Raw genomic sequence first — 68,548 nt, forward strand, 5'->3', positions numbered from 1 at the left:
ACAAGGAAGCCCAGCTGGCAAGCACAGGCAACGGTATGGACAGAATCAAGAGGCATATGGGTCTCAGCTTCGGTCCTATGGGCTTAGTCCTGGGCCTGAACCAGGCTTCTCCCTGGGTGAATGACCTGGTTTACTTCTTTACAAATGGAGTGAGCAACAATTTGACTCAATCTGTATGAAAAGCACAGTATAGGCACTAATTGATGCAAGGGGATCAATGCTTGTTTAATAAGATGCTGCAATCTAATTGCAGATTAAGATTTGTGGTTAAACTAGACAATGATCAGTGAAAGCTATTGTATGCCGTAGAAAGTTGTGTCCAAGGGGCAAGACTTCTCAGGTCAGAAAGACACTCTAGGAATGAGGTTTTGATACTCTGACTGTTAGAAGTCAACTCCCTCATAAACCCAAGTCACCAGACAGTGGAGCAACTGGAATACAAGATTCAGTGTTCCAGTGTCACCATATGTGTGTAGACAGATGGTTCACATTCTGGCACTTCAATTGCATGAGTTAGACTAACTCCCCCATTACCAGTCAGTGGTATACGGAGCATCTAATCCATGCTTTGCATACAAATAGGAGTCAAATTGCTGCTTCTAGGGCCCCAAATCATCTAGCTGCCCAGAGTGTGATGCCTTTAGCCTCTTCCTCTAATGGCAGAATCAGTTTAGGATGCTGTTAGGCAGAGAATAGCTACCCTACACCATTTTTTCCCTAAGGCTCAGAGAAAGCATGCAACCCGCCCTTAGTCATACAGCAAAGACAGTTGTTGACTGCTAGGCTTGCATGTGGTGTGCACCATTTTAAAGTCAAAGTGTAAAGAGCTCAGTTGGCTGTGTGCTTACTTTGATGCATGCATGAAGCCCTGGACTCCGTCTCTAGTACTACATAAACTGGACATGGTGGCACACACTTGAGAGGAAGAAGGAGGAGCGTCAGAAGTTCATTGATCTGGGCTATTCAAAACAAAACAAAACACCATCAGGAAGAGTTGAATTGAAACTGTATTTTAAATGTAAGAGCTGAAAAGTAGAGAGAAGGGCAGAAAATGCTATGGCACCATGGAGCCCTTAACCAAGACTGTACTCCGATCCAGTGGCATTCAGAGTGCTTATGGTGGAGGTTGCACACATTCAAAGTGGCATGTCACAACCCCATAGCATTGCTGAGTGTGCTGGACAAGGCTGGGAAGGAGGCTCAGTAGGTAAACTGCTTGCCCTGAAAACATGAGAACCCGAGTTCAGATCCCCAACACCTACAAAAACCCAGGCCCAGTGGTGTATGCCTGGAATCCCAATGCCAGTGAGGTGAACCTGAAAGGAACCTTAGAGTCCTGAGACTCACTGGTCTTCCTGCCTTGCCCAATTCACACACTCCAGGCCACTGAGAGAGCCTGTCTCAAAACAAACAAACAAACAAACAAAATACCTTCAGGGTAGGGGCTAGAGACAAGGTTCAATGGGTAAGCACTCTTAATGGGCAAGCAGCCCCCAAAGACAGATATATAGACAGATAGACAGACAGACAGATAGATTAGATGATAGATAGATAGATAGATAGATAGATAGATAGATAGATAGATAGATAAATGATAGATTATTAGATGATAGATAGATCCATCAATAGATGATAGATAGAGCAATAGATAGATAGATAGATAGATAGATAGATAGATAGATAGATAGATAGATAGGTAGATAGATAGATAGATAGATAGACAGGGTAGATATATGATAGATAGAGATAGATAGATAGATAGATAGATAGATAGATAGATAGATAGATAGTAATGAAAGCAAGTCAGGCATTAAAGCAAGCGAGGCATGATCATACGCAAGCATGAAAGCAAGCCTGTAATCCCAGTGCTGGGCCAAGAAGAGGAGACAGGATTGCTCGTCTTGCTGGCTGCTAACCTGGGTCCAGGCTCAGTGATAGGCTTGCCTCAGGAAATAAAGTAGAAAGTGATAGAGACAGACCATGATGTCCTCTTCTGGCCTCTGCACACATGTGCACAGGTATGTACAATCATACACAGGCACGAGTTACAGCAGACATGCATACATACGTGCACACATGCATGTACCTGAATGAACACATGCATCCACACTGATGCTGAACATTCCCCTTTTACATTTAAGAAAGACATTTCTAGCTTAAATCAGCAGCTGATATTGGAAATGGATGAGCAATTGCTTTGTGCCTCCTGTGTGGTATGTTCTGGGTACTCAACTTGTGGTCTCAGGCTTCCAGATCACATTCATCTCCCAAGATCACCATATTTCATTTTAACTTGCGGACCAAACAAAATCAGCCAAGGCTTCCAGAACCTTCAAGTCCCAGATGCTGTCCTACACCCATAATGAGAGTTTGACACCTTGTCCTAATGTCCATTGAAACCAGATCACTTCCAGAGCTGTGAGTGACTAGTGCCTTGGCAGGTAGTGCATGCCTCATCACTGAAAGGATCCAAACAAGACTGCCATGGAAGAAAATGAATACTCAGGTAGGAAGATTCCCAGGTGCCAATGCTGGCACTCATTTTGCTCAGGAGAGGGGGTGGCTCTTCAGTCCCTCTTTACCCAAGAGGGTGAATTCCCAAGAAGGGGCAGGAGGTAGAGTAGAGTGGGGGTTGAGCACTGACTGGTAACCGTGGCACACAGCCAGGTGGAACAGGGAAATTCAAGGCCCCTCCTTTCTGTGACTCAACACCTTCCCAACAAAACTCAGCTCCAGCTGGACAGCTGGGGGTCAGAGAGAGTTGAAAGCCAATTTGAACGGGAACTTGGAATTCAGAATGAATTCTCAAAACCAGGGTAAGGAAGAACTGGGAACCTGCATGGGAAAACATCCAGACAGAGCTTGGGAGCAGCTCGGGTGTTAGGGTGAAGTCTGAAGAGTGTGTGTGGTATCTAGGGGTTGGATTTTGATATGGGGCAAGAATTGGGATGTGGTGTCTTATAACTAGGGAAGGGGCTCGGGGTTGGGGACAGATAGGAGAGTTGTTAGGGCTTGATAATCAAGGGAGTTGGGAATCAGAACCAACTAGAAAAAAGAGCATCCCTCTAGAGTTGAGACTTGGGGACCCATCGGTGCAAGAGAAAAGGGTGGGTCTCAGCTTCTGGCTCTAAGTCTGTCTCTCTGGAAATGACCTGGACTGAAGTCAGACCCATTGTTTTCTGGAGTGTGGACAGACTCTAGCTGGATAGGCAAAAGTCCAGAGAGGCAGACTCAGAGACACACAGATGAGACATACATAGACCAGCTAAGGAGAATTGATGGGCATGCACCATACGGGTAGACACAGTGATGGACAGTTTGCACATACAGAAAAAGAAGGAAGCTGGGTCCATTGAGACCCTCTGCTTCTGGCAGGGCTCTAAACATTTTCCTTGGGTGTTGAGACTGAGTGATGGGGAAACAGTTAGGGGTGGAGCCCATACCCACATGTGCCCATCAATATTCTCCATGCTACCAACAGGATACTGGGAACCTCCTAGAAAGCGTTGCTGCTGTGCAAGACGTGGGACACAGCTCATGTTGGTGGGGATGCTGAGCACAGCAATGTGGGCTGGCCTGCTGGCCCTGCTTCTTCTGTGGCGTAAGGACATCTGCAGCCCCGTAGCTCCTCAACCTGCTGAGACATTCTGCTCCCATCCCCATGCTACCTGCTCTCCCCATCTTCTATTTCACACCTTAATGTCTCCTGTCATCCAGCATCCCTGATCCACCTTCTACCCCTCAACACCAGCTGATAAATAACTGTCCTCCTTGTCTAATCCTCTTCCCCCTAGACTGGGAAACGGAGAAGAATCTAAAACAGCTGGGAGACACTGCAATTCAGAATGGTATGGAAGGGTCAAGATGGGTTAACAGAAGTGCGGGTTGGGATAGTCAGCTACTGTCATTTTCCTGCCGCTGACCACTGTGGGGGTTGCCTCAATGGTACCCTCTCCATAGGGAACCAATGGATAACCTCTATCTCGGTAGAAAACTTCTTCAAAATCTAGAGAAGCAAGGTTGTCTCTCATATGATATCTGCTCAGATGGCAGGGTTCACAAAACCACTTGAGCCTCCCTTTACCCTTCTGTACCATGGGTGTGAGCTACTAAGTGAAGAAAGAAAGAGAGAGAACACCTTGAAAGCTGGGGGTGCAGTTCAGTCGGCAAAGCACATGCCCTGGGTCCCATCCCCAGTGCTGAGTAACTGGGCACTGCAGTGCATACTTGTGACCCCAGCAATTGAAAAGTGGAGGCAGGAGGATAGAAAGCTGGAGTTCCAGACCAGCCTGAGTTACATGAGACCTGTCTTCAAAAATGAAAGAAAGAGAAAGGAAGGTGGGGAGGAAAGCCCTCAGAAAACATGGCTACTGCTCTCACATTTAATCCCAAAGGAAAAGGAGGACATACCTGATTGTTCAGTTCTAGCCTGTACCTCATGTGCTCCACCTCTCCCTTGCTTCAGGCAAAATGTATATATTCTAAAGTAAAGGCTGCAGTTATTGTGGTGATGTGAAAGAGGTCCCTGAACTGAGGGTTGGGGTGAAGTACAGCCCCAACCTTAACTGGATGCCTTAACTGGGTATGGGGGTGCAAGTGTGGCTGTTGTGTCAGGAGGTTGAGGCAGGAGGACTGCAAGTGTGAAAGCAGTATGAACTGCAAAGTGGGAAAGGAGAAAGAGGGAGGAAAGGGGGGAGGGATGTATGGAAAGTGGGTCTTTGTGATTCTTAAAAATACCTTTCTTCTTCCTCCCTCTGTCCCAGTCTCTCATGTTACCAAGGACTTACAAAAATTCCAGAGTAATCAGTTGGCCCAGAAGTCCCAGGGTGAGCCAGCCACCTCCTGTCAGTTTGGGTTGGGGAAGGAGAAAAAGGCTGAAATGGCCTTGGATAGTCAGTGGTGGTTATCCATGCATGCCCTGCTGCAAACCACACAGCAAAGAGACAGCCTTAGGGGCCATGGGGGAAGAGGTGGAGGCAGGGGACACTCTCCAGGAACCTTGTCATCACTGAGTTCTGCTCTATGGGCAGCTGTTCAGATGTCACAAAACTTGCAAGAACTTCAAGCTGAACAGAAGCAAATGAAAGCTCAAGGTAAGTCAGGATGGGAGGAAGCAGGAAGCCTCTCATCCCATCCCAAGAACCACATGGACATAGGGGGCTGGAGGACAGGGTCAGGATTGGGGGTGGGGGTGAAAGGAAGGAGAAGAGAGGGAGAGGAGGACCCATAAGCAGCATCTCAGGGTGACCACTCTGAGACCAGACATGAACCTTTCAGACTCTCAGCTCTCCCAGAACCTGAACAAACTCCAGGAGGATCTAATCAACGTCAGATCCCAGAGTGAGACATGGAAAGATCAGGGGAAATGGGGCAAACTGAGTGGGAAGGCGTGATGCTGGGAGATGCCAGTCAGTGTCTGAATCTGCACCAATATCCACACCTTTCAGACTCGGAACTCTCCCAGAACCTGAACAGACTCAAAGACGATCTAGTCAACATCAAATCCCTGGGTGAGACTTTATTGGCCAGGGGAAAAGGGCAAACCGAGGGGGAAGGAAGCAGTCCTTAGAGATGCCAGTCAGTCCCTGAATGCTGTACCCATCCCTGGTCTCTCTAGGCTTGAATGAGAAGCGCACAGCCTCAGATTCTCTAGAGAAACTCCAGGAAGAGGTGGCAAAGCTGTGGATAGAGATACTGATTTCAAAGGGTGAGCCCGACCTACCGTCAATGGTGTCCTGTAACCAAATACTATGACATTCTGTGTGTGCCAAGTGAGGTGTCTGTGCTGACACAATTGTGTGGCACGGTGTGACTGACTGAGGTTTTGTGTGATGTTCGTGGATCTGAGTTGATGTGGGGACCAAGACAGATAGGAACATAGAAGAACACCCTCTGCTGGTGGGGGTGAGGTCCACACTGCCTTCCTCCTCCAGGATAAAGCTAACCACCACTAGCTTTCCTCCATTCCAGTTGTCTGCCCAGCCAGGCAGGAAGACGTGGTCCTCAGGACAGAGGGACAGCTCCGTGTTGTGACCCCTGGAAGCAGCCTGAGGAGTTTCCTCAACTCTCTAGGGATCTCAACTCAAGTAAAACAGGATCTTTATCATTGATTCAGAAAAGAATTTCAGGACAATCCAATGTGATGAAGAATTGGAGTGAATTGAAGAATTCACAACTCCAATGTGAAGAATTGGAGTTTATCCAGAGAGATTTTAACAGGAATTTTTTTAATTATTTTTACATTTTATTTACTTTATGCGCATATATGCGTGGAGGAAATGCATGCCATGGCACGTGTGTGGAGGTCAGAGGACAACTTTCAGGAGTTGGCTCTCTCCTTCTACCACTTAGGTTCTGGCAAATGAACTCAGCTCTTCATACTTAGCAGCAAGCTTCTTTAGCCACTGAGACATCTACTAGCCCTCATGGAGAGGTAAGCGCAAGAGTTAAGAGAAAGAATGGGTCCTTAAGAAGGAAAGACAGAGCCAAGTGGGGGCTTCTCAGGCAGCAGCATCTTGCTCTCTCTAGTAATCATAGGTGGGATTTGGTGGGGTTTGAGGTTATCTTCAAAGGCCTGTTAAAGGGGTGTGTGTGTGTGTGTGTGTGTGTGTGTGTGTGTATGTGTGTGTGTGTGTGTTGGTGGCAATAGGGTGGGGATATGGGTGTGTATTGATATGTGTGTTTATGTGGGGGGGTGTATGTGGTGTAGGGGGGATGGGGAGATGTGTACATGCGGCATGGTACATGTATAGAAGTCAGAGGACAGTCTCAGGTGTCAGTCCTTGCCTTCCATCTTGTTTGAGATAGGATCTGTTGCTGTTATCCATTGCACATGCCAGGCTAGCTGGCTCACGAGTACCCAGAGGTTCTCCTGCCTCTGCCTCACACCTTGCCATGGGGTGCTAGGATTTCAGATTCACGCTGCCATGTCTGGTTTTAACCAGATCTGGGGATCCAAACTGAGGTCCTCATGCTTGCTCAGCCCAGTGAATTTAAATAAAGCCAGGGCAGTTCCCAAGAGGGTGACAATTGGCGAGGTGAGAGATCCACAGAGGTGCAAGAAGACAGGATGTTTTTTTACTGCAGACAGAACCAACAGTCTTGTTTGGTAGTCCTAGGACATAGTTGGCAGAGGAATGAAGTCCAACCTGAGATCATTGTTCACTGTTGTCTTAATATAAAATATCCATATGTGGAAAGAGTATAGAGATATCTGTGCATTGTCTCTATGCGGGCAGCCTTCAAAGCAAATGCTAAGTGTGCTGAAAGTCCTGCCTCTCTGCTGTGGAGAGGCTCCTGCCAGACTCCAGCATGAGGGGCTCCTTTCCTTTTCCATGTTCCCCTAATCCTGTAACATCTCCTCTCCTTCTGTGCCACCTCACCCTCTCCACAGCAGCCTCCCTAGGCTGACCCCCTCAGTGCTAAGGGACATCCCTAGACTGGCCCACTCAGTGCTAAGGGACATCCCTAGACTGGCCCACTCAGTGCTAAGGGACATGACTGAAACCTCCAGGGATAGCACAGATGGTAGAAATGTCAACCTCAGCAGGCCAACTAGCTTGCAGCAAAAGCCACTGCAGCACCTGTAACATGGGATAAAAATGAGGTTGCTGTGCCACCCTCCCTGAACCGGTGCCTCTTTGCCCTTGACTTTTCTCCTTTCCACTTCTGGAGAGTCCCAACGGCCCCACAGGGATAAGAGAAGGGGAAGGAAGTTTGCTTGGTCAGAAGGAGTTCCCATCCCCTGGGACATGTGGCTCTGGGGATCCCAGCAGAAAACCCCTGTGGTTTCTTGAGGTAGAGGATGAGGGGACTCTAGGTCATGGTCATTGCTCACAGACTTCCCACCACTTGCCCTTTCTCTTAGTACACTCCTGGGTATACACCACATACACAAATACAACACACCTCACATATACATACATATACACCACATGCACACCACACATATACATAACACACGTCACATATATACACACACACAACATACATCACACTACATACACACCTCATACATACATGCATCACACATACAGACCACAAACACACACATCACATACACACACACCACATCTACAGACCACATAAGCACACACCAAATATACACATACACAGACCACATCACACACAACATTCACATACCACACACAGAGCACACACGTACTACATACACATATACTCTCTCTGCTTCCTACCTCACCACAGGAGAACTAGAATTACTGATGCAGTCATCTACAAGATCCAAACTCGGCCCCGGTGCTCACTCGGTGCTTTACCCACTGAGGCATCTCCCACATACAAATCTGAGCTCAGCTCTGGGTCTCTGTCTCTCTCTGTCTTTCTCTGTCTCTCTCTCTCTCTCTCTCTCCCTGTCTCTCTGTCTCTTTCTCTCTGTCTCTCTCTGTCTCTCTCTTTCTCTCTCTGTCTCTCTGTGTCTGTGTGTGTGTCTGTGTGTATGGGTGTGTATGGGTGTGTGTGTGGGTGTTGTGTATGTGTGTGTGTGTATTGTGATGTGTGTGGAGGGTGTGGGTGTGTATATGTGGTGTGTGATGTGGGGGTGTGGGGGTGTATGTGTGGTGTGGTGTGTGTGTGTATGTGGATATATATGTGGTGTGTGATGTGTTGGGGGGTAAGGGTGTATTGTGGTTTGTGTGATGTGAGGGGAGGTGGGTGTGTATTGTGGTGTGTGTGTGTGTGTGGTATGGGTGTGTATGTGGGTACATATGTGTGGTGTGGTGTGTGTCTGTGTGTGTGAGGTATGTGTTTCTATCCCTCCCTGCCTCCCTCCTTTACTTACTCTTTTCATTCCTTTCCTTTTGATTTTTTTCAAATATCCTTTGAATAGCTTTAATATCTATTTTATTTTTAATTATGAGGCAGGGGTGTGGGTACTGTGTAAGTGAGTTCTGAGTTTCACATCTGCCGAGACCAGATGCAAAGAGCTGGAGTTACAGGCAGGTGTGAGCGGTCTGATGTGGGTACTAGGAACAGAACCTGAGTCCTCTAAAAGAGCAATACATGCTCTTAATTTCTGCTTTGACTGACTGGGGTCTGTAGGGGTGGTGCTGAGGCTAAAGTGTCTGTGGGGGTGAGGTAGGTGAGGTCTCTGTGGAGCTGGAAGGTAGCTGAGGTATCTGGGGGGTGAGGTAGGTGAGGTGTCTGTGGAGCTGGAAGGTAGGTGAGGTATCTGGGGGGTGAGGTAGGTGAGGTATCTGGGGGGTGAGGTAGGTGAGGTATCTGGGGGGTGAGGTAGGTGAGGTATCTGGGGGGTGAGGTAGGTGAGGTGTCTGTGGGGGTGAGGTAGGTGAGGCATCTGGGGGGTGAGGTAGGTGAGGTGTCTGTGGGGGTGAGGTAGGTGAGGTATCTGGGGGGTGAGGTAGGTGAGGTGTCTGTGGGGGTGAGGTAGGTGAGGTATCTGGGGGGTGAGGTAGGTGAGGTGTCTGTGGGGGTGAGGTAGGTGAGGTCTCTGGGGGGTGAGGTAGGTGAGGTGTCTGTGGGGGTGAGGTAGGTGAGGTCTCTGGGGGGTGAGGTAGGTGAGGTATCTGGGGGGTGAGGTAGGTGAGGTATCTGGGGGGTGAGGTAGCTGAGGTATCTGGGGGGTGAGGTAGCTGAGGTATCTGGGGGGTGAGGTAGCTGAGGTATCTGGGGGGTGAGGTAGCTGAGGTATCTGGGGGGTGAGGTAGCTGAGGTATCTGGGGGGTGAGGTAGGTGAGGTATCTGGGGGGTGAGGTAGGTGAGGTGTCTGTGGGGGTGGGGATGGCTGAGATCTCTTTGGGAGTAGAGGAAAACTGAGGTGTCTGTGAGGTAGGGAGTATCTGAGTAACTGGGTATGGGGGTAGTAGAGTATCTGTGGAGGCAGGGGAAGCTGAGGTATCTATGGGGGTGAGGGGTAGTTGAGGTATCTTTGGGGATGAAATGTGGCTGATGTGTCTATGGAGATGGCTCTGGTAGTTAGGGTATTGCTAACCATGGAAGTGTTTGTTAGATGCTAGTAACTTTGGAAGTGGAAGTGTTTCATAATGCTGGTGGCTGAGTTGTGGTTGGCCTTGGCTGTTGGTTTCTGGCCCCAGTATGTGAGGTATTTATGTTGAGGTTAGTGACAAGTGCCATTCTGCTAACCACTGAGGTATCTGTGGTGATAGTTCTAGTGACTGAGAAGGTCTCACACCAAAGAACTGGCCACTTTTGGAGATTCCACGCAGGAAGCAATCTGCAGACTGGCATGGTTGGGCTTTAAGCTTGGAGGGACAGGACAGTTCCTCCAGCCCAGATCCCTGGGTGACTGCAGGAGAGACATTACCCACCACAGTGTTCCTGAGCCTCTCTTCAATGTGTGACCCCCCAGGAACTGCATGCAACATATGTCCCAAGAACTGGCTCCATTTCCAACAGAAGTGCTACTATTTTGGCAAGGGCTCCAAGCAGTGGATCCAGGCCAGGTTCACCTGCAGTGACCTGCAAGGGCGACTAGTCAGCATCCACAGCCAAAAGGAACAGGTGCTTGGGCTCTGGAGACCTGGGTGGCAGCAGGGTGGCAGTGGGTGGCGGGGAGTGGCACATAGGATCCCACCCTGGCCTTCTGGAATGGATGGCAGGGACCATATCCATCTCCACTTAGGACTTCCTGATGCAACACATCAACAAGAAGGATTCCTGGATTGGCCTCCAGGATCTCAATATGGAGGGAGAGTTTGTATGGTCGGACGGGAGCCCTGTGGGTTATAGGTAAGGGGAACTCTGGGAAACAAGTGAGGTAAGAGAAACACAGTCTGGGGCTCAGGGAGAGGGCGCTATGGGCTACAGAAGAAGGAAATTCCTAGACCTCCTCAGCTATAAGGATAAGGATGAAGGACCCGAGGAAGCAAGCAGCAACCACAGACTGGAAAGGTGGTTCTCCGGCTGCATAGGTGGAGGGGGTACAGAAATGGAGGTGGCCAGGGTACAGATCCCCAAAGGTGGAATCGGTGCTATGGAAGGAGGCTAGTGGGGGAGGGTCTGCAGAGAAGGGACACCTCCCTAATCACATCCTATGACTGGCGGTGTTTCTTGTTCCAGCAACTGGAATCCAGGGGAGCCCAATAACGGGGGCCAGGGTGAGGACTGTGTGATGATGCGGGGATCCGGCCATTGGAACGACGCCTTCTGCCGCAGCTACTTGGATGCATGGGTGTGTGAGCAGCTGGCAACATGTGAGCTATCTGCCCCCTTAGCCTCTGTGACTCCAACAAGACCCACCCCAAAAAGTGAACCCTGACAAACTTCTGCTCGCCCTCTTCTGGATTTCTCCTCTACCTTTATCGTGGAAGCAGCTGGGCCCTGAGGATACCCTATCAGGGCCCAGGGTCCTCTCTGTGACCGAGGGCTTTGACTATGTTCCCACCCATACTGAAGCAGCTGGTGGATGCCAGCTCCTGCCAGCTACCCAGAAAGCCTCTCTAGCTCTCCAGCTAAGCTGGCCATCCCATTCCATCTGCCCTCCTCAAACCTGGGCCCCAGCCTTGCTAGCTCCCCGACTACGGGCATGCATGTGGACAGCTGAGCCAACCAGGGAGCTGCTGAGAACAGAGATTTCGAAGGCTTCTTTTACAGCCCCCACCTCCTATCAAGTTCCCCACTTCCTCCCCCTCGGCATCAGAGAATAGGGGTTCCCTTTCGCTGGGATCTGGAATGAGTCCTCCCATCAAGTTTGCATCAGTGGTCCCCAGTAATCCGACCCTCCTTGGAGGCTGCACCAGGTGTGCTCCTGGTGCGGGAGGTATTGAAGGAACTCTAAGCAGCTCCAGCATGATGAGCTTGGCTCGATCTGGTAGGCCTGGCCCTTCTCTCCCATTCCCTCTACCTTACTAAAGGCTCTTAGATAACATTCCCAAAGCTAGCCCACAAGGTCTATTCCCTTATTTGGCCACTTCCTCCTCCTGAGGCTGACTACAAGGTCCAGCTATCCAAGTATTGAAGTCTAACAATCAAAAGCCCCCTTTGTCTCAACTAAGTAGCATGCCCAATCAAAATACAGCATCGCATCATAGCCCAGTCTAACAGACCACCCTTTTTCTCTTCATAAAATTACACCTGCAACTGGGCGTGGTGGCACACGCCTTTAATCCCAGCACTTGGGAGGCAGAGGCAGGCAAATTTCTGAGTTCAAGGCCAGTCTGGTCTACAGAGTGAGTTCCAGGACAGCCAGGGCTACAGAGAGAAACCCTGTCTTGGGGCGGGGGTGGGGGGTGGTGGAGGGTGGGGGGAATGACACCTGCAAGGTCACTGGCTGCTGATTTTCTGCCTGAGTCAGAGGGCAGCCACTTAACTTTTCTTCCCTGCTTAATAAAGGATCTCTGTGAAAATAGGTGTTTGGGTGAGGTTTGTGGCTAATCCAGGGTCCAGGAGGGAACAGTCGCTGTGCGGAGGAGGGACGATTCTCCTTCGGGTGTAGCTGACAGTTTCAGAGACTTGCTGCCCAAGGCTCTCTTTGCAAATGATGCACAGCTGATATGGGACTTACACTTTCCGTATCTTGGTTATTTCTTTTCCTATATCCTTATAATAACCTGCTAGGCAGGGGTGGGAGTGAGGCACAGAAGCATGGGATTCCCAGCTAGGTATGTGGGTGCTTGCTCATAAGCCAAGTGCGCTTGGATGCTGTGGCTTAGGCCAGCCTGGACAATTCAGGGAGACCCGAATAAAGGTGAGAGGGCCAGCGATGACCTGAGTCGAATCCCCAAGTCTCCCGAGTCTGCATGGTGGAAGGAAAGTCCTAAACGTTGTCCTCTTTAGGTGTCTGCAACCCCACACACTGACACACATAAACCCCACACACTGACATACATACATACACACATTCTTTAAAGATGTTTAAGGTGGGGTGCAACTGAGGAAGACATCTCACATCAATCTCTGGCTCTACATGCACACACAAAATAAACATTTTTAGAAATAAGGTGGAGGGCTAGAGGGCCATGGCTCAGCAGTTAACAGCACACTGCTCTTTCTTAGGATGAGGGGGGTGGGGGGTGTCAGATGGCAACCCTCATACCAGATGGCTCACCGCTACTACAACAGCTCTACATCTGATGCCCCCTTCTGACCTCCAGTCACCTGCGTTTAAGTTCACAAACATACACACAGACACACACATAAACAAAGTCTTTAACAATAATAATAGCCAAGGGTGGTGGTGCTCAACTTTAATCTCAGCACTAGGGAGGTAGACCTCTTGAGTATAGGGCCAGCCTGGTCTACATAGTGCACTCCAGGTCAGCCAGGAAAACATAATTCAGACTCTGCGTAAAATAGTAAATGTGATAAGCCACTAAGTTAAACACTCAACCTCACGTAGAGTCAGAAGGGTTGGGAATTCATAGTCATCCTTAAATATACAGCAAGGTTGAAGCCAGCCTGGGCGGACAGAACCCTGTCTCAGAACAAACTTTTTAAATATTAACCTTAAAACCCAGATGGTTCTGGGCTCTTCCCCCTTTGAGAGGCTGGTGTGCCACTGGTCTTGGTGTGATCCCTGGGGCACCCAGCAGCTCTCCAGAATGTACCAGAAACAAATTCTTATGCATACCCCAAAACTGCAGAATCTGACTGTAGGGGTGAAACTTACAGTTCTGTTCTGAAACCAGCTGAGTTTTTTGGTCCCTTGGGTGACTCTGATGCCCAGGGAGACCTCTGAGAAAGGGGCTGGAATACACACTTCTGGTCCGGGAAGGATAGGGTGGACCAGTGATCCTGCATGTGGGACGAGGATGGTGACGTTGGTGTTGATGCTGATACTGATGCCGACAGTCCACAAGCCACTTTGAGTAGCCGACGTCTAAAGGGCGAATAACCACTCTCCATTTATTTTAGGCACATAGCCATACCCTCTCCTTTACTACCTGACTTTTGGGGTTTTTGGGGGGTTTTTTTTAGAACAAATGGAGACTTGAGGAAAACAGTTTCAAAGGAAGAGTACACCTGCCTGACACTTAAAAGAGTGCTGTGCTGCCAGAGCTGGTCGCAAACTTGCTAAGTAGCAGAGGATGGCCTTGAACTTACCATCTTTCTCTCTCTACCTTCCTAGTGCTGGGATAATACAATCTGTACCCATTTTATGTGGCATAAGGAATCAAACCCAGGGCACTCTACAAACTGGGCTATAGCACTGGCAGTCTGCCAGGTCCCAGTCCCTCTTAACCTCATATCCCTGCCCTCACCTCTCCAGACTGCAGGTTCCAACAATATTTCTGTAAGTGCCCTATCTCCCCGGTACATCCAAGCCTCCAACTTTAACTGAAAGCCAGAAGCCAAGTCAGCCATTGCCCACTTCCTTACTCTCCATCTATGCCTGACAAGCTTGCCTTCGGACTCCCTTAGTCTGGGACTCAGGACCGGGATCAGGATATGGGCAGATCTGACGCCCCTACACAAGACACAACACAAGCTTGGGAACAGGATCTGCTCGTCCTTTATCTCCTGTGGAGTCAGCGTCCCTCCAGGGCCCGATCTCGGGCAATCACAGCCTCTTCAAATTTGATCATGAGTGTGGTCCCCTTGTGCCAGTGCGCCGTAACCTTGGCAGGGAAGCCGCTGTGCGTGAGCACAGCCTCCACGATGCCCGCTGTGAAGCTGGCACAGTTCAGTGTGCTGTTCTCCTTGGGCACGGAGATGTAGGTGTTAATGAGAGGCTCCCTCTCGATGATGTAGAAAGTGCGGGCGTCATCATTGGCCTGCTCCAGCTTGTCCGCCTCCTTGCCGAACAGTGCCTTCCACACCGCACCCTTGACGAAGAGCAATGCGCCCAGCACCTTAGTCTCACGCCGGGCACCCTTCTCACGGGCCACCAGGGCATCTAGGACTCGGGCGCCCACCTGTCGGCCCAGGGCAGCCAAGCGTGCCTGAAGCTCAGCCACAGAGAAAACACGGCTCTGACAGTGCTGCACCAGCTCGGAGAAGAGAAGGGCAAAGGCGCTCAGGCTCACCTCGGTGCGGGGCCGCACCAGTGCACGCTCTAGCAGCGCCGACTTCCCGCGTGTGAAACGCGCCTCCATGATGCAGTCCTGCAGGGAGACCAGAAGTCAGGGCGATGGGTGGATGAGGCCTGGCACCAAGGAGAACCAGGATACCTATACAACCCATCTGTACTAGCGCTGAGCACTTTAGTGCCAAACAGACCAGAAGGGAAGCGGACACTAAACTGCTGGTAAAACACATCCCATAACATTTAGCAAGCAAAGCACAAATACTAGAGTGAGAGCTTTATAATCTTGCCTGCCAAAGGGGAAACGAAGAGGACTAGAGAAGAGGGCTCGGCACGTCAAAGCACGTACTGTTCTTGCAAAGCACGTTAAGTCAGTTCCCAGCACCCACTCCACATGGCTCACAACCACTTGTAACTCCAGCTCCAGGAAGAATCAATGCCTCTGGTCCCTGCCCTGCACCACACGTACAAATCCATACTCAGACACACATGCATAAAAATAAAAACAATTAAAATTAAAAAGAAATCTTTCATCGCTTCTCGGCCTTTTGGCTAAGATCAAGTGAAGAAATCTTTCAAGGGAAATAAAAGGGAGTGATAGAAACTACCCCAAAGTTGGAGACTCAAGAGATTTCTTATTCATGAAAAGCACTTGCAGATAAGGCTTGGTCGGTACAGTGCATCCCTAGCATACATCAGTAATCCCCGAACTCAGGTGGTGAAGGCAGAGACAGGAGGATCAGGAGTCTGAGGTCATCCTCTGCTACATAGGGAATTTGAGACCAACCTAGGCTACATGAGACCCTTTCTTTCTAAAAAAAAAAAAGCTGGAGCAAAAGATTATTTGTTGCTCTTATAGAGAAACCGAGTTTGAATTCCAGCACCCACATGGTGATTCACAACAACCTATAACTAGAGCTAGTAGATCCTCTGACCACTTAGGGCACCAGGCACACACACATTACACATACATATATGCAGGCAGAACACCTATACACATAAAATAAAACTCAAACAAATAAGAAGTCTTCCCAAAGAACTATCAGTGGAGCTGGCAAGATGGCTCAGAAGGTAAAGACACTACTTGCCTGATAAGCCCCATTTGATCCCAGAACCCACAGAGTACAAGGAGAGAACTCACTCTCAAAAGTTGCCCTTTACCCCATGCACACTCACAAATAGACACATGTGCACACAAACATGCAATGAATAAATTTTTTAAAATGTAATTTTTAAGGAGCTGGCACGTGGCAGGGGAATGGTTAAAACTTAAGGTGCCACACATGGTGTGTGCACACCTTTAATCCCAGCACTCAGGAAGCTGAGGCATCTCTGTGAGACTGAGGACAGCCAGAGCTGTTACACAGAGAAACTGTCTCAAAAAAATTTAATTAATCAATCAATCAAAAAGGTGGAGAGAATACTGAGAGGCCACAAAACTGGAGGAGCACACCTGCAGCCCCAGCACTCCACAGGCTGAGGCAGTAAGATGGCAGAAAGTGGCCAGCCCGGGTGAGTTCCAGGACTGCCTAGACCAGTGAGTGAGACCCTGTGCGATGGTTCGTCTTCACGACCTGGATTTAGAACCACCATGAAAACAGGTCTCTGGATTTCCAGAGGGAAGACCCAGTATGAATACAGGCATCACCACCCTAAGGTAAAAAGAACGAAGTGATCTGGGCGCCGGCATGCGACTGTGGATGCAATGCCAGCGGCCTCATGCTCCTGAAACCATGTGTCAATAGCCGAATAAAGAGACCTTTCCTTCTTCTGGTTGCTTTTGTCGGGTAGATATGACCACAACAACAAGGAGAAAAGCACTAACACTCCCTGTCTTTAAAGTGGGGGCGGGACATTGGAGAATGGAGAGGGGACAGAGGACAGTCAATTATGTTTTCCCTAGCCGGCATGTGCTCCAGCTCTGACTACCCTAGAGACCTTCCTGCCTAACCCCTCCAGGAAAGCCAGAAAAGTATGTGACAGTAAGGGACACCGGTGAGCCAAGGCCAAGCCAGGAGGGGGTGCAGAAAATCCCTAACCCTGTAACATGAGGTTGGGGAGCGGCGGAAGTGTCTATTTGTCCATGAAGGAAGCCGTTTCCATGGTGACCCTTAACTCTAAAAGAGATCCCGTCGGAACTCATACTCCACAAAGTCTCTAGAAAACTGCACGGATGATGGGGGCAATAGTGGAGAAGGCAGGAGGAAGCGCTGAGAGCCTCTGGGCCTCCCGTGCCGGCAGCAAGAAGTCACAACAGTGAATGGAGACCACCAGGTGAAGCCTTCATGGCTTCTGGAGAATGGATTGGAGCCGACAGCCCTCCCCTACAAAGCATGTCCCACGGGCTAGGTCCTGGGGGATTAGGATGGAACCGTCCCGCTCCCCAGCTGGGAAAAGGAACCGTGCAGAATGCTCGATTCGGCTGCTCTAGGACGCCCGGCCGGGACCGCGGAACCCGCATCACCCCCAGGGGAAACCCAAAGCAGACTGACCCGGGAACGCTGCTCCGGACGCACCGAAAAAAGACGAGGCCCGAGCGCGCCGGAGAAAGTTCTCGGGCGGGGAAAGGTCTCAACCGGAACTGTGCTGCGGGAGGGTCAGCGGAACTTCTTGATGGCGTCGTAAAAGGCCTGTGAGTGCGCAGGCGTGCGTGGGCTAGCTCGTTTGTGCACGGAGGGCGGGGCGGGGCGGTGACCGAGAGGGGCCGCAAGGGGGCGCCCGTGTCCAAGCCCCGCGGCGCAGAACGGTAGTAGGCACTGGGTTATGAGATCTTGCTGTAAAAGCTGGCTTTTGAGCAAGAGTGTAGTATGCAAAGTATTCTATCCCAGGAGCACGCGTATGCCCTCGGGCATGTATTTTCTTAAGTATGTAAGTACGTGAACTGTAGACGTGATGTATTTACATGCAATTTACCCTGACACGTGATTGGTTTGTTTTGTTTTGTTTTGTTTTGTTTTTTGTTTTTCGAGACAGGGTTTCTCTGTGTAGCCTTGGCTACCCTGGAACTCACTCTGTAGACCAGGCTGGCCTCGAACTCAGAAATCCGCCTGCCTCTGCCTCCCGAGTGCTGGGATTAAAGGCGTGCGCCACCGACACGTGATTTTTTTACCAGTGGATGAAGGAGAACACTTGATCTGGGGGTCTTTTTCCATCTTTCACAGATGGTGTAGCTGCAATGCTTTAGTAGAAGTAGTAGTTTTACCTGCGGAGGCGTCTGACCATCCTTATACTTCCTTTGTGTGTCAGTGTGTCCCATGTGCCCAACACTCCTGTGTGCAGAGGCCAGAGGTTGACACTGAGTCTATCTCTATTGCTCAGGAACTTAAGACAGGGTCTAACTATTGAACCTGGGGTAACCATTTCTGCTAGCTGTCAAGCATCTCAGATAATCCTTCTCTCTGCCCCACAAACACCTCACTGGCAGTTCTGGGGTTACAGGTGTGACCAACACACCCAGCAATGTTTTTTTTTTTTTTAATGTAGGTACTCAGGTTCAAATCTTTACAATTGTACTTTATCTATTAAGACACCTCCTCCCCAGCCCCTTAATTTTTTGTGCTGTATATTGGTTGGTTGGTGGTTGTTTGAAACAGTCTTGCTATGTAGACCAAGATGACCACAAAATTAAGGTGAGATATGTGCCCAGAGCTTCCTGTGTTTAGGTGATCTTTATAAGAGGAAACACACGCGGCAGAAAGAATGTAGGTCATTTTCTCCTGGAGTCTATTCATATCTCCAACCTGCATAAGTCAGGTGCAGGTTTAATTATGTCTTTTACAATGCTGCAGATGAGACCCAGGGCCTCACAGTGGCTAGGCAAGGGCTTTGCAGATGAACCATGCCACTGCCCCATATGCTTAATTTAAAAATTCATAGCATTGACTGAGACAGACGCAGATACTTACACCCAACCATTGGACTGAAGTCGGGGACCCCTATGTTTGAATTAGGGGAAGGATTGAAGAAGCTGAAGGGGAGAGCATGACCCCACAGGAAGACATTCTTACTCTCCCTGACCCCTTTCTCCCTCTCTCCTCACCCCCCTCCCCCCTCTCTCCACAGGTTCCTGGCTGGCCTCTCTCTTCTCTCCGCCTCTCTCTCTCTCTCTCTCTCTCTCTCTCTCTCTCCCTCTCCCTCTCCCTCTCCCTCTCCCTCTCCCTCTCCCTCTCCCTCTCCCTCTCCCTCTCCCTCTCCCTCTCCCCTCTCCCCTCTCCCCTCTCTCCCCTCCCCCCTTCCCCTCCCCCTCCCCCTCCTCCCTCTCCCTCTCTCTCTCTCTCTCTCTCTCTCTCTCTCTCTCTCTCTCTCTCCTCCCTTCCCAATCAGTCAGGGAGCCTGCATGGGTCAGACATAGGTCCTCTGACTATATATTATGTTTTGTAGCTTGATCTTCATGTAGGATTCCTAACAGTGGGAGCAGGAGCTATCTCTGACTCTTTTGCAAGCTTTTGGGACTCTTTTTCTCCTATTGAGTTGCCTTGTCCAGGCTAAATATAAGAGGATGTACCTAGTCTCATTGCAACTTGATTGGCTGAGATCCCTGGGAGGCCTGCCCTTTTCTGAAGGAGTGGATCTGGGGGAGAGGGAAGGTGAAAGGGAGAGAACTGGAGGAGAGGAGGGAGGCAGAACTGCTATCAGGGCGTGATATCTGAGAGAAGAATTAAAAGAACTATGAGAAGAAATGAAAACAATGTGGGGCTTTCTAGCTAAAGAATTCAAAATTTTAAAAATAAATGAATAAATACCAGCATTCAATAGGCAGAGGCAAGTGGTTCTCTATGAGTTTGAGGACAACCTGGTCTCCAAAGGGAGGTCCACACCAGCCATGGCTACATAGTGAGATCCTGTCTCAGAGAAGAAAAGGAGAAGAAAGAGGAGGGGGCTATGTGCCTGTGGAAGCCAGAAGACAACCTTGAGTGTTCAGACCAGGCTGACATTGAACTCACACCCTGCCTTCCTCTGCTGCCTGAGTGCTGGGATGAAAGGCATGCACCACCACACCTGGTGTTGGCTTCATTTTGAAATATGGTCTCTTTCTGGGACTTGAGGCTCCCTAATTCAACTGACATGGCAGATCATGAGCCTCAGAGATCCTCTCCCCCGTTTTTGTCTCCTCAGCTCTGGGATTATGGTTGTGCGCCTATATGTCTGGCCTTACATGTGGGTTTTGGGAATTGAAGCAAGACCCTTATCCTTGTGCAGCAAGCACTTTACAGAGGAGGTCATCCCCTGGCCCAAAATACTATTTTTTAAATGCTTTAGTACATTTTAGTGCTGGAGAGATGGCTCAGTGGTTCATCCCTTTACTATATAGAGACTACCCATAAGTTCTGTGACTCTAACGAACCCTGACTAATACAATAAAGAAATGTTAATAATGGATATTGATTTGTAATTTTCCTTCCCCTCTTTTCCCTTTCTCTTTGGCTATGTCTCTTGTCTTTGCTGTTACCACTTCTTCCTAGTGTTAAAAAACCAAGTGTGTATTTTCAAAATAGATACAGCTCAGCTCATACTACCTGCACTTGAAGAACACAGAATCTGCTACTGGACAGCATGCGTGGAGAAATTTATCTTTTTCTCTCTCTCAATGAGAGGCTAGGCAAAGTGGTGCACACCTTTAATCTCAGCAAGAAGCAGGCAGAGACAGGTGCATCTCTGTGAGTTTAAGACCAGTCTAGTCTACAAAGCAAGCTCCATAGCAACCAAGGTCATATATCAAGAGCCTGTCATAAACAAAACAACACAGGGGGAAGGAGAGAGGGGGAAGAGGAGAGGAGGAGGAGGAGGAGGAGGAGGAGGAGGAGGAGGAGAGAGAGAGAGAGAGAGAGAGAGAGAGAGAGAGAGAGAGAGAGAGAGAGAGAGAGAGAGAGAGACCTGTTACAGTGACTCAGGTCTGTAGTCTCAGCATTTAGGAAGCTAAAGCAGAATGGGTTTTGAGTTCAAAGCCAGCCAAGGTTATAGAGTAAGACCCTGTCTCAAAAGAACCAATGACAGAAAAAAAGTGACAGAGAAAAAAAGACACTGGAACTCCATGGATAAGATTGCTTGACTCCCAAAAAGGAGGTCCAGCAACAGGCTCAAAGTGGGATCCAGCTCAAGGGAAAGTCCCAAGGCCTGACACTATTTCTGAGGCTATGGAGCACTCACCAAAAGGGATCTATCATGACTGCCCTCCAAAAGACACTTGTACTCTCTGAGTCTTCTCACTGGCCCTCATTCAACAGACATTTCCCAAGCACCTCAAAGTCACGTTGGATCCAAAGCCTGGGGAGACAGGATCTGGCCTTTTATATTCTAGTGTTCGCCGGAGTGGAAGTGCCCTGGGTCCCTCTGATTGTAACTAGGTGGATATAACTCAGAGGTGAAAGCATAAATGTGTGAGCTATGAATCCCCAACCCGGCCAACAGCCATGCCATCTGTAACAACGGGTCTGGTTTAAGGTCAGCTTAGGCTACAGAGAAGAAAAAGTCAGAAATGTAGACACTGACTCAAATGGAATTTTCAGGGCAATTTATTCGAGTTTAAAATGGAAAGCCCAGGGCTGGCAACCTGTAGTCTCAGGGCAGGCAAGCTTTGCAAAAGGAGAATGAAGAAGATCCGCTGTCATGGAGGTCAGCCACACTTGATGGGACTGGAGCTCTAGAAAAAGGACTGAGGAAACCCCAAGCCAGACTGTTAGGAAGTTTAAAAGCATACTCAGGCCAGCATCCAAAGGGGAAAGGAAAAGCGAGGGGGATGGATAGAGTAGCCTACACCATATTAGCCCAACCTATACTAGGGGAAAGGAGAAATTATGGAAGAGAAAAGTATATCACCTGCCTTCTCCGGTGGTCCTTTGCCAGGACCCTGACCTGCCTGGCTACATTAACCCTTTAGGAAGGAGACAAGGGCCATCTCTCCTAGAGGAGACTATGAAGCCACAGCAGACCAAGAAGCGGGATTGGTAGCAGAAGGTTCCTGTAAAGGACAGCGAACTGGAGCCTTGGACTCCTCTCTGGGTGAAGCAAGAACACTCTTGTGAAATGGAATTGGAGCCGAGCCCTTCCCGCTGTGCACGCACCAGGCCCCAGGTTTGCAAGAATGGATGGGGATGGGCGGTCCTACACGTCGCCATCAGGAAGAGGGCTCTGCGGAATGCTTAGGAGACCCCTCCACCAGAGCTACTCCAGGGCCGGGACTTCGAGACTTCCACTTCACCACCGCAGGACCATCCAAAGCAGATAGACTAGGAGACGCAGCGCAGATACACAGAGAAAGGATGAGGCCGGTGCAGGTAGGGCTGGAAACTGCACCGGATCTTTAGCAAAATGCTCTAAAGGGGAGTCCTAAAGGGGGAGCTTTTCGTGCAGGTACGGGGAGGAGCAGGGGTGTACGGAAAACTGCCACAAGGGGGCGCGCGTGTCTACCAGGATCGTGCCTGACACTCTAGCTGGCACTGGGCTATGATCTCTTGCTTTTCTAGGGCAGTTAGCCTCTGGTCTCAGGATAATGTGCATGCCCTAGGGCACATGTTCTTTTATGTATATCCTAGAATCTGAGGCTTGGTGAATTTCCTTTTAAAAAAAAAATAAGATTTATTGGGCTAGAGAGATGTCTCCGTTATTAAGAGCACTTAAATGGTGAATCCTGAGGTCCTGAGTTCAATGTCTAGCACACACATCAGGCAATTCATAAATGCCTGTAACTCCAGCTCCAGACGACCTCCCGAAAGCACCTGTATACATGTGGCATACACATAGACATGCACACAAATACATCCAAATTTATTAAAATAAAAAAAAATGTGTGCGTGCATGTTAGGAGGTAACATCAGATCTCCTGAAGCTAGCTACAAGCAGTTGTGAGCTGTCCAAAAGGGGAGCTGAGAACTGAACTCAGGGTCCTGGGAATTGCAGGAAGCACTCCTAACCTCTGAGCTGTTTCTCCAGCCTTGCATGGTATATTTCCATGTCATTCATCGTGATGAGTGATTTTTCTATTAATAAATAATATACACTGAAACTAGGGTAAAAAGATAACCCCCACTTTCTTTTTCTTTCTTTTTTAGGGTGGTGATGGTAGTTGTGAGAGAGTCTTTCTACAGAGCCCTGGCTCTACTGGAACTCTATATATCAGGCTGGACTTGAACTCACAAAGATCTACCTGCTGCTGCCTCCTAAATGCTGGGACTAAAGGCATGTGCTAGCATGCATAGCCTAATGTAACTCCCCCACCTTCTACCTTCACTAGCAAGGACAATACAGAGTCATCCGAGTCTGATTTTGATGTCTTTCTATTACAGCTGACTATGGGGGAAAAGGAGAGACCTTAGGACAGGCAGACTTGCATCTAGTCTAGAGTTTCACACTATGCCTCCCTAGGCCTGGGCTTATTATACGCATTTGTCTACCCCTACATGACTCCAGGGTTTCCTTTATTTGTATTATATATGGTGGAAAGAGACACATGATGCTCAGACACTAGTGGGGGTGTGCTCAGCTATACATACGCACTCTGGGTACACACTTAGGGGCTCGTATATATCCATGTATTCAGAGACAATTAGGGACGTATTACAGGGCTTAGGCTGCAAGCACACAGAGGCACACTTATGCTCATGTGCACCCTGGAGGGTAAGGGTCTGCTCCAACAGCCACACCCCAGGGACAGGTTCAAGGCCATGCAGAAATCTACACTGAGCATTTGCTCTTTTATTGCTATTTTTAATTAGCTTATTTTATGATATTTTCATACATACCTACTTTGGGTTGACTATCCCCTCATCTCTCTGCTCCTCCACTGTGGTGGTTTCAATGTGCTTGGCCAGGTAGTGGCACTATTTGGAGGTGTGGCCTGGCTAGAGTGGGTGTGGCCTTGTTGGAGGAAGTACATCACTGTGGGTGTAGGCATTAAGACCTGCTTTCTGAGCCGGGCGTGGTGGCGCACGCCTTTAATCCCAGCACTCGGGAGGCAGAGGCAGGCGGATTTCTGAGTTCGAGGCCAGCCTCGTCTACAAAGTGAGTTCCAGGACAGCCAGGGCTACACAGAGAAACCCTGTCTCAAAAAACCAAAAAAAAAAAAAAAAAAAAAAAAAAAAGACCTGCTTTCTAGCTGCCTGGAAGCCAGTCTTCTCCTAGCAGCCTTCAGATGAAGAGGTAAGACTCTCAGCTCCTCTTGCACCATGACTGCCTGGATGCTGCCATGCTCCTGCCTTTGTGATAATGGACTGAATCTCTGAACCTGTAAGCCAGACCCAATTAAATGTTGTCCTTACAAGAGTTGCCTTGGTCATGGTGTCTGTTCACAGCAGTAAAACCCTAACTAAGTCACCCATTTTCCTGGCCCCAGTCCCACTTAGATCCAACCATCTCAGGATCCTCCCTTTACTCTCTTACTGCCTGTGCTCTGTTTGTTGCCCTCCAGCCCCTCTCCTGTGAGGCTTCCCTCCCAACCCCTCTCTTGGGATCTTTCCATCTTAGTGGTTTCTACATGCACCCATTCTAACACACACACACACACACACACACACACACACACACACACACACACACTATTGGAAGCTGGACTCCACATAGGAGAGACAGACAGTATACAGTCTTTGGTTTGGGGTGCTTTGTTTTGTTTTGTTTCCAACCTGGCTTATTTCACCTAACACAATGATTTCCAGTCACATCCATTTTCCTGAAGATGCCATTATTTCATTTTCCTTTGGTGCTGAGTAAATTCTGCCATGTATATATGCAGCGCATTTTCATGACCCATTCACCAGTTGATGGACATCTAGGCTATTTCCATTTTCTGGCTGTTCTACCATCTATTTCATGGATGAGCAAGTGTCTTGCTGAGGTTTTGTCTTTTTACTGTTTGTCAAAATGCTAAGGACTGGCCTCCAAGATTTGGAATCTGCAGGTAGCCTGAGGGACCCCACCCCCAATTAATTCTGATTGGCAAATAAAGATGCCAGCAGCCAATAACTGGAGAGAAGAGACATGACATAGGCAGGGTTGAAGTTTCCCCAGGCTAGAGACCATGAGGAAGGGGAGGGAGAAGGAGAGCCACCATGGAAGAGGACTACGGTGCAGGAGGGAGGAGAGCCATAAAAGCGTGGCCATGTGGGCTGGCTGAATGAAGTTAAGAGCAGCCCAGACAGAACATAGAATTTAGTGAGTAATGACTTGGAGTTATCAGTTGGAAAGTGGATTCTAACAGCATGGACCATAGGCAGCTGTTCAGCCATTGAGCTGCCTAAGGCATATTTTAAAATATATGGCATTGTTTGTGTCTTTCATTCAGGAACACAAATGGTCTAAGGTGGGAAGGAACCCTGCGCTGGAAATTTTTATTAAATATTTTTTTTACAACATGTCTCATTAGTAGGGCATAGATTCCTTTGGGTATTTTTTTCTAATTATTTTAGTATTGTGTCTTTCATGCACCTTGGTGTGCAGGTGGGGCTCCCACTGTGTGGACCTCAGCGATGAAACTCAGGTCAGGTTCTGCCTCGGTGCATTTTGCATGCTGAGCCATTTCACTACCCACCCCAGCTCTACTTTTGTAGCCAGACTGACCTTGAACTCATGATCCTCCTATCTCAATCAGCCTCTCTAGCGATGGAATTACAGTCCAGCTGCACCATGCCTGGCTTCCAGGGCTGGGTGTTTTGTTTCATCGCCAAACCAAAGCCCTAAATCCAATCTCCCCACCAGGTCCCAAAGTTCTGTCCCACAGGCCTCCCCAAAACAGCTCCAGAGTCATATCATTTCCCTTGGCAATTATCTTCATGAATCATAAATACAAGTGCAGAAATTGATGGCTACATTTGTGTGCATGCCCTGAACACACAAGCTGACATGACCAAGCACACTAGGAATGGCCCATGCCATGACACATCTCCAGGGTGATGTCTATCACCCACCACTTCAGTGACACACATACAGAACAGCCAGACGCACACATACATGAGCAAGAGAATGGGGAGGCATGTCCTACATGTCACTTACACTTTGGGGACTTCACAGGAATAGCTGCCAACCAGGACACGCCTATACAGGGCGTACACCTATGTGGCCCATAAAGAGTAACACCTGCTGTGAATGCCATGTTCTCTTTCCACCATAAACCCTTCTCCTTGAATACATGAAACCCCAAATGCTCATTTGCATACACACCTCTTCAACACTCATTCCCCCGGGCGGAGAATCTTTTTTATACGAGGATGCACGGCAGGTTCACACTCAAGCTCGGTACCCACCCCCATCTGCCATCTTCACTAGCAGGTGCAATTCGGAGTCCTCACAGGTACTGCTGTGGCGTCCTCTTATGTACTGGGCTCTGTAAGAGAGGAGAGACCTGAGGTCAGGCAGACCAGCACTAGGTCTGGGGCTCCACCGCAGTCGACCTCCCCGGCCCTGACTTACGAGGCTGTGCCTTCTTCTCTAGCGCCTCAAGAGTTTTCTTGATTTGGGTTATGTCTGGGGGGAGGAGAGGAAACAGGTAAATCTGGAATGGGGCTGCAAACAAAGCCTGACATCGTTAGCAGTTTCCAGTTTGAGTGAAGCAGATCCCTGTAGTGGAGGTTCACCGTAATGGTGTGGTGTGATGTGTGTGTGTGTGCAGTATACATGTGTTTATATTCATACATGTGTACACTTGTTTGTGCACATATGTGAGGAGAGCAGCGGTTGACATCAGTCAGTTGTGTTTCTTTGGAGATGTCTACCTTATTTTTAAAAACAGGACCTCTCACTGAACCTGGGGGTTCACCCATTTGATTAGACTGGGTGACCAGTAAACCACATATATCAGCCTATCTCTACCACCACAGCTCTAACCTGATGGCTGCGGTTACAGAACTGTGACACCATGCCCAGCTTTTATGTGAGTCCTGGGGATACAAACTCAGGTCCCCATGTTGTGCTTTCCTGAGTCACCTCCACAACGCCACTAGTGCTTAAGCACCCCCTCCTCTAGCTCAGAGGAAATATCTCTTGTTGACTTCCAAATCCAGAGACCAGGGCCCTGTTTACTCCCTGAGTAACTAGTACCCTATTTGTTCTGAACATCCAAACACATTCATCCAAAGAGAACAGGTGTGCGAGGAGCACCTGCCGGCACAGTCTTCAGCCTGTCGTTTCCAGTCTGGATGCTGCTCATGGCTGTGCCAAGGGTCTTCTTGACCTCCTTGATGTCCCTCTGGGCAGCTTCCCAAATCTTCGTTTGCTGACTCTGGAGCTCCCGGATATTCCACACGGTGTCTGAAACTAAGGGCATGGAGTTTGAGGTGTTAAGATGGCCATTCTTCTCCTGTTTCCACCAGCACCATCATGGGCCTCCCCTGAGCCTCTCACTCACCATTCGAAAGCTCTGCTTTCAAGGTCCACAGCTCCTTGGATGTCTCAGAATCTGTTTAGGAGAGAGTAGGAAAGCTTTAAGGCCCCGTCTCCATCTTAACCTCCTTGGAAGTGGAGTTGAGGGGAGGGAGAGGAACTGGTGGTAATTCCGCAATCCCGTCCCTGGCCCGTCTTCCAAAATCACTTACTTTTCACCAAGACCAAAGCAGAGAGGACGATGCAGGATAAAAAGACGAGAGCGAGGAGAACATACAACATCATAATGGTTCTGTACAACCAAGGTGGGGACTGGGCTGTGTCCAGGGATGTCTTGAACTTGGCTGGGACAGAGACATAGGACGTGTGAGCCCCAGAGCCAAACCCCACCAACTTGTTTTGTATTCCTTACATAGTGACCATCACATCCCTCTCAATAAATTATGCACAGCCAACAGCACTGCCAGAAGCATTTTAGAAACCCAGCCTCTTTCACCTCAGCTACAAAGCTACCCTCACCTTAATACCATCACTCGTGGGAGAGGGGGGCACAGACAGACAGGGAGACATGAGCATGGGGTATCCTCCTTTGTCGTGCCACCTATTTCCTTGAGGCACGGACTCTTCCTGTTTATTCCCAGGTGGGGAAACACAATCTAGGGAGTTATAATAAATCAGTCACGAAGGACAAAAATCAGCTTTATGATTAAGCGGTACAGGTATTTGTGAGCCACTGGAAGGAAGAAAAACAGCATGCCCCAGTGACCTCCTTGTGTCCAGCCCCTCGGTGCTGGGGTTACAGGCATGCCACGGGACACCTGGTTTGTTCTGTGGATACTGGAATCTGCGCTATAGTCCTCACACTTGTGAAGCACCACTTAACCACCGAGTCACACACCTCTCCAGCCTCACAAGTTAGTTAGTTAGTTGGCTAGTTAGGGTTTCTAGTACTCCAGACTAGCTTCTAACTCTCTCTGTAGCCAAAGATGACTTTGGCTTCTGCTCCCAGATTTGGGGATAATAGGTGTGCACGCCCAGTTTATACAGAACTGGGGATTGAACCCAAGGCTTTGAACATGCTGGGCAAAGCTCTCTACCAACTGAGCCACAACCACAGCTGCATCACCATCTTTAATGCCACCATCGCCACCACCTCAGTCCCCAGCACTCCCTCCCCCCTCCACATATGCCTTAAGGTTGGAGTGGGGGTGGGCAAGGGAGTGTCCGCTCACCTTGTTTTGTGGGTGTTGATTGGCTGAGTTTGAGCTGGTCCTTGTTTCTGAAGGCCAAGGTTATATTCTCGTAGTCAGGATTTTGGGCACCTGTGTGTGATTTGGTGGTGAGAGGAGCCGCTGAGACTCATCTAGATATGTGGGGAGTCGGTAGGGGAACTCAATCGGGCAGGAAGGACAAAAATCAGCTCTGTGCAGTGCAGGCATTTATGGGGCCCCTAGAAGGAAGGAGCTCTTCCATCCCTGACTGCTCCCACCTTCAGCCACACTTCTTCCTTTCCCCTTCCCACCCCTAGGATCCTGACCTTCATCGTGACCTGGCTTCCTCCGGTTCTTATCCTGGGAGGCTGATGCATGCATTCTGCTTGGTTGATTCACGTAGATTACCACAGCCTTGGGCGCTGGACCTCCCAAGTGTCCACACATCCCCACCTACCGGAAGATGTCGAGACAGATGGGGAAATCTCATTTTGGAGGGGAGGGAAGCAGGGTTTGCCTCCTGCTTTCAGGGATCCACACCAGATCTCTTGCCCTGGAGGCATCTTCAGCTACCATATCAAAAGAGTCTTTAAAGGGACAGAAGTTTCATGGATGGTCAAGAAGCAACCCTAGATGTGATGACAGAAGAGAAATTTTTTTGTATATGGAAAAGTCTTTAATTCATGTTTCAAGAACACAAAACAACATTCATGCCATTAATTCAGCTTTAAAAATACCTTTCCACAATATTTCTTGTAGCTTGGACGATGATATATTTTATATACACTGTGTTCATTCTTGACACAGATGCTCTCTTAGTGCGTTCTATTTTATTTTTATTTTTAGTAGATATTTTTTATTTACATTTGAAATGTTATCACCCCCTTTCCTGGCTTCCCTTCCGAAAACCCCCTATCCCCTCCCTACTCCCCCTGCTCACCAACCCACCCACTCCCACTTCCTGGTCCTGGCATTCCCCTACACTGGGGCAACACAGAAGTGAAATTTTTGAGGAAGCGAGACTGTCTGGGTGAAAGACACACAGACGGAACAGACAGGTGGAATGTGCTTGATTCATCTCCCTGACTTTTTTATATGGGGTGGGAGGCAGAGGATGGCCTCAGCTGTCACTCCCAGGTAATGTCCACATTGTTTTTTTAAGGCAGCAACTTTCACTAGCCTGGAACTCACCAAATATGCTAGACTGGCTGGCCAGCAAGCACTAATGACCCACCTCCTTCTACCTCCCCAGCTGGGGTTACAACTGCACCCCACATTCTCAGCTTTTCTGTTTTCTATCTCTACAAAAAAAAAAGGAGAGAGGGGAGAGAGAGAGAGAGAGAGAGAGAGAGAGAGAGAGAGTGAGAGAGAGAGAGCAAGGAAAGAAAGAATGCTGTGTGAACTCAAGAGTCTGCCTTTTAGAACAATAGCTGGGTTTTCCAGCCCCCAACACCTTCCCTTCCCTCTCGGGCCTCATTGCACAGTTCAACCAACCAACTTCTACTTTTTGTAAGTCCCTCATGTTAACTGATTGCATCACTGGAGCTAAGGAACTCTCTGAGGCACCACAGAGAGCAAAGCGGATGTTAGGCAAGGATGGAAACCACTCTGACCCCACACCTATACCCAGTACTGATGTCAGACCCATATCCTTAACGCTTACCCTGGTGGAGTCCTCAAAGTCTTCTCTCCTCCAGAGAGACACGCCAGAAAAGAAAGGCATTTACTCCATCTGTCTGCCCCCCTACCTGGCTCACACACATACATGCACACTCAAACCTCCACATGCCTTCAGTCTCAACTCAGCTCATTGATGCAGGCCACATGTTCACTTACACTCTTTTGTAAATACAATGCCCAAATGAATATGCATGTATACCTGCATATTTAGTATATCTATACTCTTAGATTTTTTAAAAAAGACTATTTATTCAAAGAACTACTGGAGTAGTCCCTGATCTCAATTACCAAATTGTATTACAGAGTTATGGTAATAAAAACAGTGTGGTATTGGCACAAAACAACCACATTGACCAATAAAGGTGAATGAAGACCCAGACAGAAATCCACATATCTACGGACACCAGATTTTTGACAAAGAAGCCAAAACTGCACTGTGGGGAAAAGATAGCTTCTTCAACAAGTAATAATGGTTATACTTGATGATATGATACTGCATACATACTTGCATGTAGGAGAATACAAATTTATTACTTATTGTAGCAGGAATAGCAGGGCCACCTCTATGTAGACACTGGGGGCCATGCAGCCACAAAAGCATCTCCTGCAGGAGGACCTAATTGAGGACTGCCTGAGAGAGCAAGGGTTGCTAGTGCAGACAAGGCCAGCCAATCAGGAACTGCTGTTTAGAAGAGATGCTTTCTTGGGACCAATGGGGGTGCAGGTGGAGGGTATTAAAGGAGCTTGCAGCAGCGTCCAGCATTTCTCACTTGCTTATGGAGTCTGTGTCATTGACTCTGCACCTCTTCATCTCCAACTGCTCAAGGGCAGGTAGGGTTGGACGGAGAGCTGTCCAGGGCACAGGCAACAACTTACCACCCTGCATAACACCAAACTCCAAATGTATCAAGAGCCTCAACAGAATGCTAGGTACACTGACTCTGATAGAAAAAGAAAGTAGGGGTTAGCCTTGAACTGTTGGCACAGGAAAAGACTTTCTGAACAGGATACAAATAGCACAGGCATTAGGATCAACAATTAATAAATGGGACTTCATGAAACTGAAAGGCTTCTATAAGGCAAAAGAACATAAGTATTTAGACAAAGAGGCACCCTATGGAATGGGGAAGGATCTGTACCAAGTACAACACCCAGTAAAGAGCTAATACCCAAAATATATAAAGAATGTGAAAAACTGAACATCAAGAAAATGAATAACCCAACTTGAAATAGGATTCAGATCTGAAACAATGACAGCTGGAAAGGAAACACTCATTTGTTGCTGGTGAGACAACAAAATTGTAAAACCAAAATATGGAAATTGGTGTGGCAGTTCCTCAGCAAACCAGGAATAGATCTACTTTAGGTTCCAGCTATACCACACTTGGGCATATTCCCCAAGGACTCTGCATCCTACTACAGATGCAGTTACTTGTCTACATTCATTGCTCTATACTTGTAATAGTCAGAAATTGGAAACAGCATAGATGCCAATCAACAGATAAATAATAAAAATCCGGTGCATTTACACTATTCGGCCATTTAAAAGGTGAACCATGAAATTCAGAGATAAATGAATGGACCTAGAAAAAAAGTCCTCCTCAGTGAGATAACCCAGACCCAAAAAGACAAATGTGATATGCATTCTCTTCTATATGTATGCCAGCTTGTAAGCCTTCAGCATGCACGATACAGTCTGTAAACCTACAGACAGACCTAGGTGTAAAGTAAGGGACTGGGAGCGGGGGAGTGGATTCCCCAAGGAAGGGGAGCATTAAATAGGATCATGAAGGGAAGAGAAGGGAGAAACAGCTAACACTAAGTGCCATTTGAAGGGTCACACAAACCAACTCCTGCTGAAGCTTCCTAAAATAAATACATATATGAGATAAATATAAATGGAGTCACAAAATAATGGAGAGACAATGCTCCAATTAGACATCTCTCACCACCAAGTTAAACCTCCACTACCAGAAATGGATTACGTCTACTTGAATGGTTGAACGAAGGGCCCCCATGGAAATCCCCAAACAGCTCAGGCCAAGGCTTATTGATGGCTTGCCACAAACTGATAGTAAGGCTCTATTGAAGACAATACACGCAACTCATTGAACATGGAGAAGCTGAGCTGATGGCTAACCAGAACCTTCACCCCTGCTGCCTAGTGTTCACGGCGCTGGAAGGTACTCTGCATGCTACCTAAGGAGAAGGGTAATCACCAACCCAGCCACAAGCTCTGACTCACATCACAGAAGTAACCAGATACTGTCTAATTGGACTCGAGGCCCACTCCGAGAGATGAAACCCGTGCCCGACACTACTACACTGACCAAGAGATTATTAAAGATTAGCCATGAGATTACCCATGGCCCCAGAGGGAAACCAAATACTATTGTCATGCTAAAGAAAGATAGCAGACATTTGTCTCCTGACAACATTCTGCAATACCCAGAGATCCTCATGTCTTGCTCTGTCATCATCAGAGAAGCTCCTTCTTGCAGCAGATGGGAGCTAACAAAGAGCCCAAAACCGGACAGTGTGTGGAGAGTGATAGATTTTAGAACACTCGGTCCTAAATGGAATGTGTTCATCAAACCCTCCCCATCAGGATCCAGGAAGCTACACAGAAGAGAAGAGATCATAAGAACTAGGGATGGCACCAAGGAGACTGTCTTCCAAGCAAAACAAGACTCACACACACATGAACTCGCAGAGACTGTAGCAGCAGCACAGGACCTGTGCAGGTTCGAGCCAGATGGAGTCCCAACACAGAGACGGGGAAGTGGACATGGGCAGCCACCCCTAATCACTTGACAACAACGGCTTGCAAAGGAGTCTCATAGGCTTTATGAACCACACTTAGTAGAGTTTTTGTTTCATAATTTTTAAATTTTATTTTACTGGCCTTTTGCTTGTACATTATGGTTCCCAATTTTGTGGGTTTTTTATGGGTTTGGGGTTTTTTTGAAGTTTTGGGGTTTTGAGTTGATTTGGTTGTGTGAGTGTGTGTGTGTGTGTGTGTGTGTGTGTGTGTGTGTGTGTGTGTTGTACTTTTTATTTTTAAATTATTATGCCGGTTTTGGGGGGGGAGGTTGGTGGGGTATTTTTTTGTGTTCAATTTTTTGTTTTTTTGTTTTTGTTTTTGTTTGTTTCTTGTCTGCCTGTTTGTTTGAGAAAGAAGGGTGGTGTTCATGGGTGGGAAGATGGGAGGAGATAGGAAGGGAAAGCCCTGATCAGAATATACTATATGAAAATAACTTTCCACCCTGGTGTGTCAGGAAGTACTAGGACAACACCACAACCCTGAGCCCAGCCCTGGACAGGCACAGTTGCACCAGGAAGTGAGTAAGTAAGTGGTAGACGCTAACAAGCGTGCAGTGAGGAAATGAAAGATGAAGAAAAGCGGTTTGTGCGCTATGGAGAGAATCAGAAATGGATACACAAAGGTGCTTGCTGTTCTTGCTCCATGGGAAATGGTGAATTGCATTGCTCATCACGACAGCCAGTAACAGACTCAAGTGCCAATGGGCATATGTCTTCTTCCTTCGAGAAAGCCGTCCACTGTGTGAGTCTCAGTGTCTGTCAGAGCTGCACTCTAGCCCAGGAAGAAGAGCAGGATGAGACCCACAACTGACTGGACATTCCCGCTGTGTTCAGTTCTCATCATTGGCTTATCTGCTACTCTCTCTAATTGGCTGTGGTGAAGGTTCAACCATGAGACTGGTGGAGGACTCTAGGTTGAATTTAGGTTTATTGTGGTGTGTTAAACTCTGGCCAGAGATTTATTTCCTTTGAAATCTTCGGGCTGGACAGACATTTGAAGACACCCAGAGACAAACAAAACCAAAAACTATAATAGACTGGACCTAGGCCTCCCCACACATATATATCAGATGTGCAGCTTGGTCTTCATGTGGGTCCCAAACAACTGGAGTAGGAGCTATCCCAAAAGCTGTTGCTTGTACGTGAGATGTAGTCTTCTAGCTGAGCTGCCTGGTCTGCTGGCCTCAGTGGGAGAGGAAGTGCCTAGCCCCACAGAGACTTGAAGTAACAGGGTAGGGATATACCTAGGGGGCCCCACCCACTTAGAGGAGAAGGAGGAGATGGGGGAATGATTGTGGAATGGGGCGACCAGAAGGGTGGCAGTGAGCAGGATGTAAAGTGAATAAATAAAAAATTAAAGAGAACAACTTTCAATATCAAAGACAATTTAAAATATTCCATTTGTTCTTAATTCATTGTAACTATGTAGCCACACTGGCTAGGTAGACCAGGATGACCTTTTTTTTTTAAATTATTATTATTTATTTTTTGTATATGAGTACACTGTAGCTATCTTCAGACACACCAGAAGAGGGCATCGGATGGTTGTGAGCCACCACGTGGTTGCTGGAAATTGAACTCAGGACCTCAGGAAGAGCAGTCAGTACTCTTAACCGCTGAGCCATCTCTCCAGCCCAACATAGATTACTGATGGCTTGGGATTGAACCTTTAGAAGGGCAGTCAGTGCTGCTAACCACTGAGTCATCCCCCAAGCCAGGATGGCCATAAACTAACAATCTGTCTCTACTTCCCAAGTACTGGAATTAAAAGTATGAGACCACCACATCAAGCCTGTTTTATTTTTAACTATGCGTGCTTGTGTCCCACACACACGTGCCTGTAGAGACTGGAGAACATCAGACATCTCTGGAGCTACAGGAACGGGTGGCTGTGCTGGAAACCACGCTCACTTCCCCTGAAAAAGCAATACAAGCTCTTAACCATTGACCCATCTTTCCTTAGGCCCCAATTTTTTTTACATTTAAATTTATTTATTTATTGTTTGTTTGTTTGTTTGTTTTTCGAGACAGGGTTTCTCTGTATAGCCCTGGCTGTCCTGGAACTCACTTTGTAGACCAGGCTGGCCTCGAACTCAGAAATCCACCTGCCTCTGCCTCCCGAGTGCTGGGATTAAAGGCGTGTGCCTCTACACCCAGCTTATATTGTATTCTTTTTGATTATGTGAAGGAATGTTTGTATCTAAGTGTGGGTATTTGTGCATAAGTACAGGTGCATATACAGGTCAGAGGTGTCAAATCTCCTGTAGCCAAAGATACAGATGGTCTTGAGCCACTCTGTACTGGCTGGTTTTGCGACGCACTGACACAAGCTAGAGTCATCAGAGGAAGTGCCTCAATTGAGGAAATACCTTCATGAGATCCACTACAAGGCATTTTCTCAGTTACTGATCAGTGGCAGAGAACCCAGCTCATTGTGTCTAGTACAATCTCTGGGCTGGTGGTCCTGGGCTCTATAGGAAGGCAGGCTGAGCAAAGCAGGGGGCACAAGTCAGTGAGCAGCATCCCTCCATGGCTTCTGCATCAGCTCTGCCTACAGGTTCTTGCCCTGTGTGAGTTTGTGTCTTGACTTCCTACAATGATGAACAGCAGTATGGAAGTGTAAGCTAAATAAACCCTTTCCTCTCCAACTTGTTTTTTGGTCATAGTAACCCTAACTAAGACACACCTCATTTGAGTGCTGGGAAATGAACTCAGTCCTCTGGAAGAATAGCAAGTGCTCTTAACTTCTGAGCCATCTCTGCAGGCGCCATTGCTGGTTTGCATACGTGTGCATGTGTGAGTGTGTGTGTGTATGTGTGTATGTGTGTGTGTGTGTGTGTGGTGTTATAAGTGTGTATGGGCACATGAGTTAAAGATGACTGTCAGCTGTCCAAACTAGGTACTGGAAAACTGGGTTGGGTCCCTTGCAGGAGCAGCAAGTGTTCTTAATTCTCTGAATTCTCTCCAACTCCCACTTTCTCCTTTTTATTCAGTCAGGGTCCTCCCACTTGAATTAACCCAATTAACCAACTCCCTTCCAGGCATGCCCAGATACGTGTCTTCTAGGTAATTCTAGATCTGTTAACCATTGCAGTTACTAATTTGATTCCTTCCTTCCTCCCTCCCTCCCTCCCTCTCTCTCTCTCTCTCTCTCTCTCTCTCTCTCATTCTTTCTTTCTCTCTTTTTTTTGGATTTTTTTCTCTGTAGACCAGGCTGGCCTTGAACACAGAGATCCACCTGTCTCTGCCTTGCAAGTGCTGTGATTAAAGGCATGTGCCACCATGCCAGGCTCAACAGATACTTTTATTGCTTCATTCATTCATTCTTTATCATTCACTGTGTGTGCACACATGGTACTCAAGTGCCTCAGTGCCCATGTGGAAATGAGAAGACAACCTGGACTCTCTCCTTCCACCATGTAGGTTCTAGGAATCAAGCCCTGATCATCAGCCTTGGCAGCAGCATCTTTACCCACTGAATCATCTCACCAGCCCTCATTCTATAGACAGTTACTACACCCAGGCTATACCTTATTCTAAGCTTAAGATACAAGGAAAACGATATCCTCTGCCCCGGGTGGTGTAAATGCCCTGGGTGCCTCTGGTTGAAAATAGGTATTCGACATCATATCCATAGAGATGAAAAGTTAACTTGAGAGCTATGGAACCTCAGTCCTGCCAAGGTCCAGTCTCCTCTGTGATGGTGACTATCATTTGAGGCCAGCCTGGACTATGTGAGACTCTCAAAGAGGAAGGGGAAGGGGAAGAGAAGGAAAAAGGAGTGATAGACAAGTAGTAAAATTCACAACAGTATGCAACAATTCCCACACAATTCCCACACACACCCTTCTCCACTAAAGAAGTCACACAAGGGCCGTGCCCACTTTGCCATCCATCTTCATCATCACCATCATCTCATTCTCATTTCCAGACCCTTGGCTTAGACCTGGCCCCTGCCTCCTCCCCGTCCCTGTCAACACGAGGAGGACAAGCTCAGTTCTCAACTGACCTACATCAGGAACCGAACTGCAGCTTACAGCAGCGGGCTGCTGTCCAGTCTATCCTTGCACACTGGCAGTGACACACTTTTTCCTCACGAATGTCCCATGAGCCACAGGCAGAGCCACAGGAGCAGCTCAAGACTGCTGTGCCTGCAAGGAAAGAAGTCCTCAAAAAGCTGGAAGACTGTGGCGGTGGGAGGCAGAGATGGGGGAGGGGGCTAGAGGCTGTTGCCGCGGAAACAGTGCAAGATGACACAGCAGGAGTCTAAAGGACCTGGAGTGTGGGCTGGGAGATGAGAAGACTGGAAGTCTGGGAGGGAGTCCAGACATGTTGAGGACCCAGACAAGGCAGGCAGAGGAGTTTCTGAGAACTTCCAGAAAGTCTGAACAACAGAGTTTGCACTCACCTTCTGGGCAGGAGGCCAACTTCCCTCTGGAGGAGACTGTCCAGCAATTTAAGCCAATGTTCTTTATTGCATTGGGACCTGCAGAAGGGAAGATTGAATCCAACTGCATCTTTGCAGGGGGAGATCTTTGGGTTTGACACTGACAGTGAGCTCAAATTCTTCTCAGCAGAGTGAGAAGATGATTTGATAGCTAAAGAGTTTGACTCACAAGTGGGGGGGATCAGAGCCAAGATCCCCAGAACCCATTTAGAAGCTAGGCATGCATGGTGTAGGGGCACCCATAATCCCAGCATCCAGGAGGCAGACAGACATGGAATCCCCAGAACAAGATGGCTAACTAGACTACCACAAACCCACACGCCCTGGGTTCAGCTGAGAGATTCTGATTCAACAAAGCAGAGGTGGGGTGATAACACTACATCAACTTTAATTCTCCATATGCCTATGCACACACAAGCTCCTTCACATATGTGCACCACATATATAAACACATACACAGACATGTACAGCACATGTTCATGGTAAAATATTTTGCTCACACCTGTACTCCAAACACCCAGGAGGCTGAGGCAAGAGGATCAGGCACTGGGGGCTCGGCTCACTCTATGGACCACAGAGTGGGGCCTTTTGGAGTGAGGGGAGGTTTGGGGTGATGGTTGGAAGAAGCTAAGTTGTGGGGTGAACCATGATCAAGGTAGGGCAGGATGAATTTGGGTTGGAACTTATAGACAGGGTGAGGCTGAGGCTGAGGGTAGCCTTGCAGCTAGGTGGGTCTGTTCCCCATCAGGGATGAGATAAGTCTGTAAGGCCCTCAGCAAGGTTGAATCCTCACACAGCGAGCTGAAGTCTTGTTTGATCTTCTTGTCGATGGCTTCATCGATGGGACACAGTGGCATGCTGGAGCCCAGCAGTTCAGGGACAAGGAAGAAAAGGAAAAGGAGGGAAAATGAAAGGTTCTTCATCCCGTAGGTACTGCAAGAGACAATCAAGAGCCCCACCTTAGACCAGACCCTCCCCATGCTGGGGGAGTCAGACTGCAATGTCCTTTAGTTCCTGAGGGCACACATGGATGGACATTCAGCAGCTCTGGGGCCGCCACATCGGCACTCTGACTGGGGGATGGCTATCACTTACCGTGGCAGAGGACTTAGCAGGACACAACTCAGTTCTGGGCATTAGCTCCTGTCCCACAGCTCCTTCTTGTTGACTTCTGGATGGGGCCCATCCTGCCTTGAATAATAAGTACCCTGGCCCCTGGCCTTCCATTGCCACATCTGACCCCAAGAGAAGTGAACTCTAGAGGTCCCAGAGGAGGGATTTCCCTCCTGCTCAGCCCTTCCTACATTCGGAGGATTGTCTTCTCAGGAGGTTGTCTGGAGATAACGCCAGGGACCATGGTGGGAGGGGCAAGGCTAGGAGACAGGACTTCACCTGTAGGGCTGGAGATGCAAACTAAGACACGGTCCCTGTGTGACCACAGCTGTCATGTATGTTTCTATGTTTGGCGGGGATATACAGTGTAGGCAAGCTCTACCAGCTAAAATCTAGAGAACTGCTCCCTTGCTGAGCCACACCACCAGACCCTCACTATGGAATTCCAGCCAGGTACCCTACCTCTGAACCATGTCTCCAGCCCCTCAGTGGTATGTTCTTACAGATGGTCTACCACAGAGCTACAGACCCAGCCCCTCCCTGGGGGCGGAGTGGGGGTGGGGGTAAGCAAGAGCTCTACCGCTGAGAAAGGACCCCAACCCCTTCCTGGGAAGTTCCCAGCCATTACCCAAAACATCTAACTGGAGGAGTCTAGGCAAGAGCTCTGCTTTCTGCTTTCTGGTGCAAGGAGCAAGGGGCCTGTCCCTTTGGAAATCCCTCTTTCTCAACAAGTAATTAAAATGATAAATCCTGGGTAGTCATAGCTCCGGCCCACATACAGAATATTTATGTGTGTGAATGACTCAATAGAATCTGCCTTATCTTCTCTGTCTTTAAAAACATTATTTAGTCATTATTGCATGTGTGTGACACGTGTGGGTGTAGGTGCATGCACGCCACAGTGTAATGTGCATACGGAGGCTCTTGAGCTGTTACACTGGCCTCGCTGTCTTTTAACTAGATAGGGCAAAGTTGAGATTAGCAGAGGAAGTTTATAAATTGGACAAATGAAAAGACTTTAATCTTTGTTTAGTTATCTATTTATTCATTGAATCCAAGCTTTTATGTAAGCTATGCAAGTTTGAACTGTGTAGCCAAGAATGACCTTGAACTCCTGACCATCCTGCATTCTGGATGCTGGGGTGGCAGGGACGCACCACTCTGCATGGTTTGCCTACTTCGAGGACTTGAGCACAGGACTTTGTGCCTGCCAGGCACTCTAACTGAACTATGCCTCCCCACCCCAACCCCGTGCAAGATTTGTCTCTTTCCTCTTCAGCATACGTGGATTCAGGTGGTGTGCTCTTCCTCCCACCCGGCTTCTGTGTTCATGCGACTTTAGTGGCCATCGCCAACATAGTACACAGCTGCTTTGGGGGGTCTCCATTCCCAGGCATTGCTGGAGACCTGAGGTGAGAAACTTCCTTTCAAAGGTCAAATGTAAAAGCACCAGGTTTTGTGTCCATGGGGTCTGTCATAGGCTCTCAGTTCTGTCATCAAAATGAGAGGAATGAGGGGTGAGATGTACAAGGGGTGTGTGCATGTCCAGATGTGGTTCAACAGAAGAACTCTTGCTGGCTTACTCTCCCCCCTGACACCCCTCTGTCCTTGATGCCTCATTTGGACAAAAGTGGCTAGGATCACTTGGAAGCTGTTGCTATCTTCCCCAGAAATGAAGCTTCTGACTGGCTGTGTGTTCAATGATATCTTGTTGCCCTGGTGACAAGGTTGCTATGACAGATATTTCTGTCAATCAAAGGAGAATTCTTGATGCTGTCTGGTAATTGGAGTTTCTGTTGAAAAGTGTTGGATTCTCCTGCTGTATGCACATGTAGAGAGTCCATACTGTGTCCACAGGACAAGAGGCACATGTTAACTTACTTAACTGGCTGGAAACATGTCAATTGTCTGCGTTTTGAACTGGCTGAATGCACACAGACAGTAATACATACAAAAGACAAAGAAAAGTTATAGAAATATTATCATAAAAATCATTACCATTTCCCACCTTTGTACTTGGAATGGGGAGTGTTCTATCTCTGAGATATACCCCTAGTCTCTCCTGGCCCCTCTGTGTGTAGCGCATGTGGAATCTAGAGGTTAACATTGTACATCTTCCTTAATCGTTTTTTGAGAAAAAGATTCTCTAGGTAGCCCTGGCTGGCCAGAAACTTGCTATGTACACCAGGATGACCTTGAACTTGGCGTGATCCGCCTGCCTTTGCCTCACATGCCCACGGGTTTTTATGCGGTGGCTGGGGATCTGAATTCAGGCCCTCATGCTTGTTTTGTGGGCTAAGCTATCTTCTCGGTCTCTTTTCCTCCATATACACTTCCACCAGTGTATATGTAAGCTTTTTAAAAAGCTTTACTTATTTTTATTTTATGTACATGAGTGCTTTGCCCTCGTGTATGTGTGTACATCACATGCATAACCACTGATAGTTGTGATCCACCATGTGGGTGCTGGGAATTGAACCCAGGTCCTCTCTAAGAACAGTGAATGCTCTTAACAACTGAGTCATTTCTCCAGTCCACTATAAAAGTTTTTTTTTAATTATAATCAGAGCTAGTGAGGTGGCTTGCTGCACAAGCGTGATCTCATGCCAATCTCCAGAACCCACAGGAAGTGGAAGGAGGGAACCAACTTTACAAAGCTGTCCTCTGACATCTATAGGTCACATGTGCCCACTCTCACACATTATCTGAGTGCATACATGCACATGTGCACGTGTGTATACATGCACAGCAAAGGAATTAAACCAGTTAAAATTAGAACTAGCATATGATCCAGCTATACCACTCTGTATATACCTAGAGGAGTCAGTCAGCCAGCCACGTGCATACATGCACATCCATGTTTACTGCTGCATTGTTCACAGTGGCTAAGGAATGGAACCAGCAGATAAACAGATAAAGAAAGCATGGTATCTATGCACTACGGAATGGTGAATGAAGCCATGGAGAAGAATGAAGAGATGTCACCTGCAGAAAGATGAATGGAACTAGACAGCATCATGTTAGGCAAAGCAAGCAAGACTCAGAAAGCAAGTGTCACGTGTCCTCTCTCACGTGAAGTTCAGATGTAAAATATCTATAAGTCTTGAAAGTAGAAGTACATGTGGAATGGACTGAGGGGAGGGGACAACAAGAGAGGTAATGAAAAAAAGACAACATCACATGTTTTCTCTCCCAGTAGGAGGACGGATACATAAATAACACACACACACACGTCTGCATGGGACCAGTGGGAGAGGGAGGAGGGACAAGGAGGTTAACAGAAGGTAAATATGAGCTACGGATACTGACATATGTGTGTGATAATGTCATAATGAAACCCAGCATTTCTTAAAATTATTTTTATTATTTACATATATGCATGTCTATATCTCTCTGTATGTGTGCTATACTTGTGTCTGTGCCCTAGGAGGTCAGAGGAGGTCAATAAGATTCTCTAGTACTGAGTTAGAGGTGAATGAGCTGTCTTGTGTGGGTGCTGGAAACTCAACTCCATCATCTCCAAGAGCAGCAAGTGCTCTTGACCACTGTGACCACCCTGAAAACTGCTAATTTATTTGCTAATATTAAGAAAAAATACTGATAAAGAAAATCTGAGGTTGGGAATGCAGCTCAGTTGGTAGAGTGCTTGCCTAGTGTGACATGCCTGTCACTTGAGAGGTGGAGGTAGGATGTCCACACTGAGAACATGACCAGTCCACTGGCCGTGGGGGGGGGGGCGGTATTGTAGATACAAGGGAGAGTACAGCCAGAGATATCTAGAAGGATCCAGAGCAGGGAGAGACAGACAGACAGACAGAGCGGAGGGAGAGAGAGAGACTAAACATGTTCGGTAGACCAAGCTGGGCCATTAGAGGAAAGACAGCAGGGGAGAATGAGAGAGAGAGAGAGAGAGAGAGAGAGAGAGAGAGAGAGAGAGAGAGAGAGAGAGAGAGAGAGAGAGAGAGAGAGAGAGAGAGAGAACCAAAATTCAAAAGGATGCATGGCTGAAATGGCAGAGTACTATAGGGATAAAAGGCTAGGAGAAGAGAAGACTATTAGCTGAAGAAGTTTAGGGTAAGGGTGGGGTGAGAAGAGCAGAGAAGATGTAACAGGTGCTTGTGGTACTGAGAGAGTATTCAGGCCAGCGTGCACTTTGGTATGATAATAGACTTCAGAGTCAGCTATTTGTCCTCGGTTTCTTTTGGACCTGACAGTCAGGAACCCAGGCAACATGGGCTGCACAAGACCCTGTGTCAAAACCAGCAGGCAAGAAATGGGACCAGCCTAGATGCTTGTCACCAGATGACTGGATGAAAATGGGTTCGGGGGCTGAGACATGACTCAGTGGATGTGGTACCTGCTCTACAGGCAAGGGGACCACATAAAAGATGGGCAGGTATGATGGCCTACCTGTGATCAAAACATGAGACAGAGAGTTGGGCGTGGTGGCGCACACCTTTAATCCCAGCACTTGGGAGGCAGAGGCAGGCGAATTTCTGAGTTCGAGGACAGCCTGGTCTACAAAGTGAGTTCCAGGACAGCCAGGGCTATACAGAGAAACCCTGTCTCCAAAAACCAAAAAACAACCCCCCCGCAAAAAAAAAAACCCACCAAAAACAAAACAAAGCATGAGACAGAGACAGGGGATCTACCCCTCCCCCAACCTTGTTTCAGGTTCAGTAACAGAGCCTACCTCAGTAAATATAGCAGAAAGCCTATCAGGTTTCCACAGGTTTCTTCTACCCTGTGGGTCCCAAGAGATTCACCTGAGATCCTCATGCTTGGCTTCAAGTTCCTTTACCCAGTGAGTCATCTGGTAAGCCCACAATACAGTATCATTAAGCAGGGCAAAGCACACAGCTGTAATCATAATCATTTGTGAGATAGAAGCCTGAGGCTCAGGAGTCTAAGGATATAGTCATCCTTAGCTACAATAGGGAGTTCTCGGTCAGCCTGAGCTACACGAAACCCTGCCTCAGAAGTCTGATATTGGAGTTATGTCCATTGAGATCAGAGCTGTGTTTCTGTGAGGACTGCTACCACCATCACTGACAATGATGGCTCAGAAGTTAAGACTGCTTACTGCTCTGGCAGAATTCAGTTCCAGCACCCACATCAGGGGGCTTACAGATACTTATAAACTCCAGGTCCAGGAGATGTGATGTCCTCATCTGGCCTCTGTGGGCTCCTGCACTCATGTGCACACATATGCATACAAAAAAACACGAGTGAGGAAGAAAAATCCTTAACTGGCAAGCCTATCACCCTAGAAGTTGAGCCCAGCGAAACCACCATGTCACAGCAGAGACCCAAGGCATCCCCAACCCAAACCAGGAGAGATCGACCTTTGCCAGCAAGAAACTAGAAGATAGCCACACCGAGAGTGACTAAAGCATCCCGGAGGGATGTTCCCTATACCTGCTTCATCTCAGAGGTGAGGTGCAAATCCTTATGAAGACCCTCACAGGTAAGTTCATCACTCTGGAGGGGGAGCCTGACAACCCCACTAAAATCATCAAATGGCAGGATGGACTCGTCTTTCTCTGTACACTTCTCCCTGGCCTGGCGGGAAGGTATCTTCTTTCCCCTCTTTTAAGCATTTGACAAGTTTCACTGTACTTGCAACAAAATGCTAGCATCCCTCTCCTTTCTGTAGTATGACCTATAGCCCTCATGCTGCTGTTAGGTTTAAAGATTCCTTTTTAATAAGGAAAGGCAGAAAAGAAAGACTTATTCAATGGGGTCACATTGGGAAATGGGACAAAGAGACCCAGTGCTAGTTTTGGTTTTTGTCTTGTTATTTCTAGTTATCTATCCACACGTCTGCCACATGAGTGTCATGCCGTGGGAGCCAGAAGAGAGTGATAGGTTCTTTGGAACTGGAGTTGCAGGTGTGCGTGAGCCACCATTTGGGTGCTGAGAACCAAACTAAGGCCCTCTGCAAGAGCAGCCTGTGCCCACATTTGTTTTTGAAGTGTGTGGCTTTGTTTGTTTACACAAGGCCTCATGCATCCAAACCTGGCCTTGAACTCCCCATGTAGCCAAGGGTAAGCACAAAGTAACCTTGATCTAATTTTGTTTAGATTTCTTTTTATTATGTGTATTTATATTTTATTATGTGTATTTATATTTTATTTATGTGTGTAATGGGGGTGGGGGGAGCTGTAGCCATCAGAGGCCAGAAGAGAGCATCAGATCCCCTCCACCTGGAGTTCCAGGTAGTGTTGCTGTGTGATGCTGAGTGCTGGGAACCAAACACAGGTCTTCTAAAAGAACAGCAAGCATTCTTTTTTTAAAGATCATATATATACATATATACACACTATATATACACAATAAATATATATATATATATATATATATATATATATATATATATATATATATATATATTGAGCAAGCATTCTCTTGAGCTCCAACATCCCAACGTTGCTGCTCTCACTTCTAACAAGCTAGGGTTACAGGCTCCTCCCACAGAGCTCCATGTACAATAGACTGTGTTAACCCTCTAGACTCCTTGCTGTTCTATGCCTGACCTTGTATTCGCCAAGCTACATCTCCACTTCCTCTTCACCTTAATTTAACAAAGTATGCTGATGTTAAAAGGATCCAAAAAATACACAACTTTACAAAACACTTCCTTAAATTTATCTTGTGTGTGCAAGACTGTGTGTGACATACGTGGCACAGACGCAGAAGCCAGAGAAAAACATCAGGTGTCCAGGTTTGTTACCCTCAGCCTGATTCCCTTTACAGAGGATCTCGCTAAACCTCAATTGAGAGCCAACAAGCCCCTGCCCCCCTGCCGACTCTGTCCCATTCACTCACTGCTGGTGCTAAAGGCAAGCACGCAGCCCTGTGCAGTTTTTTCACATGGGTGCTAGAGATTCACACTCAGGTCTTCATTCTTTAGCATCAAGAGCTCGCTCTTATCCACAGAGCCATCTCCCCAACTATCTTCCTTGCATATCTACTGCCAGGAATAACAAGATTAAAAAAAAAGGGTCACAAACTTATGGAGCAACACGCAACTTCCTCCGTAAGAGGAAGGGAAGGCGCAGGACCAAGATCATCTGATCACTGTTTCCTGGACGAAGGTTGAGCAATCCTCCTCCTTCCAGCTCCCTCCTCCCATCTTCCCAGCTTCTACCATCAAACCCCTCTCAATTCTTGCAACAAACAGTCTGGTGCAATTTTACAGATGGCACAACTGATGTCATGTGAAGTAGATGCAGGTTCAAATGGTCACTGGGAAGGGTGAAGAGGTGGCTCAGTCAGTAAAGGACTTGTTCTCCAAACACAAGGATCTGAATTCAAGTTCCTAGCACTCACATAAAAAAACTATGTGTAAAAGTAACTTTTATTTCTTCAGATGGAAGGATGAAAGGAGAACCGTACCCAAGATGTACGAATACAGTTTGGGCTGAGCCCATGGCATTTCTTTCTCTGTTCAAACTACCCCCAGGCCTAGGCCTGGAAGCTTCTAGCATCCATACAATCTACTCTAGGCCTAGAACATTTCAGCCTCTGAGACTTACTACTGAGTAAGCTCACTTGTTCTAAGTTCTTCCTAGATGGATGGTTCAGCTCGGCTTCACTGGTCAGACTCCTCTTCAAGCTTACTGGCTTCTCACAGAATTGCCTTGCTTGGCGTCAAACTAATGCTGGCAATCTATTCTAATCTTCTGGCTCCTTCTCATTCTCTAGCTTTTCCTGTCTTCACCTGGAACCTCTCTCTGTAAAACCGTTCTAATAAAACTGCCTCCCTGCTACCCACACCTGCTGTTCTCTTTCACGTGGGAGTTGGGCATATCCTACCTCTGAGTCATTCTGTCAAATATTTTCCTGATTTGTCACTTTGCTTACCCCTCAATTAGGTTCACAATTCAAACATGCTTCTTCCTTCTACAAACTAACTTTACCTACACGTTTGGGATTAAAGATATGTCCTAAAGGCGTGTCTATATTCCAGCCAGAGGGATTAATGTCGTGTGACTTGTCTGCATTCCAGCCAGAACACACGGACGTAGAAGGTCTCTGAATGTAATCCCTTGCCAGGACATCCATGATTAAAATCCCTCTACAACGGTGTGCCTTTAATCCCAGTATTGAGGAGAACAGAAACAGGAGGATCCCTAGGACTAACTGGCCAGAGTCTAGCTTGGATTAGCAAGGTCCAAGTTAAAAAAACAGACCACCCTGCCTCAAAAAAAAAAAAAAAAAAAAGTGGAGAGCTAGGACTATGTCTCAGTAGAAGAGTCGGGCCTAGATGTGCCCCAGGGAGGGGCTAGGGTGTGGCTCAAAGGAAGAGCTTCCACCTAGCTTTGCACAGTGAGGGGCTGGGGTCCGTGGTTCAGGGGTAGAGTCCCTACCTAGAATCCCCCAGTGAGTGGATGGAGCCCATGGTTCAGGGTTAAGTTCTTGCCAGCGTTCTATCCCAAGCACCACACATATACACAGAATAGAACTGTGGACACTCAATTAGGAAAGCCCAGAGGCTATGATTCCCTTCTCCCACCAAGTGTTGCTAACGCTGAGCCCTGGTGCTGTCATCCTTGCCCCAGAAAGCACACCCTTTCTCCTAGCAGGCCACCCCCTTACCCCAGACACATTTTCACAATGTTCTTGGCAGCAAGGAGCTATTGGTCAACTTGTGTTTTCAAATTTGAGCAATTTCACACAAGACAAAAATGTTCTAGATAAAGAATTGAATGGCTCTCTCTCTGTCTCTCTCTCTCTGTCTCTGTCTCTCTCTCTGGTGTAAGGACTGAATCTAGGGCCTTAAATGTGCTAGGCCAATGCTATACTACTGAGGCACACTCCCACCCTCTCTACTGGATCCTAGGCAGAGGCTCTATCTCTGAGCCACATCCCCAGCCCCTTAGCACTTTACTGCTAATTCATGCCTATAGCCCTGCCTGACATCTTACCTGGAGAGTGAGGACTAGGAGCATCCCTGGAGACAACAACACAGGTCCCCTGTTGTGAGGCAACTGGAAAGATGCAGCAAGCATATCAGTTTTCTGGCTACTAACCCCTAAATCAAATTAAAATGGATACTGTGGTTCTGAACCCCTGTTTTAGGGGAGACTGGAAGGCAAGGGTGGGGGGTCAATAGATGCTAGAAGATGCATTATGGTGGTACCAAGGAAGCCACAGGTCAGGAAAAGGACCACGAAAAACATATAACAAGTAATGATGACATGGTGACACTTGAGCTAAGGGGGAGGTAACAGGTGGGGCGAGCTGCAGGTGCAAAGGCCCTGGGGCAGGAACAAAGTGTCACTGGTTAGAGGATGCCCCCCTGAATGGTATACCTACATAACACAGAAAGGATGGACATTTTATTCTCATAAAGAGGGTCTTAAAGATTCTTTGTAATGTGGGAGGTTTGCCAAGATCTCAGCTGATGACAGTAGCCACAGAGAGCAATAAATGCTTGCACAATCAACATTTGTATTTGGTAGTATAGACACCGTGCCGGCTAGTTTTATGTCTGCTTGAGATAAGCTAGAGTCATCAGAAAAGGGAGGCTCAACTGAGAAAATGCCTCTATTAGGCTGTAGGCAAGCCTGGGAGGGCCCTGCCCATTGTGGACAGTGCCACCCTTGAGGGAGTGGTACTGCCTTCTAGAAGAAAACAGGCTGAGCAAGCATAGTAAGCAGCGCCCTCTGTGGCCTCACCAGCTTCTACCTCCAGGTTCCTGTCCTGCTTGGGTTCCTGCCCTCACTGTTTTGGGTGATGAATGAACTTATATGGAACTGAGTGAAATAAGCCCTTTCCTCTCCAAACTGCATTTGGTCATATTCCATCACAGCGGTAGTAAACCCAAGACAGACTCATCACTTCATGTCGGTATCATCAGATGCGGTCGGGATGGGTGGGGCACACTTTTAATCCCAGCACTAGCTAGCCTGGTCCACATGGTTCCAGCCAGCCAGGACTACACAATGTGATGAGTATCTTTTTTTTAACCTTTTTTTTTTTTTAAAGGAAAGATGAGAGTAGTTTAAGCAATAGTTTTGTTTCTGCTGAGAACCATCAAATAATCCTTAGCCTACTTCCCAGGCTTCTCTAATAATTAGGTCACCCAAGCTCTGGTTACGATCTGGAATGAACAAAGAAACCAGAAAGCTGAGCCGCAGCATCCCCTGGCGCTCACCTCGCTGAACTACGGAAACAGATCCCAGAGAGAAACAGCAGTTTGCTGCCAGGGATCTTAGCGTTTACATTTAAACGTTAGAATAACCTCCCGTGCCAGACAACTCCAGCACTTCAGAACCCGAGGCAAAGGATGGGGAGTTCCAGGCCAGTCTGAACTACAGAGCAGGAAGCTCACCCTTTGTCTCCTTCCACTTAGCATCCATCCCTTCTGCGCTGAAACCAGGACAGCTGGTTGGGATTGGGGGTGGGTGGGGGTGTCCTGTGACAGATGATTTCCTTCTTCCCACTCATTCATTCCACAAATTTCATGATCTTTCTGAGTTGGGGTGCTCAGGACAATCTGATTAGAATCCCAAGCTTCATGTTCTCAACTTTTCTGAGAAATGTCTTTAGATTCCCTGGGCTTTTGATGAACTCAAAATCAAAAGGATCCTCCTAGCTGTGTCTACAACTCTGCATGGCTCACATGCCCAGGCAGGACCCAAAAGAAACACCACCACAACAGGGGGCACCGCGCTTGGCTTCCAGCCCAGGCCGCTCTAACACTTGCGCTGTGCTTCTTGGCCTCCCTGCTCCTGAACCCTTGAATCCTTCCATGGTGTTTGTCTTAGTCAGGATTTCTATTCCTGCACAAACATGATGACCAAGAAGCAAGTTGGGGAGGAAAGGGTTTATTTGGCTTACACTTCCATGCTGCTATTCATCACCAAAGGAAGTCAGGACTGGAACTCAGACAGGTCAGGGAGCAGGAGCTGATGCAGAAGCCATGGAGGGATGTTCTTTACTGACTTGCCTTGCCTGGCTTGCTCAGCCTACTCCCTTATAGAACCCAAGACTACCAGCCCAGGGATGGTCCCACCCACAAGGGGCCTATCCCCCTTGATCACTAATTGAGAAAATGCCTTACAGTTGGATCTCATGGAGGCATTTTCTCAACTGAAGCTCCTTTCTCTGTGATAACTCCAGCTGGGTCAAGTTGACACAAAAATAGCCAGTACAATTGACCCCTTGTCAACTTGACACACAAACACATCACTAGTAAGCCTCAACCCTTACATTCTTATTCATCCCCAAGATCTAAATAACTTTAAAAGTCCCACAGTCTTTACATATTCTTAAAATTTCAATCTCTTTAATATATCCATCTCTTTTAAAATCCAAAGTCTCTTTACAATTAAAAGTCTCTTAACTGTGGGCTCCACTAAAACAGTGTCTTCCTTCAAGAGGGAAAATATCAGGGCATAATCACAATCAAAGCAAAAATCAATCTCCAACTGTCCAACGTCTGGGATCCAACTCACGATCTTCTGGGCTCCTCCAAGGGCTTGGGTCACTTCCCCAGCCATGCCCTTTGTAGCACACACATCGTCCTCTGGGCTCCAGATGCCTGTACTCCACTGCTGCTGCTGCTCTTGGTGGTCATCTCATGGTACTGGCATCTCCAAAACACTGCATGACCCCTTCAGTCCTGGGCCTACAATTACAACTGAGGCTGCACCTTCACCAATGACCTTCCATGGCCTCTCGCAGTGCCGAGCCTCAGCTGCTCTGCATGACCCCTTCATGCCTTCAAAACCAGTACCACCTGGGTGACCCTTACACATTACCAAGTCCCGCTGCAGAAGGAGTACAACCTTGCCTATCTCTGGAACACAGCCTTTGTGCTTTCAGAAAACACTTCCCAGAAGATGTCACCTCAACGATGCTGGTCTCTTCTTAATCACCGCTAATTTCTTAGCTCCAGCTAACCAGCATCAATAGTCCCAGTAATGCAAAGTTTTTGCTTTAGTAGTTCTGGTATCTTGTTAATCACAGCTGATTCTTCAGCCCCAGCTAACCAGAACTACAGAATCTTCATAATCAAAACAGCAATGGCCCTGAAAAGAGTCTTTAATTTTCCCTCTGAAATTTCACAAACCAGACCTCCATCTTCTGCACTGTTCTCAACATTAACTTCCAAGCTCCTACACAACATCTGACAGAGCCCTTAACAATGAATGGATCTTCAAGCCCAAAGTTCCAAAGTCCTTCCACAGTCCTCCCCAAAACATGGTCAGGTTGTCACAGGAATACCCCACTCTGCTGGTACCAATTTGTCTTAGTCAGGATTTCTATTCCTGCACAAACATGATGACCAAGAAGCAAGTTGGGGAGGAAAGGGTTTATTCGGCTTACACTTCCATGCTGCTATTCATCACCAAAGGAAGTCAGGACTGGAACTCAGACAGGTCAGGGAGCAGGAGCTGATGCAGAGGCCATGGAGGGATGTTCTTTACTGACTTGCCTTGCCTGGCTTGCTCAGCCTACTCCCTTATAGAACCCAAGACTACCAGCCCAGGGATGGTCCCACCCACAAGGGGCCTTTCCCCCTTGATCACTAATTGAGAAAATGCCTTACAGTTGGATCTCATGGAGGCATTTTCTCAACTGAAGCTCCTTTCTCTGTGATAACTCCAGCTGTGTCAAGTTGACACAAAAATAGCCAGTACAGTGTTCAACTGCCCATCAGTAACAAAATCTTCACCCAGCTTTGCCAGGTCCCACCTAGTTCTCAGACCTTTGTAAATTCTCATTCTAAAGTCAGGGACAGAGCCCAGGGCTTCCAGTACTGCTGGGCGAGCTCTATAGCCCCGGTGCTCTTGTTGATGGGCAGCACTTAACTGTCTGGCTCACTCTGTGGCACCATGTAGCATCCTTCCATGTTTTTGGCTTTGTAGCCTTGAGCCTCCCATTCCCTTCTACTCCTATCCCCACCTCTAGATGAAACACTTTGGGATGCCTCCCAATCCTGTATCCTCTTTGCCTGTGATACCTGCCTGGCTGAGTCCCCAGAGAGAAGGTCCCTTCTCTGTCTTATTCACACACTGAAACATAACTCCTGTTACTCAAATGCTATGGGCTAAATTGTATCTGTTCCCAAGAGTTAGATGATCATGTCCTAACCCTTTGTATCTCAAGATGAATATATTTAGAAACAAGGTCTTTTTAAAGATAATTAAGTTTAAAAAAAATGAGGCCACAGGGTGGGTTCTCATCCAGTATGTGGTGACATAAGAAGAGGAAATTGGGACACCTGCAAAACGCAACCATGTGAGGACACAGAGAAATGGCCAGCTGCAGGGTTGGAGATGTGGTTCAGCTGGAAGAGTACCTGCTTAGCATGCATGAAGAACTGTGTTCATCCCCCAGCACTGCATAAACTGCACAGCTGTAACCCCAACACTCAGGAGTTCAAAGTCACCCTCAGCTATTTAACAAGACCAGCCTGGAACTATCTATCTACAAACCAATCAACACCTCCAGCAAAGACCAAACTTCCAGAACTGTGGAATAATAAATTCCTGTAAAGCCATCTGAGTGAAGTGCTTTTATTCATTATTTATCTGTTTGGTTGTTGCTGTGTGTTGGGGGAGGTATACATGTATCTGGGTTCACACTGAAGCCGGGAGAGAGCACTGAATTCCCTGGAGCTGGAGTTACAGTCAGTTTTGAGTCACCCAAATTGGGTGTTGGGAACCAAATTCCAGGCCCCTGTAAGAGCAGAAAACGCTCTTAACTTCTGAGCCCTAGGAATAGTTTATAAGTTGACCCTACTGAACAAATATACCTCCATTAAAAACTCTGGTAAGCCGGGCGTGGTGGCGCATGCCTTTAGTCCCAGCACTCGGGAGGCAGAGGCAGGCGGATTTCTGAGTTCGAGGCCAGCCTGGTCTACAAAGTGAGTTCCAGGACAGCCAGGGCTACACAGAGAAACCCTGTCTCGAAAAACCAAAAAAAAAAAAAAAAAAAAAAAAAAAAAAAACTCTGGTAAATCCTGCAATTAGAGTCTACAGGCATATCTCAAGGCTGGGTGCAGGGGTGGGGGGTACTGGGAAGCCGGTGTTAAGAGTTTGCTATATTTTTTTTTTAAGATTTATTTATCATATGTAAGTACACTGTAGCTGTCTTCAGACACTCCAGAAGAGGGGGTCAGATCTCATTATGGATGGTTGTGAGCCACCATGTGGTTGCTGGGATTTGAACTCAGGACCTTTGGAAGAGCAGTCAGTGCTCTTACCCGCTGAGCCATCTCGCCAGCCCCAAGTTTGCTGTATTTTAAATGCTAGCTCTGATTACTGGAATTGGGGCTTCAAGTTCCACTTGCAGTAGCTCCTGGGAGGTTCCAGGGGAAGAGTCAGGATTCAGGCCTACTCTATTTCTGTTTCTATTTCTGGTGCTGGAGATGCATCAGTGATTAAGAGACTGGCTGTTCTCACAGCAGACTCAGAACCTTCATGGCTTCACACAACCATTTATAACTCTGGTTCCAGGGGATCCCACACCCTATTCTGACCTCTACAGGCACTGATACTTATGATGCATAAACATACATACAAGTGTAACACACAAAATAAAGGTTAAAATTTTTCCTATAATTCTAACCAAACAGCCTAAAGAACTCTAGTGACAGTGGGGTTGCAGCCCTGGCATTCCCTCCCTAATCTGCACCTCTCTGTTATCTCCTCTGCCAAAATCAGGCCTGGGTTTGGATGGAGGACCCAGCAAGAGAGCCAGGGCCTCCTAAACTTCAAGCCAATACTGACCCTACAGCCCAGGTTCTCAGCATTCATGAAAGCTACAGATGCTTCTGGGGGCCAGGGAAAGGTTCGGGCAGGACAGTAAAAACCAGGGGGAGGTCTGGCTCAATACAGCTCCCTCTGGGAAGAAAATGAGGTGAGCCCTGGTGGGAAGACAGAAGGGAAGCGTTTATTTCTCTGGAATAGGAGAAGGCAGAAGCAAGGGGCTGAGTCAGGGCAGGGCCATACCCTCCAGCTTCTGATCCAGTGTCTTGAGGTCATCGAGGAAGCGGGTTGGAGTAAGGATGTGAGAAGAGCCTGGGCAGGAGGGGAAAGTTAAAGGAGGAGGTAGAGTCCCTCCCTCCTGACTCGTGCCCTGACTGGTGAGAACAAACTCCTGCCCTTCTGCAAACCAGGGTCCTGTCTTCTCAATGACTGAGGGGTTCAGAAACTTAGGAACAGGGGTATCCCGCCCCAGGTGATTACTCCACTGGAGACTCAAACCCGAGCCTTTCAAAGACCCCAGATTCCAACCCCCAAGCCCAGAACTTTCATAATATAATCCTAGCCCTTTAGGGATTCTTTGAGTTCAGCCCCAGCCCCTCAAACAACAGAGCTAAGTCCCAGGCCCTATAAGGACCTCAGAGCTCAGCCTTAGATCTCAATAGACTACAGAGTCCAGCACAGGACCCCAAGAGAAGGAGTCCAGACTCTAGCCCTGGGCTTTTAAGGACTCAGAATCTAAGCTCAGGCTCCAAAGCCCAAGTCCCCACATCTTAGGTGTTTGGGGACAACAAATCTAACTGCAGACTCTAAGGGACCCCATGTCCAGCCCTGGTCCCCAGGAATCCCCACAGTCATACTCCCAAGGACCCCAGTTCTGGCTACTCACCTATGAGCACCTCCCACTTGCCCTCAGTGGCCCTGGTCACCTCATAGGCAGCCCTCATTTCCGACATGGCGACACCACCCACAATGTACACGATGAGCCTAGGCCCAGCCCGGGCCTCTACTCCAGCTTTGTTTTTGTGCCAGTGGCCAAAGCGAGCGCTGCTGGGGTAATGGGTAGAAGTCAGTCCAGGCTGGCAGCTCCCAACCCCCAACCCAGGCCTCTCCAGGGCCCTCACCTGACAGCTGCCTGGGAGCTAGGCACAGGGGCAGGGTCAGACACAAAGGGCCACAGCTTTCGGTCTAGCCGGTCCTCCACCACATCCTGGGGGGCCACACAGGAAGAGTTAAAGAACCCCAGCCAGTGGAGCTCAGCAACTGAAATGACCATGGTACCACTGTCTATGCTTCCTTGTCTCTTGGGGACCCAGGAATCCAGGAAGCTAAGGTGCAAGGTTGTTGTGTCCCCAAGCAGGAGGAACCAGGACATTTCCACAGACTGATAAGACAGTGCCTCTGATAGACTACTATTTGGTTCTGAGGCTTTGGAGTGTGGGGCTGGCCAGGGGCCAGCATAAGAGAGGCTTCTGGAGGAGAGGAGAGAGCTTAGAGGGGAACACAGGGATAGAGAAAGCTAGAGTCACAAGCAAGGAATTCCTCGCTGCCCCAGTTCCTGGGGTGCAGTTTTGTGTGCCCCCACCCATGTAGAGCAGATAGGGTGCCAGGGGTATGCTGATAATGAGGGATTTTCCACTAAGCCCCAAGGCTTACCACTGAGAGCCTGGGCGGGTGGGGTGGAGGGCTTAGTGGCTAATGGGATCAGTGGAGAGGAACAGGGGCCCCCAACTTGTGTACCTCCATCACATCCTTGATGACTGGGGACCAGCGAGACAGCTGGTAGGTGGGCTCCATTCGCTCTCTCCGCTCCAGCCGGCTAGAGGTCCCTGAGCCCTACAGAGGGGGCCAGGTGGGGACGGAATGGGATTGGGAAGGGAAGGAGGCCCATCACAGATGAGGAGGGGCTATGAGGATACACAGAAAGATAGAGAAATAGAGCAGGAAGGGAGGAAGAGATAGAGACAGAGGGAAGCAGCAGCAAAAAGAGACAGAAAAGAAAAACAGAGACAGACACAGAAAGACAGAGGAAAAGCAAAGAGAGACAGAGGCAAAGAGAACTAGAGAGGCATAGATAGGCAGAGGCAGAAATAGAGGTAGAGAAAGAGGTAGAGAGACAGAGAATGATGTGTAGAGACAGAGAGACAGGTAAAGACAAACAGACATGGGAGATAAAGATAGAAAAACACAGAGATGCGAGAGACAGAGACAAGAAAAGACAAAGAAACAGAGAGAGGCATATATAGACACACAGATACAGAGATGGACACAAAGGCAGGGAGAGAGGGGTAGAGATGAACAGGGAGACAGAAGAAAACAGAAGTGGGAAGAGAAAAACAGAACAAAGAAAAAGAAGAAAGATGTAAGTCAGGTAAAGGCTACAGAAACAGCAAGAGGCAAGGGACAGGACAGGCATGAGATCTCTCACATCTGTAATCCCAGGCACTCAAGAGGCTAATACAATGGGATGGCCATGAATTAGAGGCCAGTCTGAGTTGTGGAGTGAGTTTATGATCAACCTTAGCTGCAGAGTAAGTTCAAGGCTAGCCTAAGCTATAAAGTAAAATGTGCCTCAAAATAGTAATGTGTGTGTGTGTATGAGAGAGAGAGAGAGAGAGAGAGAGAGAGAGAGAGAAGGACGTCAAGACACAAGGTCCCAGGCCTGTGTTACAGAAGGATCTGGCAAATCTGGACATATATATATATAGGTTAGGGATAGGCAGACTACAGAGTGGAGCACAGAAAACCACCATTTGTACCGGGTGGGGTGGGAAGTTTACCAATCCCTCAGACTCCCCAGTTTTACCGTTTCCCATTAATGGTGACTCACTCTTCCACCTGCCCCAGAAGGCTCAGGCTACACACACCTTGTACCACCAGCCAGGGGCCCCAATTTAACCCCACTGTCCACCATGTTAGAGAATTAGGGAAGGCCTTGGAGTTCTTGGTCCCTAAAATGCTGTGCTATGCTTGCACACCCAAAGCTGAGCATATATCATCCCTAATCCTGTAAGGGCCATGCTCCATGGCTCATCAGCTCCCTACGTACCGCAGAGTTGGTGACAGTGCCGCCCAGCTGCTCCAGATTCCGGATGAGGCTGCTGTAGGACTGCACGTTGGCATGCTGGATCAGCTTGGCCAGGTTCTCCTCACTCACCCCTGGGGCACAGCAACAGGTAATCATAAGTGACTGGTACAGTCCTATGTGAAGAGATCCTCACAGCCAGGATGTCTCCAGGACCCAGAAACACCTTAAACACTGCTGGTGTTTAAAGAAAGGGGAAAGCCAGGCATGGTGGTGCACGCCTTTAATCCCAGCACTCAGGAGGCAGAGGCAGGCGGATTTCTGAGTTCAAGGCCAGCCTGATCTACAAAGTGAGTTCCAGGACATCCAGCACTATACAGAGAAACCCTGTCTCGAAAAACAAAAAACAAAAAACACAAAAATAACAAAAAGAAAGGGGAAGTGTATATAACTATCCCTATAGCTATCTATAGGGATGGGTAGATCTGAAAAGGTAAAATGGGGTATCTTCAATAATTAGTTGAAGGGAGCTGGAGAGATGGTTGAGAAGGTCAGAGTGCTCAATGTAGAACAATAAGAACCTGAGTTCAAATCCATTACACCCACTTAAAAGCTGGGCATGGCTACCTGTGCCTGTAACCCTGTGCAGTAGGAGAAAGAACCTGAAGCCTACTGGGAATTTATAGACCCTAGCCTAGGTCAGGTTCAAGGAGAGACCCTGTTGCCAAGACTTAAGAGGTTTGGTGCTTGACTTGACTAGGGGCAGTGATGGAATGAAGAAACAGACACTAAAGAAATGATAGACAGACAGACAGACACACACACACAGAAATGATAGACACATATACAGAAAAGGTAGAGTCTGGTGGGCTATGCACACTCTGATGTAGTTGCTACATTTAGCCCACTCTAGTCAATTGTTTGTAAACACTCACATTGTACTTGGATCAGAGGAAGGCTTTGACATTCTGAGCCTGATCCAAGGAAGGCTTTGCCACCCCATGAATCTGAGACATTGTGTCCTTGTCATGGCTGGGCCCATGACAACAATACACATCCACTCAGGACATCCTCAGCTCCTCACACCTTGTCTCAAGAGACTGAGGCAGAGAATGATGCTTGCATTAGGCAAGACATACCCAATATCATACTCTGGTCTTCCCACAGGCATGCAAAGAGGCCTGAGCTTAAATCCCCAGTGTCCAGTAGTCATGTACACCTGTCACCCAAGGATGGGGACAGGATGATCCCAGACCTACTGGACTCCAGCCTAACATGACATTCAGGGAGAGACCCTATCTCAAAGGACTAAGACAGGGACTGATAAAAGACACCCAATGTGTCTCCCACATGTGCACACAGCACACAGAGCTGCACACACACAATCAGTTGAGGCAACACCAACTCTATAGAAGCCCATGCGGAGTCTTCCCTTGGCCAACCTTTTGTGTGTGCTTGCGCATATATGTGTATGCATGTGCATGTGAGTGTTCAGGTAGAAGCTGAAGGCTGAAGACCATCACTCTTCACCTTGCTCTTTGAGTCTCCTAGTAGACTGGAGCCTGCCAATTCCACTAGACTGGGTAAACAGCAAGCTTCAGGGCTCTTCCTGTCTCTACCTCCCCAGACTCAAGACAAGTGAGTATCACGTGGGCTGGAGAGACAGCTCAGCAGTTACCAACACTGGCTGGCCTTGCAGAAGTCCCAGGTTCAGTTCCCAGCACCCACATGATGGTTCATGACCACCTGTAACTCCAGTTCCAAGGGATCTGCTACCCTCCTGTGGCCTCCACAGACAGCAGGCACACACAGGGTGCACAAACATACACATAGGCAAAGCACTCATACATATAAAATAATTTGTTTTGTTTTGTTTTTCAAGGCAGGGTTTCTCTGTGTAGCCCTGGAACTAGTTTTATAGACCAGGCTGGCCTCAAACTCAAAGATTATCCTGTCTCTGTCTCCCGAGGCCTGGAGTTAAAGGTGTGAGCCACCACAGCCTGGCTAAATAACTAAGTCTTAAAAAAAATACTCTTCTAATTTCTCTTACCGTTAAGTGACGGTTCTTAGTTAAGAAGCTAAAGGACTTTCCTAGTTTCATTAGTTGGGGTGGGAAGACCTGCCCACTATGAGTGGTACCATTCCCTGGGGAGAGGATCCTGAGCTGTGTAAGAGTGGAGAAGCAGAGACAAGCACAAGTTTACATGAATTTACTGCTCTCTGCTCGACTGTGAGTATGACCAGCTGCTTCAAGCTTGACCTCAGTGATGGCTGTAACCTGGATCTGTGAGTCAGATAACCCCCTTCTCCCTGAGTTGCTTCTGTTACGGTGTTTTATCACAGTGACAGAAAACGACACTAAGAGGGCATGCTAGGTGATGAGGGCCTTGAAGTTTTAACGGCTGTAGGATCTAGACTATCCCTGGCCATTCATTCCCTCACCCACCATTCCGCAGAAGGATGTAGAGCAACAGAACCCGGATCTTGTCGTAGGGTGGCACTGAGGCATCCAGCAACACCGGGACAATCAGCTTCATGGCATCCTTGATCTTCTCACCCTCTGCATCAGAGCCCATGGCCAGGTCCTGCACGACACAAGAGTTAGCTGTGCAGCTGGCTGCCGTGGGAAGGTGTGGGGAGGCAACAGAGCAGGGGCAAGTCAGGGACTTTGGTAAGATAACCCCACTCTATCTCATCCTAGAAACTGGTTTCCTGAAGTTCATCTAACTGAGCACAAGCTAAGCACTCCTCATAATCTCCAACTCTCACTCGGGTCCTGTCTCTAAGCACAACTCTGCCCTCTCTCCAAGACCCACTCTCACCAAGGCCCACCCTTGCAAAGACACCTCCTTCCCAAACCCCACTCCTCCCACCCTCTATTTGAGTCTCTGCCTTTCCCCAAATTCTTCCTACCAGAGACCCCTGTGAGTCCCTACATCTGTCCTCAAATTTTGCCCCCTGGAGGGCCTCGGCTACCTCTTTCAGGCTTTATTCCTCTACCTCTTAGGGAGCCCCACCACTCCCTAGGTTCAGACTCCTGGAGGGCACCCTCTGAGGCTCCATCCCTCCCTAACTGCTGCCTTTCCAAGCCTCCAAAGGTCCTGCAGTTCCCAAAAGCCCCAGGCCTACCTGCTCCACACTGCACAGCTTCTCCACCGAGCCCTTGAAATGCTTCATGCAGTCATCTGCCAAATGCAGGTGTGTAGAGTACTGCAGGGTGGGAACTGGGTTAAGAGAGACAATCAAGTAAGACAGCCGGACTGAGCCTGGGTGGGTTTGACTGTCCCAGCTTTTACCTTGTTCAGCTCCTTCTGATACTGTGGCATCTTTTTCAGGATGTGGGACAGGTCTTTGATGTTGGCCTGAGGTAATGGTAGGAGAGGGTAGAGATCGTAGGGATGAGGCCAGGCCCTGCCCTACACCAGAGGAGGTTCCACTCCACTCCAGGCTGAAGTCCTGCCCCACCATGGATCTCTACCTTGTCTGTGGTCAGCCTCTTACTCTCACAGAATGTCTTCAAGAGTTCTGTAACCTTCCTAGACATGAGCAAGAGTAAGGGAAGGGAAGAGAGAAGATGTCCAGACATTGGAGAGGGAAGCCTCTTATTACCAGCTGATCGGAGACACCTAGATGCATGTAATCAGTCCCAAGCCATGGAGATGCACTGGGGTGAAGTTCAGGTAGAAGCAAGTCAAGGGTCTGCCTTAAGATCGTGACTTACAGAGGGACAATCCTAAGGAATGAGGCCTGGTGCCTGGGGCCCTCCCACTCCAGTACCCAGCCAAACTCTAAGCTCTCACTTGGAAACATCTGCTATGTGCATGTGCCGAAGTTCCACCCACAGGTCATCATCTTCATCCAGGAGTACAGCCTTCTCCCGGGACTCACTCAGCCCTGTGGTCTCATACCTGGAAGAACAGGACAGATTGGAAGACAGAAGGGCTTAAGTTGGCAAAGGATGGGGGTGGCAGGCATCTTCCTGGTCCAATCTACCTGTATGTGTCCTGTTCGATGTCCAGAAGATCATAGGCCATGGCTTGGAATGTGAGTTCGTGTAATAGTGGGGACACGGGGTCTGCTGCCCGGTCCATTATGAGCAGCTGTGAGCGTGTTTTCTCTGGGCCCTGGGCACGCAAGGAGAGAGAAGAATGAAGATACCGGCTGGGACCTGACAAGGCCTCCCTGGCACCTCCCCAGCATCCCCCTTACCTCGCCCAGACTGGGAGTGTCTGCCTTGAAGGCGTTCAGCTTGGCCAGGACAGCATGGGCCAGCTGGGCTGTATCTTCTGGACCCCTGGAGGTGACGCAGTCAAACAGAGGAACATCAGGGTGTGGGGGCTGGGAGGACTGGACACAGACTGGTGACATCAAGGGTAGGGGTGAGGGTGGCAATGAGGGGTGTGGGTGAGGGTTAAGTTAAAGACTGGACACAGGAGCTCGGGAGATGGCTAAGTCAGTAAGACAGCTGTCATACAAGCGTGAGGGCCAGGTTCAATCCCCCAGAGCACTTAAAAGAGCACTGACGTTTCCAGTGCTGGGGATGTGGAGACAGGGGTCCTCGGGCCTGGATGGAAAACCTGGGCCAGGGAAGAACCTTCTCTCAAAAAGACAGATAAGCGGTTAAAGGCTCAAACTGCTCTTCGAAGGGACCTGAGCTCAGCTTCCAGCACCCACATCCAGAGGCTCACAGGCACCTGTAACTCTAGCTCCAGAGGGTCTGACGCCCTCTTCTGAGCTACACTACATGAGGACCCTCACATGCACACATACAAACTTTTTAATCTTTAAAAACATAAAGGTGGACAGTAACTGAGGAAGACACCTGAGGTTGACCTCTGACCTCCACACATACATACATGCACACAGATAAATGGACACAGAATGAGAGTGAAGGTAAAAGGTAGCACTAAGGTAGGGGTGGGGATTGGTCCCCACTTGCGGTAGCGGATGGATGGGTATTCCTGAAGAGTGGCACACAGTGTGGCTATCTGCTGGGCCAGTGCATCGAGCTGCCGCCCCCGCTCCCCTGCTCGGAATGGACAGTAAAGGTTGTAGGTGCTATGTGGGGCATCCAGAGAGAACACCTAGGAAGGACAGAAGTGTCACCATCACCAACTTCCCGCTGCTGTCCTGGCATTTCCTGGGGGTCTTCAATATCCTCTGGGACCTGTTTTGCCAGCTTTGAAGCAGGCTAGGGTAGGACCCAGCTGATGCTGAGAGGGAACAGAGATAGCTCCTTGCTCCTTTCCACTTTGGGGAATTGACAATTCTACCCCATACTCCATGCTGCCTCCTAGGAATGTGCACAGGGCTAGGGCCCCAGGAAAGGGCCTGTGAACTGTTCACTCCCTGTTGGTGCTCTGTCTGTTGGGGGGGGTGGGGGGTGGGAGGAGCTTAGACACTCAGTCAAGGACAGCCCACCCCTTCCCCACCACAAGCTGGGGCTGTACCTGGGCCTCATAGGGGAGGAAGGCAAGGTGGATCTCTTTCAATGTCTTCACCACCTTCGCCAGGCGAGAGCGGCCCAGTTCACTGAACAAGGGCTCAGGGCATGCTGGGTTGGCAGGGAGAGACCGTCAGACCAATGTCCTGTCATCAAACTCCCCACCTCAGCACAGCAACCTACACCCTGGTTCGCCTCACTCACTGTCAGTGAAGAAGATATGGGCTGCTTTGTAGGTGAAGGTTGGTGTTCCCTGGAAGTCTGCAATCAGGGCCTGAACCGACTGGGGAGAAGAGATTACTGTTGGAGTCAGACTCTGCACCCCAGGTCTATCTTCTGCAAGGGATCCCCAGCTGATGGTCATTTCCCCACTATGTGTGACTGTCAATTGTTGAGGGGGGACTCACATACACACATACATCGACACATGCACACATTCTGTACACTCATGCTTATGCATACACATGCCTGAATTCTGACATATGCACACATATACACCCACAAATTCTGACATGTACATACACATGTATGCATAAATACCTATGTCCTGATTGACATGTGCACACATACATACATGCATGCATACACACATGCATCTGTACAATTCTGATATGTACACACATACACTGGCATTTGCATACACATACACGTGTATGGTGACATGTGTGCATGTATGCATTGTGTGCGCACACATATATTATATTATGCACATTTAGATACTACTGACAGTATACCATTCAAGCACACACAACTCCACGCACGCAGAGGCTCACTATTATAGGTACCTTCTCCGTGGGACTCAGCAAATAAATTGCCTCCAAGCTGGGAATGGGTTCTCTCCGTTTGTTGATGTCTTCCACAACTAAAAGCAACAGAGGAAGACATACTAATGTTTGACATGGAGGAGACAGGGGAGTCTCAGGTGTGGGGAACTGGACCCATGGTGGTGGTGCTTTAAAGGCTGGCACTACTCCCTTAGGGTCTTAAGTAGAAATATACACCTACAGTTCCCCCACTTAAAGAGCTACAGTCAAGGTTCTGCACATTTGGAGTACCACAGCCATACTTTTGGTGTCTATACACTCTTGAGAACCCAGAGTCCACCCAAGCTTCTTACAGAGACACCTTACAGGGACTGCAGTCATTGTTTTATTTGCATGAGACAGGGTCTCATGTAGCCCTGGCTGGCTTTGAACTCATAAGCTGATTAACTTTAAACTTGTGATGCTCCACTTCCACCTCCTGAGGTCTGAGATTACAGGCATTTGCCACTATGACCATTTTATATGGAGCTAGAGATTGAACTCGGGGATTTGTTCATGTTAGGCAATCACTCTGTCAAAGGTGCTGTAGGCTATATTCTCTGCTCAGGAGGTTGAGTTGGTTACAGTCAGTGAGGCCTACACTTTAGGGATTGTAATCAGGAAATCCTACATGGAGGGAACCCTATAAACCTCCTCCAGGCTATGTAGGGAGAACTATATACTGAACCAGTCTGAAGGGATCTCACACTCAAGGGATACCTCCAGACATCCCACATTCAAGGGGTCCACCTCAGATTCATCCACTCACTGGTGATGCCCTCCGCCAGGATATCTGACATTTTACAACAGGATGACAAGATTCGCATGCTCGGGTGATCCATGATGAGGACCTGACCAGATGAATGGGTATAGACACAAGGAGAGGTGAGCCGTGGAAAAATGTCTATAGCTGGTCCCAGGAGAATCAGAGGCAGTGGGGCATCCATCTACCCAAACCCACCCCTGTGGATTAACAGCTTATTCTAGGAATTCTGGAGGCGACTCTCACAGCCTGGGGCACTGCATAGATCTGGGTAAAAGGCCACCCCTGGGTCTCCAGGCATTCTGCCTCAGCCCCTACCTTCCACTCGCCATCCTTCTTAACGCTCCGGATGACTCCGCTTAAAATTTCTACAGGGAAGAAAGAAGGGGAGAGGGCTTGGGACACTTGTCCTCTAAGCTGGACCCCAACCTAGATCCTGAGTTGAAGCTCCTGGCATTACCCCCATTTACAGTTGGTCAAATTCAAGTGCTCTGAAGTCAGATAACTTAGCTAAGCACCCTTGTGTCTACTCAGTACAAAGCTCAGAGGTCAGGTACATCTTGGAGAATTGAATGAATGGGAGTGAGGGCCTCCTGGTGTCCCTTAGACTAGAATACTTGGCTCTCAGATCTGAAGGTTCCTATCAACCTCTAAGCCTGCTTCCCACTAACCCTTGTCTTTTGTAGGGAGGTTTCTTTTTAACACCAAGGTACTGGGCCTTTCCACAAAAACCTGTTCTGTCCAGAAGAAGGAGTAGGGGAAAGGGGAAACAAAGGTGGCCTTGCCCAGAGCCTGGCCAGTGCACCAGAGTGTCGAGTCCACTGTTATCAGGGCGGAAGAAGTGGCTGAGGCCGGAACTACTGGAGGTGGGGGAGGGGCATACTCAAGCCCTCTTCTCCCCACCAAGAACTTTAGCTTGCAAGAAGTCAAGCCTTCCAAGGAGCTCCCAGGCATGATGAGAATGAGGTGTCCCCTTCATCGCCCCCATGGGGCATGTGCACACCTGGGTGCTCATACAATACGTGGGGTCGTTGACCAGGTCACTGTAGGACCCCTGAGTCCAGCCCCTGAACTTTCAGGGTTCAGACACTCGTCAGCCTGTAGCGGAGGCAGGCCCAAAGGTCTAGACGTGACCTAGAGGTTCCTCCCTCTCCTCGCTTGTCTGAGTCCTCCCCATCCCAACTTTGTTCTGCCAGCTGCAACTGAGGGCCAGGCAGTCCAGCTGGGCCCAAGACCCCGCCCGTCCCCTCAGGAGTCAGGTGCTCTCCCCACCGTCAGGATCCCGGGATCCCGGGATCCCGGAATCTGTGCACCTCACCTCTCCCGAGGTCCCCAGACCCCCCAAGGGACAGCCGAGAAAACACCAGAGCCCCGCCGCGGGGTGACACTCACTTTCCCCTACCACCGCCTTCAGCCCCAAGGGCGCCATCTTCCCCCAAGGAGTAGCGCCGCTTCCGGGTCGGTCCCAAGGTGGGGGCGTGGCTCTACGCGTCATCCACGTGGGCCCCACCCCGTGGACTCAGTCCACGCCCTCTGCGCACCTGGTCCGCCTCCCGGTCACCTGCTCTCTCTCTACCTCTAGGAAGCTGGTGACCTCTCTCTACCTCCAGAAGCACCACTTGGCTCCACTTCAGGGGAAGGCACAATGGCAGGGACTCGAACGAACGATCGCCAGTTTGTGTGTGCGCCCTCAAGACTTCATGGGAGTCTTAAGTACTCCCTTGCTCACACACACACTGGGATCAGTTTGCTTAGCGCGATGGCAGAGCGGTAAAAATACTCATCTCTCTCCGAGTACAAATACCACCCTGTCCAGAAATTCTTCCGTCTGTGATATAGTTTGCCCACTCACAGGACAGCGGGACTTTCTAAATCTGGAACTGCACAACTGCTTTCCGGGATCCATAGACTAGTAGTACAAGCTTGGGCAACACTCGGTAGACTTCCGAGGGAGTACACGGAAGATTCCGCTAGGTGCCTTTTTTATGCAGTTTGCTCTCGGTCTTAACATTCTGTAAGAGCCCTGTGGTGAAGGAGGAACATAGGCTCGAAGACTATGACCACGTATCTGTGCCTGTTCATGAAGGAATGCTCCTCAGTCGTTTTCATTAGCATGTATTTATAGCACACGATAATGGGTTTTACTATGACATTTCATACATGCATATAATGTATGTTGATCACATTCACCCTCATTCCCCTCTTATGCCCATTCTGATTGATCCCTTTCCCCTTCCCAACTAGTACCCCTTCTGTTTGTATGTCTTGCTGCTTGTGTGTGTGTGTGTGTGTCCCAATGGGTTTTAACAGGGGTTGCTTACAGGAGCATAAACAACTTACCAATGGCTACATCACTGAAGAAAGGCTCGCTCTCTCTCTCTCTCTCTCCTTTGCAAATAATAATTTACACATATAATCTATACATTTAATAATTATACATATAATCTCCTATTGTACATAATAAATTCCAATAGTTCAGAAAAGAACGAGAGTTTCTGAGCCTGTAACAATCATATCATCCACCCCCAACTTCCTTCACCCACCCCACCCCCAGATACCTCCAAATACATAGCCTCACCCACACACACACACACTTCACATCCTCTCTTGTTTTGTTTTGTAGCACATTGAGCTTAGTTGGCGCTCATACCCAACTGATATGTTGGCCTGATCTTGCACAGGTAACACCAAGAGTGCAGGGAGTTCATGAATATATAACATCCATGTAATGTACTCTTGCCTAGCCTCCTCCTTTTACATTTGTACCACCCCCTTCTTCTGTGACGGTTCATGAGCTTTGAAGGAGTTCCTAGTCCTTAAAAGTGTGTGTGTGTGTGTGTGTGTGTGTGTGTGTGTGTGAGAGAGAGAGAGAGAGAGACAGAGAGAGACAGAGAGAGACAGAGACAGAGACTGAGGATCAAACCCAGGATCACACATGAATTTGCTAATTACTTTACCACTGAGCTACTCCAGCTATTTGTTACAGTTTTATGACCTTAGGAGCCACACACACAGGGTGACAATTGCATCCATGTGCTGACACACAAACAGATCAAACACACATACATATGGTAGGTGATTCAAATTAAACTCAGAATTTTGAGGCCTGCTTCCATTGTTTCTCTAGAGAGGAGCTGACACCCTGTGACATAGGGGCACAGTCTCTGTATCAATCATAGACACAAGGTTTCAGATCTAATGGGTGGTAGTTGTGAATGTGGGTTTGCTCATCTGAGCTAGTTTCTTGATGATGCTTAAGTCTCCAGGTTGTGGCTAGGAATGGAGCTCAGCTGGTAGAGTGCTTGCCTACTATGCACAAAGCTCTGGGTTCCAACCCAGCACCACATAAGCCAATCATAGTGCCCTACACATGTAATCACAGCGACTTCTAGAGGTAAGGAGGATCAGGAATTCAAGTCCGCCCATGACTACATAGATTCTTAATAGCCAGGTTAGACTATATGATACCATATTGTGTCTCAAAAAAAAAAAATCCTATATGAAACCAAGGGGCAAGCTACATGTGAGGGTGACTGACAGGAGAAAAGTGAGAAGTGCCTAATATGAGTGGGAAGTGTCTGGCAGGAGCTAGAAGTGGGTATCAGGAGTGGAGAGTGGCAGTGACCAGGCTTCTTGGCTAAGTCAAACTAGAGTGAAAATGAGAACATAACTGTATATACAAGGAAGAGTGCAGCCAGAGACATCTAGAGGAGTCCAGAGGAGGGAAAGTAGTAGACTAGACATGACCAGTATTACTGAAGTGGGCCATGAGAGGAGAGACAGTGAGAGGAAGAGAAAAGGGGAGGGGTGTAAGCTGACCAAGAGAGCCAAGATTGATCCAAGAGACAGAAGAACCAAGAGAGTTTGTAGTTAAAATGGCTAGGTTATATAGGGATCAAAAGCTACAAGGAGGGAAGAGAAGCCCCTAAGCTGGAGAGGTTTAGGGTAGAGGCAGGAGTGAGAAAAGCAGAGAGAAGCCACAGGTTTAGCCTCAGTAAGCATGGAGGTTTTCATGTGCTTGGGCATGCTGATATGCACCTCGGCTAACTGGTTTGAGACCTAATGCTGAGTCTTATTTGGGACCTGATAAAACTGACCTATCCCTCTGTACTGGCTAGTTTTGTGTCAACTTGACACAGCTGGAGTTATCACAGAGAAAGGAGCTTCAGTTGAGGAGATGCCTCCATGAGATCCAACTGTAAGGCATTTTCTCAATTAGTGATCAAGGGGGAAAAGGCCCCTGTGGGTGGGTCCATCTCTGGGCTGGTAGTCTTGGGTTCTATAAGAGAGCAGGCTGAGCAAGCCAGGGGAGGCAAGCCAGTAAAGAACATCCCTCCATGGCCTCTGCATCGGCTCCTGCTTTCTGACCTGCTTGAGTTCCAGTCCTGACTTCCTTTGGTGATGAACAGCAGTATGGAAGTGTAAGCTGAATAAACCCTTTCCTCCCCAACTTGCTTCTTGGTCATGATGTTTGTGCAGGAATAGAAACCCTGACTAAGACACCCTCTTTGATGGGTTTCTTAGGTCAAGACAAGAGTTATGCTGAGAAAAACAAAAACAACAAAAAAGCCTTTTGTCTCTCCATTGAGGTACAGCTCCAGTTTTCTTTTAATTTGAAATGGGGTCTCACTGACTCACTAGGTGAGCCTTGAATTTGTAATCCTCCTGCTATAACTTTCTGAGTAACTGGAAATACAAACCCGCACCCTCAGGACCAACCCATAAGACCTAACAGTTACAGGTGAACAAGAACAGACAGCCACCCTAAGTAGGACTTGGGACCTCTGGTGGTTTGAATAGGTATGGCCCCATAGACTCATGTGTCGGAATGCTTGGTCCACAAAGTGGCACTATTAGGTGTGGCCTTGTTGGAGGAAGTGTCACTGTGGAGGTGGGCTTTGAGGTCGCATATGTTCAAGCTATGCTATGTGTGGCACACGGCAAGACCCAATTAAATATTTTACGTTATAAGAGTTGCCATGATCAGGGGCCGGAGAGATGGCTCAGAGGTTAAGAGCACTGGCTGCTCTTCCAGAGGACCTGGGTTCAATTCCCAGCACCCACATGTCAGCTCACCACTGTCTGTAACTCTGGCTCCAGGAATTCTGACACCTTCAGAAAGATACACATGTAGGAAATGTCAGTGCACAAATATAAATAAATAAAGATTAAAAAAATTATTGCCATGGTCATGGTATCTCTTCACTACAATAAAACCCTTTCTCCTTTAACAGCTTTGTTGAAAAGTCATT

The 68,548-nt window shown here is 48.2% G+C and overlaps 6 protein-coding genes across 15 annotated transcripts in view; 2 read left to right on the forward strand and 4 right to left on the reverse strand.

Annotated features, from left to right (window-relative positions):
* The window catches only part of Fcer2 (Fc epsilon receptor II), an 11,736-nt gene extending 250 nt beyond the window's left edge, over positions 1–11,486 (forward strand). The window contains exons 2-12 of one of the 2 annotated variants that reach the window (XM_021170386.2): positions 2,404–2,506; positions 3,482–3,601; positions 3,795–3,848; positions 4,764–4,826; positions 5,031–5,093; positions 5,278–5,340; positions 5,448–5,510; positions 5,618–5,707; positions 10,346–10,497; positions 10,619–10,725; positions 11,056–11,486. In XM_021170386.2, the coding sequence (XP_021026045.1) occupies positions 2,485–2,506; positions 3,482–3,601; positions 3,795–3,848; positions 4,764–4,826; positions 5,031–5,093; positions 5,278–5,340; positions 5,448–5,510; positions 5,618–5,707; positions 10,346–10,497; positions 10,619–10,725; positions 11,056–11,254 (996 nt within the window). In that variant the 5' untranslated portion in view covers positions 2,404–2,484 and the 3' untranslated portion in view covers positions 11,255–11,486. Of the gene's footprint in view, positions 1–2,403; positions 2,507–2,797; positions 2,817–3,481; positions 3,602–3,794; positions 3,849–4,763; positions 4,827–5,030; positions 5,094–5,277; positions 5,341–5,447; positions 5,511–5,617; positions 5,708–10,345; positions 10,498–10,618; positions 10,726–11,055 lie in introns of those variants that run through there. The other variant, XM_021170387.3, reaches the window with a different exon arrangement.
* A 1,680-nt stretch (positions 11,487–13,166) lies between these two features.
* On the reverse strand, positions 13,167–17,605 carry Trappc5 (trafficking protein particle complex subunit 5). 2 transcript variants are annotated; one of them, XM_021170036.2, is made up of 2 exons: positions 17,452–17,605; positions 13,167–15,038 (listed from the first exon to the last, which is right to left on the reverse strand). In XM_021170036.2, the coding sequence occupies exon 2, from the start codon at positions 15,027–15,029 to the stop codon at positions 14,463–14,465; it is 567 nt and encodes a 188-aa protein (XP_021025695.1). In that variant the 5' UTR covers positions 15,030–15,038; positions 17,452–17,605; the 3' UTR covers positions 13,167–14,462. The 2 variants fall into 2 exon arrangements, with proteins under 2 accessions (XP_021025695.1, XP_021025696.1); XM_021170037.3 differs by having other exon boundaries at positions 17,476–17,604.
* Positions 17,606–22,044: 4,439 nt separating this feature from the next.
* On the forward strand, positions 22,045–23,186 carry LOC115031734 (foxo1-corepressor). The gene is made up of 2 exons (XM_029480346.2): positions 22,045–22,233; positions 23,008–23,186. The coding sequence occupies exons 1-2, from the start codon at positions 22,045–22,047 to the stop codon at positions 23,143–23,145; spliced, it is 327 nt and encodes a 108-aa protein (XP_029336206.1). The 3' UTR covers positions 23,146–23,186.
* Positions 23,187–26,196: 3,010 nt separating this feature from the next.
* Mcemp1 (mast cell expressed membrane protein 1) lies at positions 26,197–28,881 on the reverse strand. Its single transcript, XM_021171052.2, has 7 exons — positions 28,803–28,881; positions 28,498–28,587; positions 27,478–27,609; positions 27,291–27,341; positions 27,044–27,199; positions 26,357–26,410; positions 26,197–26,270 (listed from the first exon to the last, which is right to left on the reverse strand). The coding sequence occupies exons 1-7, from the start codon at positions 28,855–28,857 to the stop codon at positions 26,257–26,259; spliced, it is 552 nt and encodes a 183-aa protein (XP_021026711.1). The 5' UTR covers positions 28,858–28,881; the 3' UTR covers positions 26,197–26,256.
* Positions 28,882–34,812: 5,931 nt separating this feature from the next.
* Retn (resistin) lies at positions 34,813–38,610 on the reverse strand. Of its 2 annotated transcripts, none has more exons than XM_021170969.3 (5): positions 38,522–38,610; positions 38,220–38,359; positions 37,388–37,465; positions 36,989–37,130; positions 34,813–34,895 (listed from the first exon to the last, which is right to left on the reverse strand). In XM_021170969.3, the coding sequence occupies exons 2-4, from the start codon at positions 38,347–38,349 to the stop codon at positions 36,994–36,996; spliced, it is 345 nt and encodes a 114-aa protein (XP_021026628.1). In that variant the 5' UTR covers positions 38,350–38,359; positions 38,522–38,610; the 3' UTR covers positions 34,813–34,895; positions 36,989–36,993. The 2 variants fall into 2 exon arrangements, with proteins under 2 accessions (XP_021026628.1, XP_085700503.1); XM_085844377.1 differs by having other exon boundaries at positions 38,220–38,284; positions 38,522–38,602.
* A 13,445-nt stretch (positions 38,611–52,055) lies between these two features.
* On the reverse strand, positions 52,056–64,791 carry Stxbp2 (syntaxin binding protein 2). 7 transcript variants are annotated; one of them, XM_021169964.3, is made up of 20 exons: positions 64,689–64,758; positions 63,615–63,664; positions 63,303–63,384; positions 62,516–62,592; positions 61,935–62,013; positions 61,738–61,841; positions 61,223–61,371; positions 60,497–60,581; positions 60,281–60,411; positions 60,088–60,195; positions 59,766–59,823; positions 59,584–59,649; positions 59,417–59,497; positions 58,734–58,872; positions 56,312–56,421; positions 55,003–55,098; positions 54,387–54,472; positions 54,152–54,312; positions 53,509–53,577; positions 52,056–52,234 (listed from the first exon to the last, which is right to left on the reverse strand). In XM_021169964.3, the coding sequence occupies exons 1-20, from the start codon at positions 64,723–64,725 to the stop codon at positions 52,197–52,199; spliced, it is 1,806 nt and encodes a 601-aa protein (XP_021025623.1). In that variant the 5' UTR covers positions 64,726–64,758; the 3' UTR covers positions 52,056–52,196. The 7 variants fall into 7 exon arrangements, 5 of the variants coding, with proteins under 5 accessions (XP_021025623.1, XP_021025622.1, XP_021025626.2 ...); XM_021169963.3 differs by lacking the exon at positions 52,056–52,234 and adding an exon at positions 52,507–53,423; XR_015048702.1 differs by lacking the exon at positions 52,056–52,234 and having other exon boundaries at positions 53,428–53,577; positions 54,152–54,309; positions 55,003–55,169.
* Positions 64,792–68,548: the final 3,757 nt, after the last annotated feature.

This window comes from Mus caroli, unplaced genomic scaffold (assembly GCF_978045245.1).
Source record: "Mus caroli unplaced genomic scaffold, Mus_caroli_1 scaffold_10, whole genome shotgun sequence".
Lineage (NCBI taxonomy): Eukaryota > Metazoa > Chordata > Mammalia > Rodentia > Muridae > Mus > Mus caroli.

Excerpts from the sequence above, each read along its gene's own strand:
- Trappc5 (XM_021170036.2), bottom strand. The coding sequence starts at position 15,029 with ATGGAGGCGCGTTTCACACGCGGGAAGTCGGCGCTGCTAGAGCGTGCA.
- LOC115031734 (XM_029480346.2), top strand. The coding sequence starts at position 22,045 with ATGGGGATGGGCGGTCCTACACGTCGCCATCAGGAAGAGGGCTCTGCG. Across the intron at positions 22,234-23,007 it reads AAAGGATGAGGCCGGTGCAG|GGTGGTGATGGTAGTTGTGA; the intron begins GTAGGGCTGGAA and ends TTTCTTTTTTAG.
- Mcemp1 (XM_021171052.2), bottom strand. The coding sequence starts at position 28,857 with ATGCATGCATCAGCCTCCCAGGATAAGAACCGGAGGAAGCCAGGTCAC. Across the intron at positions 27,200-27,290 it reads GAAAGCAGAGCTTTCGAATG|TTTCAGACACCGTGTGGAAT; the intron begins GTGAGTGAGAGG and ends CCATGCCCTTAG. Across the intron at positions 26,411-27,043 it reads GCTGAAGACTGTGCCGGCAG|ACATAACCCAAATCAAGAAA; the intron begins GTGCTCCTCGCA and ends TCCTCCCCCCAG.
- Retn (XM_021170969.3), bottom strand. The coding sequence starts at position 38,349 with ATGAAGAACCTTTCATTTTCCCTCCTTTTCCTTTTCTTCCTTGTCCCT. Across the intron at positions 37,466-38,219 it reads ACAAGACTTCAGCTCGCTGT|GTCCCAATGCAATAAAGAAC; the intron begins GTGAGGATTCAA and ends TCCCTTCTGCAG. Across the intron at positions 37,131-37,387 it reads GTTGGCCTCCTGCCCAGAAG|GCACAGCAGTCTTGAGCTGC; the intron begins GTGAGTGCAAAC and ends CTTTCCTTGCAG.
- Stxbp2 (XM_021169967.3), bottom strand. The coding sequence starts at position 64,791 with ATGACGCGTAGAGCCACGCCCCCACCTTGGGACCGACCCGGAAGCGGC. Across the intron at positions 60,196-60,280 it reads ATCGAACAGGACACATACAG|GTATGAGACCACAGGGCTGA; the intron begins GTAGATTGGACC and ends CTGTTCTTCCAG. Across the intron at positions 54,310-54,386 it reads AGCTCCCAGGCAGCTGTCAG|CGCTCGCTTTGGCCACTGGC; the intron begins GTGAGGGCCCTG and ends TTACCCCAGCAG.